The sequence below is a fragment of the Mirounga leonina genome, unplaced genomic scaffold (genome assembly GCF_011800145.1).
Source record: "Mirounga leonina isolate KUSES-001 unplaced genomic scaffold, KU_Mleo_1.0 Mir_173, whole genome shotgun sequence".
Classification (NCBI taxonomy): Eukaryota; Metazoa; Chordata; class Mammalia; order Carnivora; family Phocidae; genus Mirounga; species Mirounga leonina.
In genome coordinates this window covers 67,471,722-67,543,810 of record NW_023270447.1, presented here as the reverse complement: position 1 = coordinate 67,543,810, position 72,089 = coordinate 67,471,722, and the positions used below count along the sequence as shown (strand labels likewise).

At 41.2% G+C, this 72,089-nt stretch overlaps 1 protein-coding gene across 3 annotated transcripts; it reads right to left on the bottom strand.

The window, feature by feature from the left end:
* Positions 1–12,229: 12,229 nt before the first annotated feature.
* On the bottom strand, positions 12,230–29,306 carry SFPQ (splicing factor proline and glutamine rich). Of its 3 annotated transcripts, XM_035019138.1 has the most exons (13): positions 28,358–29,306; positions 27,258–27,446; positions 26,612–26,913; positions 26,417–26,512; positions 25,101–25,297; positions 24,917–25,001; positions 24,456–24,573; positions 24,057–24,105; positions 23,855–23,976; positions 18,233–21,421; positions 15,023–15,065; positions 13,858–13,945; positions 12,230–12,916 (listed from the first exon to the last, which is right to left on the bottom strand). In XM_035019138.1, exons 1-10 carry the CDS (start codon positions 29,165–29,167, stop codon positions 21,284–21,286), a joined length of 2,106 nt encoding a protein of 701 aa, XP_034875029.1. In that variant the 5' UTR covers positions 29,168–29,306; the 3' UTR covers positions 12,230–12,916; positions 13,858–13,945; positions 15,023–15,065; positions 18,233–21,283. The 3 variants fall into 3 exon arrangements, with proteins under 3 accessions (XP_034875029.1, XP_034875030.1, XP_034875028.1); XM_035019139.1 differs by lacking the exon at positions 18,233–21,421; XM_035019137.1 differs by having other exon boundaries at positions 12,823–12,916; positions 15,023–21,421.
* Between the last annotated feature and the right edge of the window lie 42,783 nt (positions 29,307–72,089).

The following is a 72,089-nucleotide window of genomic DNA, read 5'->3' as shown; positions in this document are numbered from 1 at the left end:
CAAGACCTTCCTGAGTATTCTCCCAGTGAGAATTATGAGATTTTCTAGTCTGGCTGGGGGGACCAGGCACTATTTTCAGCCGTATATGAGTGCCAGGCCCTTTTCTCTAATCCATTCTAAAGGTTGTTTCTTGACCTCAGGAAGACTGTTCACACGCATGAGCGGATTAGTACTCTGCTGAATATTTGAGGGAGACCTCTACAAACATCCAGAGTTTCCAGGCTAACACGCAAAGAGTTTGGAAAGCAACATACCTGTCCCCACAGAAAGAAAAAGGTAAATGTACTGACAATCAACAGCTCTTCTTAGATCCCTCAGAAAGTTGAAGTCAGAGGGCAAACTGCTGCCCCCAAACTGGAGAGACGGACAGGAGACAGACAAAGTCACAGCCGACTGGGAGCAGAAGCTCAGGGGGAGCGGTATGCAGCTGGAGCCAGCAGCATAGAACACTGCAAACTGTGGGCAAGCTTGAGAGCTCAAAACTCCAGGGGCCCAGCCTCCTGCTCTGAGGGGGAGGTTCCACACTTTGGTGAGTTTTACCTCCAGGATCCCAACTGGTTCTCAAAGAGAAGACTAGAGAAAAATCGCCCTTGTGCTTCCAGCAGGAGGAGGGGCAAAGTAACCATTCTGAAATACTTCCAGATCTCTCTGTTCTCACTAACAAGGCCTGCCCTCGAAGGAAACCATTTTGTCAGGTCCTAATTGACTAGGGTTTTACCAAGGCTTAACAGACCTGGGGGAAGGAAAATACACCCAACTCAGGCTTACTGATTGAGACCTAATCACAGGACTACAGAATGCTTCCTCTCTCCCCACACCTTACCACCACCTTAGTAGTGTTCCCGTGTAGTAGCAGAGGATTGCAGCTAAAAGGACTGCAAGCCCCAGACCATACTTAAGGAGTCTCTAGGAATACCCAAGGCAACAAGGGGAAGAAGGACACCAAGGGAATTTTAGCCTCTAACACCACAGCTAACAGTAAACACAGCCTAACTCCTAGTCGGATAGACATAGAACTTCACACTAAAGGACTTTTATCCAATATCTGGGGTTGTCTCTCTGGGTAAGGCTGTCTTTCCTATGAACTCTAGCCACCTGGGATGCTCAGCGGCCTCTCCTTTAACCCACAGTTCACTGACCTCTGCTTGGTTCCTCTTCCTGCACCATGGACTGGAAACTCTTCCAAGGCAGTGTGCTGGGACAATTAGGAGCTTCTCCTCATTTGTTGCCCATTTCTCAGCCATCATTGTCCTTCATTGCCTGATGTCCAGTGCTTTGAAAACCATTACTTCTGATATGTTGCCTGGGTTTTTGGTTATTTTTGTTTGTTTTAGGCAGCTGGGTAAATCTGGTTCCTGTTGCTCCATCTTGGGCATAAGGGGATCTATTATCTGGAATGAGTTTTTTAAAAGTGTGCTAGGGGCACCGGGTGGCTTAGTCGGTTAAGTGTCTGACTCTTGGTTTTGGCTCAAGTCATGATTTCATGGGTCCTGGGATCAAGCCCTGCGTCAGGCTCCACACTTGGGGGCGGGGGGGGGGTCTGCTTGAAGATTCTCTCCCCCTGCCCTTCCCCCCACCTCTCTCTCTAAAATAAAAGTTTAAAAAAAGATGAAAGAACCCAGCAATGAAATAAAAAAAAATCAGATCAAATATATAAGATTAAGACAGTGTTACATTTATATAAAACTGTGCTATAAATAGATTTTTAGGCCTGCAAGTTCATGGAATAGGAAGATGTGTTGCAAAAAGATGAATAAATTGGATGGGAAGGAAGACAATTTAAAAGTTTTGGGAACTTCTGGGCGCCTGGGTGGCTCAGTTGGTTAAAAGTTTTGGGAACTGGGGCGCCTGGGTGGCTCAGTTGGTTAAGCAACTGCCTTCGGCTCAGGTCATGATCCTGGAGTCCCGGGATCGAGTCCCACATGGGGCTCCCTGCTCAGCGGGGAGTCTGCTTCTCCCTCTGACCCTCCTTTCTCTCATGCTCTCTGTCTCTCATTCTCTCTCTCAAATAAATAAAATCTTAAAAAAAAAAGTTTTGGGAACTTCTTCTATTTTGTTTTGGTTTTTTGTTATTGTTTTTAAGTAGGTTCCACACCCAGCATGGAGCCCAACATGGGGGCGGGCCTGAACTCATGACCCCAAGATCAAGACCTGAGCTGAGATCAAGAGTTAGACACTCACCTGACTGAGCCACCAGGCGCCTCTGGCAAAGATTTCTTAAATAAGACATGAAAAGCACAAACTATAAAAAAAAAAACAATAAATTACATGTAATCAAAGTTAAAAACTTTTGCTTTTCAAAAGACTATTATCAAAATGAAAAACTAAGCCACACATTGGAGGATATTTGCCAAACATATCCAACAAAAAACTTTTATCTACAACATATAAAGAATTCTTATAATTTATTTTATTTCTTTAAAGATTTTATTTACATATTTATTTGTCAGAGAGAGAGAGAGCACAAACATGGGGAGTGGCAGGCTCCCCGCTGAGCAAGGAGCCCAACACAGGACTCAATCCCAGGACCCCGGGATCATGACCAGAGCCAAAGGCAGATGCCCAACCAACTGAGCCACCCAGGTGTCCCAGAATTCTTACTTTTTTTTTTTTAAAGATTTTATTTATTTATTTGACACAGAGAGAAAGAGAACACAAGCAGAGCGAGCAGCAGAGGGAGAGGGAGAAGTAGGCTTCCCGCTGAGCAGGAATCTCAACGCGGGGCTCGATCCCAGGACCCAGGGATCATGACCTGAGCCAAAGGCAGACACTTAACCAACTGAGCCACCCAGGCGCCCTGAATTCTTACACTTTAATAAGAAGAAGACAACCTTGGGGTGCCTGGGTGGCTCAGTTGGTTAAGCGACTGCCTTCGGCTCAGGTCATGATCCTGGAGTCCCTGGATCGAGTCCCGCATCGGGCTCCCTGCTCGGCAGGGAGTCTGCTTCTCCCTCTGACCCTCGCCCCTCTCATGTGCTCTCTCTCTCTCAAATAAATAAAATCTTTAAAAAAAAAAAAAAGAAGAAGAAGACAACCTAATTTTTTTTTTTACTTTGCAAAAGATATAGATACTTCCCCAAAGAAGAGATATGGATGTCAAATAAGAACATGAAAAGATACTCAACATTATTAGTTATTAGGAAAATGCAAATTAAAACCTCAAAGTTTCCTGCTATACAACCCCCTAGACCAGGTAACATTAAAAAGACTAGCAAAATTTAAGTGTCAGCAAGGATGTGGAGCAACTAGACTTCTCATATACTGCTGGTTAGAATGTAGGATGGTATGAGCACTTTGGAAAACAGTTTGACAGTTTCTTTAAAATTTCACATCTATCTACCATATGACCTAGCTATTCTGCTCCTAGGCTATTACCTAAAGGAAATGAAAGCCTCTGACCACACAAAAACTTGTACACAAATATTCATAGCAGCTTTATTATAATAGTCCCAAACTGGGAACAATCCAAATACCCACTGAATTAGTCACAGTTCTCCAGAGAAATATAACCAATAGGAGACACAGACATAATTTATTATTAATATTTGATTTATTAATAATTTATTAATTTAATAGTATTTATATTAATATACATAAGATTTAGGGGCACCTGGGTGGCTCAGTCATTAGGCATTTGCCTTTGGCTCAGGTCATGATTCTGGGGTCCTGGGATCGAGCCCTACATCGGGCTCCCTGCTCGGTGGGGAGCCTGCTTCTCTCTCTCCCACTCCCCCTGCTTGTGTTCCCTCTCTCGCTGTCTCTCTCTCTCTGTCAAATAAATAAAATCCTTAAAAATATATATACATGAGATTTATCATAGGAATTGACTCTCATAATTATGGCAGCTGAGAAGTCCTACCATCTGCCATCTGCCAACTGGGGAATCAGGAAACCCAGTGATCTGATTCAGTCCATGTCCAAAAGGCCTGAAACCTAGGGGAGCTGATGATGAATGTCCCAATCTGAGTTTGAAGAACCAGGAGGAACTTCAAGGGCAAAAGTGTGTGTCTACTCAAGCAGAGAGCAAATTCACCCTTCCTCTGCCTTCTCTGAATAGAGGGTTCTGTTCATGCCCTCAACAGAGTGGATGATCCCCAACTGCATTGATGAGGGTGATCTTTTTACTCAGTCTACCATCTCAAATGCTAATCTATTCTGGAAACATCTTCACAGACACACCAAAAAGTAATGTTTTACCAGGTCTCAAGGCATCTCTTAGCCCAAACTGACAAATAAAATTAACTATCACACCCATCAACAGGTAAATAAATAAACAAATTATGTTATATCCAAACAATGGAATTTCACTCAACAATAAAAAGGAACCAACTATTGATACTCACAACTACATGGATGAATCTCAAAATAATAATTTTGTTAAATGAAAGAAGCTGGGCCAAAAAAAAGTAAATTCTGTATTATTTCATTTATATAAAATTCTAGAAAACACAAACTAATATAGAGTGACAGAAAGCATCTCAGTGGTTTCCGGAGTGAGGAGAAAAGGCTGGGTTACAAAACCAGTAGGAACTTTTGGAGATAATATATATGTTTATTATCTTGATGCAGCTATAGTTTCATGAATGATCACATATTACCAAAAAAAACCCACCGAATTATACACTTTATATATGTACATTTTATTGTGCCTTAATTATATTTCAATCAAGCTGTTTTATGTTGGCTGAATTAGTGAGTCTCATGTACTAGGAACTCTATAGACATTCAGGTATATTGACAAGTAATATAAGAACATCTGTTATAGGGGCGCCTGGGTGGCTCAGTCAGTTAAGTGTCTGCCTTCAGCTCAGGTCATGATCCCAGAGTCCTGGGATCGAGTCCCGTGTTGGGCTCCCTGCTAGGCGGGGAGCCTGCTTCTCCCTCTGCCTCTGCCTCTCTCTCTCTCTCTGACTCTCATGAATAAATAAATAAAACATTAAAAAAAAAAAAAAGAACATGTTACATATCCAAATCACATTTCTTAGAGACAGAATTGGTGAGTTTATTAGTTTTTTGTTTTGTTTTATTTTGTTTCCATAGAAGCAGAGCCTGAGACAAGGGCTTGGATGTATGTAGTTCATTTGGGAGGACCTCCCGGGAAGAAGTAAAGGAGTGGGGAAAGTGAACTAAGGAGAAAAGCAGACCAGGGGTTGCCTGCAGAGCTATAGAGGAAAGGGCAGTAGTCAGATGACTAAGGGCTCAGGGAAGATTTTGGGGGAGATGGACATCTTCATTACCTTGATTGTGGTGATGATTTCATGTTGTATACATATGTCAAATCTTATCAAATTTATACTTTAAATATGTGAGCTTACTGTATATCACTTATACTATAACAAAGCTGGTTTTTTTTTAAATATTCATCATGTTTTCCAGCGTAAAATAGACTTGTGTGAATATTTATAACTGTCCAATTTGTTCTGTCCTCTGGTAAAACAAATCTTTTGGATTCAGCTTCCAGCTCAGAGGACTAGTACCCGATTTGTCCTTCTGCTGTGAACAACCAAAGAACTATGCAAAGTGTATTAAACAACTATTGGTTGTACATTATGCATTAGTTTGCTAGGGCCGCCTTAACAAAATGCCACAGACTGGATAGCTAAAACAACATAAATTAATTTTCTCATAATTTTGGAGGCGAGTTGTTCAAGATCAAGGTGTCAGGAGGTTTGATTTCTTCTGAGGCCCCCCTTTTTGGCTTGCCAATGGCATTGTTTTACTGTGTTCTCACATGGCCTTTACATATGACCTTTGTATCTCTTCCCCTTCTTATAAGGACACCAGTCTTACCGGTTTAGAGCCCAAACTTATGACCTAATTACCTGTTTAAAGGCCCTGTCTCCAAATATAGTCACATTCTGACATGTACAGGAAGACTTCAATATATGAATTTGGGAGGGATACAAGTCAGTGCATGACAAACCGGAAAATAGGCTCTGCAGTACTGTGATCCCCCAAAAAAAAGTAATAAATGAGGTGAGTGCTTGTCATAGTGAATCTGCCTGGAGGCATTATCCAATTCACTGCACAGGAAGGAGGCTCCAGGCAGAGTGTGATAGTCTTGCTGCATTTAGAAGAGATGGGTGTTCAATGAGGCTGAAGCAGCTGCAATTTGTGGAACAGCTACTAGAATGGAGGGAGCTATGCAGAGAAAGAAATCTGTATAAAGCTTCTTTTAAAAAAAAAAGATTTTATTTATTTATTTGACAGAGAGAGAGAGAGCACAAGCAGGGGAAGGAGCAGAGGGAGAAGCAGACTCCCCACTGAGCAGGGAACCAGACACGGGACTGGATCCCAGGACCCTGGGACCACAATCCAAGCCGAAGGCAGACGCCCAACTGACTGAGCCACCCAGGCGCCCCTGTATAAAGCTTCTTTCGAATCCTTGGCAGAACACAAAGCTGTGCACATATAGAATGAGACTCCACAATGTCAGACAAAGAACAATTATTTAAAACTGAACAACCAGGGAGTTATTGAGATGAACCTAGAGCTTACACAGACCTGGAAAACATTAATGTTCTATCTATCCAAAATAGAAGAACCTTGTTAAACACTTGGGGCATCCAGCAGAGACACTTGAATTAGCTCTCGGGAAAAGGCCATATATACATATATATGTCATTTTCCCTAGTCTTCAAATTTGTTTAAAATATATCTCAGTGTTTAGGCAAAAATAATGTATTTCTAAGGGTCATAACACAAGTAGAAATAAAGTATGACCATAACACAAAGGATGGGGGAAAAGATGTCTTAAGGTTCTTACTTCTTTGTGAAGTGGTATATACTTGATGGTAGAGAGTGATGTTAAAGGTGCATACTGAAGCTCTAAGAGCAACCACTAAGACAAATTGAGAGGTATAACGAATAATAGAAAGAATGATTTATCCAAAGGATAGCAGGAAAAGAGGGAAAAGGAAACAACAAAACAAATAGAAAACACATAAGAGACTTAAGTCTAACCACATTGGTAATTACATTAAATATATGGTCTAAAGTGAAAAATAAAGATTGTTGAATTGGCTGAAAAAGCAAGATTCCATATGCTATCTATAAGAAATGAACTTTAGGGGCGCCTGGGTGACTCAGTCAGTTAAGTGTCTGCCTTCAGCTCAGGTCATGATCCCAGGGTCCTGGGATCGAGTCCCGTGTTGGGCTCCCTGCTCAGTGGGGAGTCGGCTTCTCCCTCTACCTTTCCCCCTTGCTCCTGATATCTCACACTCTCTCTCAAATAAAGTATTTTTAAAAATGAACTTTATTTTTTTTTTTAAGATTTTATTTATTTATTTGACAGAGAGAGAGACAGCAAGAGAGGGAACACAAGCAGGGGGAGTGGGAGAGGGAGAAGCAGGCTTCCCGCCGAGCAGGGAGCCCGATGCGGGGCTCAATCCCAGGACTCTGGGATCATGACCTGAGCCAAAGGCAGACGCTTAACGACTGAGCCACCCAGGCGTCCCAAAAATGAACTTTAAATATGATCAAAAGAGAACTCAAGGGGCGCCTGGGTGGCTCAGATGGTTGGGCATCTACCTTCAGCTCAGGTCATGATCCCAGGGTCCTGGGATCGAGCCCCGCATCAGGCTCCCTGCTCCATGGGGAAGCCTGCTTCTCCCTCTCCCTCTGTTGCCCCCTCCCCCTGCTTGTGCTCTCTCACTCTGTCAAGTGAATAAATAAAATCTTTAAAAAAAAAGAGAGAACTCAAATCTTATAGAGGATGGCAAGGAGTAACAAGACTCCAAGGAAGATGACCAAGCAAGAAAGCTCATGAGCTTGCCAAAATTCCGTATGTGCTAAAAATGAAATTCAATGGATCTGAATTAGACAAGTTCTTTAAAAAAAAATTTTTTTTTAAGTAAGCTCTATGCCCAACATGGGGCTTGAGCTCACAACCCCAAGATCAAGAGTTGCATGCTCCACCAACTGAGCCAGCCAGACACACCCCAAGACAGGTTCTTTTTACTCACAGCACAGCAAACAGCAGGGTAACACCAGATGCCCTACTCCTCCCTCTGGTTTCAGAGGAACAGAAAATCCTTCTACCAAGGGTGATCCATCTCCTTGCACTCTAGACACTAATACTTTCCTCTGCCTCCAAACCTTTGTTTTATATTATAAGAGTATCTTCTTTCCTGTCCTTAGTCTCTTTATGAACTCTTACACTCACCCCTGAATCCTAGTGTTCTCAGAGGTGCATCCTCAGATTCCTCATTTTTTTTTTTTTTAAAGATTTTATTTATTTATTTGAGAGACAGAGAATGAGAGAGAGGGGGGAGGGTCAGAAGGAGAAACAGACTCCCTGCCCAGCAGGGAGCCTGATGCGGGACTCGATCCCGGGACTCCAGGATCATGACCTGAGCCGAAGGCAGTTGCTTAACCAACTGAGCCACCCAGGCGCCCCCTCAGATTCCTCATCTTATATATGCTCCCTGGACAATCTTATTTATGCCCATGACTTTAACTGTTACCTATATGCTAATGATTCCCAAATATATATTGCAAGCCCAGTAATCTTCCCTGAGCTTCATGTGAACATACAGGTTTTGGACTCTGTGGCATGCCACCAGATACCCCTTTCAGAATGGAGGCCCTTGCTCCCCCAACTTCCCTACAGGTTCGTAACTGTATCCCTGTCTGGGAATTGTCCTCATTTGGAGATGCCTCATCCGGGTTTATGCCCACCCTTCCCCCCACTCCACTAGAGACAGCCAATATCCAGTGGGACAAAAAGGCCCTTAAATCAATTTGGGACAACTCTGAAGGGCCATTTCATGGATTGACTGAGACCTCTGTTGTAACATCCCGTGTCAACTTCCCCGTCTAATCCTGCTTCCTTTTTATCCCTTTCATGTATTACTGTTGAGTGCACTACTTGTCAAATCTCCACACAAATCTCCATCTAAAACATCCAGGGGTCTCTGGCTGGCTGTCAGTGGAGCATGCGACTCTTAATCTTAGGGTCATGAGTTCAAGCCCCATGTTGGGCATAGAGCCTACTCAAAAATAAGTAAAATATCCAACTGCCTACTACTATATAGATCATTCTTTTTTTTTTTTTTTTTTTTAAGATTTTATTTATTTGCGAGAGAGAGAGAATGAGAGACAGAGAGCATGAGAGGGAAGAGGGTCAGAGGGAGAAGCAGACTCCCTGCTGAGCGGGGAGCCTGATGTGGGACTCAATTCCGGGACTCCAGGATCATGACCTGAGCCGAAGGCAGTCGCCTAACCAACTGAGCCACCCAGGCGCCCTATAGATCATTCTTTTTATTTCCATGCTTCAGCACATGTCTAGGATTAGTGAATGGTTATGAGAATAAATTAAACCTATGTGACATATATCAAGTGTCTGACATGTAAGTGGAACATATAAAAATGTTAAGTTTCTCCCCCTTTACACCTATGTAGACCTCCCCACCGGAGAGCATCTTGAGGACAGGACATCTTTTCATCTGTTACCTCCACTTATTTAAATACATATCTGGCACAAAAGAGACAAAATCTCTTGCAGATAAGTGATCATTTCTTCACCTTTTGGCTAAAACTTTTGGCTAAATCAAGTGTATTGGTAAGTGAAAAAATGAACAAATAACTAATTAGCCTATGAATTTCAAGACTGTCAACAGCTCTTGGCCGACAACCAGCTTCTGCCACTTCTGTCAATAAGCATCTTAAATGTGAAGCCCAGTGAATTTTCAGAGGACTGCAGCCCACCGACTGCATTTTCATGAGACCCCAACCAAAAATGGCCAAGTCAAGCCGTTTCTAAATTCCTGACCCACAAGACTGATCAAAGTACCAAATTACTTTGGGTAATTTATTATGCAACATTAGTAATCAGAGCAATTCCTGAGTTAAAGAGTAGTTTGCTATAATTTTTGCATATAGCATGAGGTAAGGTTCCGTATGAATCTCAGAATCAGCTTATCAATTTCAAAAAGTCAGCTGGGGGGCGCCTGGGTGGCTCAGTCGTTAAGCGTCTGCCTTCGGCTCAGGTCCTGATGTCAGGGTCCTGGGATCGAGCCCGGCATCGGGCTACCTGCTCAGCGGGAAGCCTGCTTCTCCCTCTCCCACTCCCCGTTTGTGTTCCCTCTCTTGCTGTATCTCTGTCAAATAAAATCTAAAAAAAAAAAAAAGTCAGCTGGAACCATGCTGAATCTATACATCAGTTTGGGGAATATTGCCAGGTGAAGTTATTTGAGAGGGCGAGAGCACAAGAGTAAGGACGAGTGGGGGGCAGAGTCAGAGGGGGAAGCCAACTCCCTGCTGAGCAGGGGGCCTGATTCGGAACTCGATCTCAGGACCCCAAGATCATGACCTGAGCCAAAGACAGACACTTAACCGTCACTCAGGAGCTCCAACTAAGTCTTTAAATCCATGAACATGGGATGTTTTTCCATTTGAACCTTTAATTTCTTCCCAGTCTTTTTCATGCTCAATCTCTTGGTAGTTAGTTCGTAAATGCTATGCTCCCTCTTGCCTCAGGAACCTTTGGAATTCATTTCAGATGCAGAACATTACAGCCCCATATATCATTTGTTAAAATCATGCGGACTTCGTCACGTTTTGAGCTCTGAGCTTTCTTAGGCTTCCTTCCTCCTACCTTGTCTCCATAACATCTGTCCAGCATCGTGCCAAGTCCTAAAAATGCCAATTTACCAACATACAACTGATAGGATTAAGAATCTTTTTTTTTTTTTTTTTTGGAGACTTTGAGACAGCGAGAGAGGGAACACAAACAGGGGGAGTGGGAGAGGGAGAAGCAGGCTTCCCGCAGAGCAGGGAGCCCAATGGCGGGGCTTGATCCCAGGACCCTGAGACCATGACCTAAGCTGAAGGCAGACACTTTTCAACTGAGCCACCCAGGCGCCCTGAGAATCCCTACCTACTTAATACAAGGTTAAGTAACTTGTCAAAATTAAATGGTCTTTCCCAGGGGCACTTTCCCAGACCTCCCAATCCCTTCAATACAAAGGACCTATTACTAATCTTCCACCATGGACTCCATGGTCTAAAAGCTTACCAAAATGAACATATTCCTCTATTTTTGCTATCCAGTATAGAACTATCCCACACCTTATTACACTGTATAGAGGGAAAGAATCCTTAACTTTCTGCCTGTGAACCCTGGTGACTAATGAACAGAATTTTTTTTTAAGATTTTATTTGACAGAGAAAGATACAGCAAAAGAGGAAACACAAGCAGGGGGAGTGGGAGAGGGAGAAGCAGGCTCCCCGCAGAGTGGGGAGCCCGATGCAGGGCTCGATCCCAGGACCCTGGGATCATGACCTGAGCCGAAGGCAGATGCTTTAACGACTGAGCCACCCAGGCACCCCTAGTAAAATACCATGTGCTCCTTTCATGCCAGTGACTATGCTGAACACCAGGTACATTACTTTCTACCATACAAAGTAGTGTGTCTGTTTTATCGATAAGCAAACAACTTCGGTGACTTGGCAGATAATGCAGCTAGACAAATAGTTCAACACCTGGAACTCCAGTAGTGAAGACTCCATTATGCCCCTAACTCCAGTGTACTGCAAATGATTTTTGCCTTGAGATCCATTAAGTTCCTAAGGTAGCAATCAGAAGTTAACAAAATTGAACCCCCCCCCCCCCCCAAAAAGACTGAGGGACACCTGGGTGGCTCAGTCATTAAGCATCTGCCTTCGGCTCAGGTCATGATCCCGGGGTCCTGGGATCAAGCCCCGTTATCAGGCTTTCTCCCTCTGCCTGCTGTTCCCCCTGCTTGTGCTCGCTTTGTCTCTGACGTAGTAAAATTTAAAAAAAAACTGAGAAGATTCTGGATTTGGGATAGCTGGCCTCTTACTTGAAGAAATGCCAACCACAGTTAGCAGGGCTGGGAGCATGAAATAAACAGGAGGGTCTTGATCTCATCCCTGCCTGGTACACAGTTTTCAAGGCAATCCCATGGGAGCAGTGACTGCTTTGGCTTTCAACTCTTCCTTTGTGCTTTTTCAAGTAACACTGAGCAAGATGTTCTAAATTCTGAGCTTCCTCTACTTTATTATGGCAAGCTAACAACTTAGTGCTTTCTGAAATTCTGCACTATTAGTAATGTGGCCCCCAGAGACATAGCAACAGAATTACCTTTTAAACATAAATGCCTCATACCTTTTCCTGAACAAAGCTGGCAAAGCTGGTGCCAAAGAGCCCTTCGACTAACCTCTTGTCAAGTTTCGAGAATGACTAGAGTGAAGGGAGAAAAGCAGATTTTACTTCCAAATTTCTTTATTAAGCAGATTTTACAGTCAATTAGAACAATCTTTTCCCTACACTTATATTCAAAGAATCTATCCATATTTTACTATATACGAAATTCCACTTTATTTTAACTTCAAGAAATTGCTACTCAGGGTAACCCAAACATGTTCTTTGGCAAGATGTAATTCTGTCTTTGCTTCTTTGTGAAGTAATGTGAGTACCCTTTAACCATCATCTGACAACTGTTTTGGGAAATACAAAAGTGGGATACAAAATGGTATTATGTCTGAAACCCAATCAAGGAGGGGCATGTAGTTAATTGCTGTTATTTGTCACATACTGATTTTAGGAATAAAACCTATAAAGAATAAAGGCAATTTAAAAATACTGACGGCTTTATCAGTTTAGTTAGAACAAGGGCCTAGGAAGGGCCGTCAGGTTGATCAGTTAATTAATGTTCAAGCAGCTCTGCCAAAAAGCCCCAAGAGTCCTGAATTATCATGTTCTATGCCCATGTCACCTAAAAACAACGTGATGACACATAAGGAAAATTTTAGAAAACAAAAAGTCCTACTTAAAAACAAAAACAAATAAAAGCACAATCTGATTTAAAAATGTCTTTATTAACAACAATTAGGCTGCTCATTCCTCTTTGCCCTCTTCCTCATTCGTTTTCTGGACACAGTTCACCTCATCCTGCCAATTAAAAGAAACAATTACTCCAAAAGATGTTAAGAATCAGAGTTGTCAAACACTTATCATTTAGCACCAACCAAGTAAACGTTCTGACACCAAAGTAATACTAATCAAGGAATGAGGTATTAACAGTATTTACGATCTATATAGTTAAGGATTAAGATGCAGATTTTACCACTAGACTTTGTCACCAGCTAGTTGATTCAAGTTTACTTCTTCCATTTACTAGAACTTTAGTAGCAACCACTCTGAGAAGGGAGATCTCTTAAGACACTCCATTAACTGGCACCTTCCCTAGGTTTAAAATCTAGTCAATTACTTATCACTATTTCTACTTTTTCCACCTTACTCTTGTTTAAATGATTACGACAGCCCTTTAACTGATATATCCATTTGTATTAGATGGCGGGGGTGGGACGGACAGGAAGCTACTGTCCACCTACTACCTTTTTGTAACAAAAACTACTGGCACACAGCCCTGTCCATCTGTTTACATACTGTCTACGACTGCTTTCCCGGCTTCAACAACAGAGTTGAGGTGCGCTTTAAGATTGCCAAACCTTCTAGGACATCATTAACTCTAGGACATCATTAACCCATCATATAACTATTTGGCTAAAAAAACAGGCAACTTTCAATTTTCCAAACCCTCTTTCGCACAATTCTATGGACAGAGGTTAACAGACGTACAAACTCCTACAGAAAACTTAAGTCCCTGTTTTTCTGAGGCTTGAGTCAAACCAACAAAACAAGGTCTACAACCTCAAGAGGGCTGTTAAAAAAAGGATATATTCAAGTATTATAAAAACATCGTATTTCCTACATAGGAAGTTTTAACATAGAATAAGTTAAAATGAAATATTTACACACAAGTAGTTATGCTTGTAACACCCAAGAGTTCTTCTGAAGGCAGTTTACAGAGTAAGAAACATTCAACTTACTTAAGATACTTCCTCAGTCTAACAAGTTGTGGCTTTCCTTCTTGGCTCACGTTGTATGATGTCATCTCGAGACTAAGAGCTTATCCACCTATCATTAAAAATATAATCTTATTACAGTAACATGTATAGCGTATTACATTTTTATTAACTTTTAGTGTGTACATCTTATTCTCACAACAACAAGAGGCACATTGTGGGGCCCAGGTCTGGGTTCCAATCAGTATTTTTCTTTTGTTTTGCTCTGTTTATTGCTTAGAAAAAACCTGGTAAATACACCATGGTTACATTCTTCTAAATTTTCCTCACACACACTTTTGGGATTTTTCCTCCTACCCATGACTGGACTGTTCTCTACTATTTGCTGGATAAGTAAAAGAATCTTAAGGGAGATTCTGAATGGGTCAGAAGTAGAATTTAGAGTTCTGAAAATGTGGCATTTCTCCACTAATTCAAGCCTTCTTTGATGTTTTTCTTTACATAATCCTGTATCTTTTCTTTTTTTTATTCTTATGTTAATCCCCATACATTACATCATTAGTTTTAGATGTAGTGTTCCATGATTCATTGTTTGTGCATAACACCCAGTGCTCCATGCAGAATGTGCCCTCCTCAATACCCACCACCAGGCTAACCCATCCTCCCACCCCCCTCCTGTATCTTTTCTTAAAATTGAAACATAACATACAATATTCTATTAGTTTCAGGTGTACAACATAGTTTCAACCATGTACCTTTTGTCGATTCTTCCATTGTCTGACACTTTTATAAATAAACAAATAGTCCCCACTTCCCAACTCACATCCACGTTTTTTGGTTTCTTAGATTTTATTTACTTGAGAGAAAGAGAGAGAGCGTGCGAGAGAACACAAGTGGGTAAGGGGCAGAGGGAGAGGGAGAAGCAGACAGCCCAATGCGGGGCTTCATCCCAGGACCCCCAGGGGATCATGACCTGAGCCGTAGGCAGATGCTTAACTGACTGAGCCACCCAGGTGCCCCCACATGTTGTTTTCAAAAACACATGGATATTATGATATTACCTTAGGAGAAGTAAACATCTTAAAAATCAAACACGTTTCACCCCACAAAGCTAACTCACATTCCTTAACCGTTACAACAAATCACACTCGAAACTTTTCTACAGGTTAGGACTTCTAAGGAAACTTACTTGAGTGTGTACTCCAGTATCAGCCAACATCAATCATTCTTACCTAAAGAATAATAAGAGAAAGTTAATATAAAAGACAAGGGTATAAAGGTTTGAAAATGCTAGTTAACTTCAAAATTTAAAGAGTAAAATTCCAGAGACAAAGATTAGGGGCAAGTTACAGCATTAAAAAAAAACAAAACAGGAAGAAACTTGATGGGGGGGGGGAAATCTAAAATTATTCTTATGTAAAGTAATAAAGTAGACAGCTCAATTCAAATAAAAACTGTATCTTATTTAAAATACAAAAGCCTATCTATTTTCACCAGTCTGAGCACAATCAAGTTTGACTGCAACCCAAAATATACTATCCCTTATGTGAAGGTATGTGACAACGTTTACCTTACCAAATGAGTTTTAACATCAGCTCTCTTTTCATATAAAAGCACATACCCTGCTCCCCATTCAAGTATGTCTTCCATTCTCAGGTGGACTGACCACCTGCAGCAGGAGTCCTCCAGGAGTGCCCTCCCCATTCCACAGTACACAACAATGCAGTTGTTATCCTGCAATCCTCTGCATTTGCCTCGTTCTTTCCCTCCCAAGTCCTCACTGAGTTTTCAGTTAGGGCAGGGAAGCTAGGCCTTATTCGGGACAGCAAGGAACCTGAGTTTTTCTGAGGGAGAAGACATTCACCTTCACCATATATGCCTGGCAGGGCCACAGTGCACAAAAACCAGAAAGATCAGCCTTAATTCAAGTTCCAGGTTTTTCTTCCTCCCTGATCATCAGTTACTGCGCCAAGGGGATAAAAAAAAGAGCTCCCTGTTGCACATGTACCATCCATAAGGGATACTATATCGTTTTGCATTCTCCCCCATTCTCCAGATTATCCTATCCTGCATCCACCAGCCCCCTCTTCACCCTCCAAATAAAATCTTTTCAGCACTGGTGTTCAAAAGCAACATTTTTATGGTTGATGGTTTACCAACTGTGAGATTTCCACAGTTGAGTCTTAAAAATTGCCAATCATTATCTAGCAGCAATGACAGATGATTAGGAGCAGTCAAATCCTCAGAATTCTTTCCCTAATAGGCAGCCATTTGAGAACTGCACTAGCTGACAGAGAACACTGAAACATTATCAGCAAAAGCCAAAACCAAATAAAGGCCCAGAACAAACATCCTGGCTCTCTCAAACCTGTCCAAAATCATTAAGGGAAAGGCAGTAAATGCAGGACTGTGGATCATGTCACTGCAGCTGACAATGATTAACAATAGGAGACATGCAACCCCCATTAAGGTTAAAAGTCCAAAACTAGTCACACGCATCTCTTTTCTTGGGGAAAAATGAGACTATTATGCATTCTTTGTAGGTTTTGCAACCTTGTGTGAAGAGCACCCATTCCATTTCTTTCATCTTTCAGAAAGCACCGGTATCTGTTCCAAGGGCCTAACAGTACGAAAACGCATTCTGGCATCACACCTCTGAACCTTAGACCATTCTCATTAAAAAGAATAATTTTGGTTTGTAACAAGAAAAGACTATGAAATACAATGCAAGCACCTCGGTATAGTGTTGTTACTGCAACCCATTTATTCCCAGCTTTTTGAGTGAGTGATTTTAAGATCCTCTACACTAAGATTCACAAATTATAGCTACATACAAATCGAAACTAGTAAGAATCGACTTAAGTCACAGGTTTCTCATTTGAAAGTGCAAAAACCTATTCATCTTGAAATAAGCAGAAATGAAGCAAAATTAACCCCCCTCCCCAGTGATGTTCCTCAAGTCCACAGATTATATAACAAGTACATTCTCTCAAAATTGTTATTGGCTGTTAAGAAATAAAACTGAGCTTTTATTTCTAAGCACTCGAATCACTAAATCACGGTAGCAAGCATTGGCCACCGATTTAATGAATTATGCCACAGGAAAACCCCATCAGGGTTGTATGTCAATTTAGCGACATTCTCTTGTCACTAATACTGAGCATTATGTTTGCACTGCATTGTATTATTAATATAGAGCTGAACTAGTCACCATTTGCTTTTTTACCTAACAGGAGAGTCAAGGTATTTGCTTGAACAGACTACATTATTAAAGTACCAATTTGTCCCCACCTTGTGAATTGCTTGCCAAAGAGCAAGCCATTTTTCTTGATACAATGGAAGAAAATTCTCATAGTCATGAAGAGTTTTCACCGGCATTTATGCAAAGTAAACCGAACTTTCCAGTTACAGAGCAGAAAGCATTATACATGAAAGCTGTTTCTCATGCATACTAGCTAAAAACCAGCTCGGGAGACCAAAGTTAAGTTGAATTGAGGTCTGGAACAACAGTCGATGCAAAGCTTACAAAGCTTAAGTCCTAAGTAACAAAAGAAGGTGATTCTGAAGTTGTTTTTTTTTTTTTTTTGGTGAACATTTTGGATTATATAACATCACATCCCTAAAGCTAATAAGGGAACCAAATTCGAAAAGCTACTCTGAACATTTGCAGTTATCCTACAGAATACGACGAAGTCTTAGGATTGGGAAACAATTCCCAACATGTCTGCAACTGCAGGCAAGTCAACATGCCACACCACTTTCCCCCAGGTTTAGAGCATAGACATATTTAGACAAGTCACGTAACTTGTACTATACACATTAGATTCCCGCCTAAGCCCACGTTAGTAACAAAGGTATTCCCATGAAGCCCATTTAAAAAAAAAAATTTAAATCACATTACCAAAAAAACTGTACTTTTAGTCTTAATTCACTCAACTTGCAGAATAATTACCAAGATTGCATTCTGAATTCGATATTCCTGACCTATGAGGTCAGTTTGCTCCAACAGAGACTCAGTATCGCAGGCTATACAGTCCGTGTGAAGATGCTAAAAGCGCTCTACCTCCCAAGTATGGTTTGACTCCCTCTCCCCCACACCACTGACGTGCTCCAGGTTCTCTTCAGTTACAATGCAACTAAAGGAAACCACGCAACTGAATCAGACATACCAAAGAATCAAGTTTGCACTTTTTATCTGAGAACTGCAACAGCACTGAATTCTGCCTGACAAATTACAGCTCTAAACCCAAACCCACGCACTTTTGATAGAAACTAGCTTTACCATACAAGTGTTAGGTGCTGCACTGTAATTTCATTGTCAGAAGTGTGATGTCAGAATGCCCACGGAATAAAAGTACATAGCAAGTCACCAAGTTAGATTATATTGCTTGTTACCTACCTGTATGCAGTCGGCAATGAGAATCTTGGAGCAAGCAGGAATACTACATCCGGGTCCTAATGTCCATTGCCATTTGCGGTACTACGTTCCTCACAGTTACGCACTGCAGAAATGCTGGCTAAATGCAGTTATGTAGCAGGCCACTACTTTAATAGTGCACAATTGCAGTCCAAGAACACCAGAAAACATTCCGCCACAACATAGTGGCTTGCCCAAGAAAAGCCAAGAATCTAAATTTTTGTCTGCCATAATATGCCACTCATAAAAAATTGCACAGGCGTAACGTTACAATTTCCCAAATTATTATGTTTATATTAGTGATATAATACATCTATACATAAAAGAGTGGTGGGGTTTATAGTACTTCTTTAGGAGTTTAATTAGTGTTCTAAGCCAAGAGGATTATGGTTTCACTGAATGTGAGCCATTGGGTTAATCTTATAAAGTTCCTAATTAAATACACTAGGGTCTCTTAGAGAACGCAGTTTTTAAAGATTAGGAGTAATAAGCTTAAAACGGATCAGTGTTCCTCTTAAAATTATGAGAGAAAGTGGAGAAGAGGAAATGGGGGCAGGTGGTTTCTTTAAGTGAGAAAAATGGCTAAAATACTTCAAAAGTACTACATTCCCTTTCCCACCCCACATTTCATTATCAGCTTTTAGGAAATTCCTTTTTAAGATGATTTAAATTCACATTAGTCTAAAGACTATCATATGCATTGCAAGACTTATTGAAAGTCTATTTGAGTATCTTACAACCCTTGGTACACTGCTGTTTCAGTGATGAAAGGCAAAACTTAGTTGAAACTAAGCAACATTATCTGCTCAACAACGTTTAGCACTTCTACAGCCCACAGTAAGGCTATCAAAGCCACAACTTTCAGGAGATTATCCATTAGCATCCTTCACCACTCTTCAAAGGTACAGTACTAACAAAAGCTTATTTTAGGGGTCTGTGCCAGCATCCCTTATAAAGAAAGGCATGTAATCTGAAAAATAAACTGAAACATTAATTTTATAGGCAGATTTTCCCACTTCCCCACCAGCCCCCGCCCACACACATTCAAGTTCACCCTCTGTGGGTGTCCCATGAACACCCCTTATTTTATGATTAGTGGAGTCCCTACCATACAATTCAATCAACTTGTAATGGATTCCTTTCAAATCCAGACCCTTGTTTCCATACAGAAAACCTCATACATATCACCAGTTGATGACTTAGGACAAAACTTCCTCATTGATAGAATTATGGTAGAACTACTACCGATTTCAAAGTGTCTTGGTGAAGAAATAATGAGCATTTTCTAAGGAGATTCTCTTCCTTAATTAGCACACCATGTACCTGTCAGTCACACCACCATAACTGGGTGACATGCCTTTATACTCCACTAGTGTTTTACTTTTAGTATTATCCAGTTTCCTATGCAGAAAGTGCTCAATTGTTTCAACAATAGGTTTCCCTTTGTACTCAGGCACAATACTAAACCAGCATTTTAACCAAGATTTGATTTAGAATTTTACTTTTGCCAATTAGCACCAAGAACAGAGGTGAAAAGGAGGAAGACACATTCCATAGTAAGAGTTCTGTAATGTACAAATTTGAATGGAAACATAACTAAGAACAAAGCCAAACCATTCAATTACTTTACCTAATTTTAGGAAGTTGTTCCTCTGCTAACAGATATGCACTGGGAAAACAGGTTCCCGTTGTACTAGGAGACAACAGTAACTAAATCTACTTGAATATTAAGTCAAAATGTCTTATCCTAATGGAAGGAGATTCAATGAAGTTGACAATCAACTGACAACACCATCGAAACACTCCAACACTTTATGATGGGAGGAAGGGCTATTTGTACTGTGTAGCATAAGCAACTCTCTCCAGATTTAGTGCTACATCGAAAGTAAACTATGGAAACACAAGTTAACAAATATTTTACAGTAAGAATCGTTATCTGCAACCCTATTTGTCATTAACAGTCACCACTAGTTTACTTAGACAAGAGAACAAGTAGATTTTTATAGTCCTACAGATTTTGCCCACCAGCAGTAGCACAAGGAGATATAAAAGTTACAGAGTACAAATGCATACATAGCTAAACCTACTTTATGGTTACTACGCTTCTTACTTTCGAGTTGCATTTTTCAAACTAAACCCCATCTTCATAAATCGCTTGAAGTAATACATGAAAAGGCTTCATGTTTAACAATCTTTAATTCAAACGTGAAAGTTCAATACAAGCCATTTGTAGGGCTTGGGACTTGTTCTTTTAAAAACAAGAATGGAGGAATGCAACAGAATGAGCTTTCCACTTTTTCTTCAGAAACTTTCAAGGAAAGGATAGATCATAGGGCCATAAAGAGCCATTTAGTCATACCCACTTTCTCCCCCTACCAATAGTCTTTCACCCATTCCATAATCTTAATACACATTCCTGAAGGAAGATTTACAGTTCAGCTTGCTTACATAACCATTTAAAAACACTTAGCACCAGCTTGCTTCCTCTAATGCCAAACAAATCAAATCATGAAACTACTTCAATATGCATTTCTTCTTTTTAAAACAAGGGGTACTTATTTGTAGAAAGCAATACTTAGCCTACAGATCCGTTTCCCAGAGATGGCATGTGCCACTCGAAGGCCTAGACACGCTCATGCTTTCAAAGTGGAATTCCTAGCCTAATGTGCATAGAAGCATGAATGGCGAAGTTGAAGATCAATATTGTGACTATTTTTTCTATTTATTTGAAGCACAGTAAAAAAAAAATGGGTACACTTTGGAAATTCAGTGGCACAAGGTACACTGCCATAACTTGAGGGACATTATACAGTTAAAAAAAAAAAAGGAAAAAAAAGGAAAAAAATTCCCCTGTTTGAAACACTGCATTACATAATTTTACCTGCCCAAACAGACCATTTACAAATATTAGGTCAATAAACTGCTAACATCCATAAAAAGGTAGCTTTCTTACTAAAATGCAAGAATTTAAAAGATTGGTATCTAAACAAGAAAAGACAAAAACAAACTGGAATGAAAACCTAGATATCACATCTAAAATCGGGGCTTTTTGTTTGGGCCTTCATACTCTTCTCTCCCTCTACCATATCCTGCTGGAGTTCCAGGCCCCATTCCTCTAGGACCCTGTCCACCCACAGGTCCCGCACCTCCCTGCCCAAAGCGCTCAGTACGCTATTGGAACAGTAATTAACAGTTCATTATATGTAGTTGATGTCCATGTGTGTTAAGTAATTATTTTAGAAGGTTCCGTAGTCAACGTTCGTCGATACAATCACCAATGAGTCGATCCACAGGTACCGGGAACATAGAAAGGAAAAAAGGGTAATTTGAAAATTAGTTTACGATAATACATGCCTTGTGGTATGTTCCCACTTGAGCCATTCTCATACACCTGTTTCAAAGAATAGGTCTTCCCTGTAGTGCTAAAAAATTTAAGAATTAGTGCAGATGTGAAAACCCATTCCAAAATGAGTTTTAAGAAATTTCACATCAGATTAACCCACTGGAAAAGCTTGCAAACTTCTCACTTTCAAAGTCTGAACAGGAAATTTAATTTCCAAGTAAGCCTAACAAGCCCAACCAGACAGATTCAATGCACTCAATGAAGTGACAAAGACCTACTCACCAGTTAGTGGCATGAGCTGCATAAGAAACCTTGTGCTTTTCAAGATCTTAAGACACATCTGCTAAGTTGCAGAAACCTTAAAAGGTTCAAAGTTTTAATAAAATGCTACCAGACTACAAAAAGAAAAAGCATAAAAGACTAGCAGATTTAGTCACTTAACCGGCACAGTTACTTCATTAAAAAAGTGTTGCCATATTCTCACAGGTATACGACCTTCAGAACCATCACTATATAACCAGAGACAATTATGTTCACAGTAATAGCCAATACTGTTGCAAATTGACTGAATATACAGCCCACCCCCACACCGGCCCAGCTTTTCCTTCCGGTCTTTGAAAGTCCACTGGTTAGCTATGATTCCATGTTTTGGCTATCTCCCAAACAGCCTAAACACCAAGCTTCGGTAACTGCAATAAAGCAGGATTTCACTATTCCACCTAGTTTTAAGTACTTCTAATCTGAGAAACCTATATTCCCCCAACAGAAAAACCCTATAGATTTGCAAAGCACAGAAGCCTCAATTATCTTTCAAATTCCACTCAAAGTAAGTTACTGAGAGCATCACTCCAAAAATGGGGGGGGGGGGGAATGCATCAGGGTTTAACTGTTCCTATACATAGTTCCAACATGTTTCCTATTAAATAGTACAGGGCTACTTAAAAAACTAAATCTCAATCCTTTAAACTATTTCTCAAAATCCTAAAAATCTCAGGGTTTTAGCGCATTATGCTATATATCGCAAAAGCTCTAAGAAAATTTTGGGGTTTCACGATTATGTTATTACAACATCTTAGAACCCTACCTGTTACATGGGACATACAAAGAACCTTAATTGTGGGAACATCACGTCAAATTAGATTTTATAAATTTGATACAAACCTACAATCTACCTTTTAGAAAGCATATAAACCAAAATGTTACCCACAGTATTTTTAAAATTTAATTTAAAGAAAGCTAGTAACACTATGTTTTAACCCAACCAGCTATTTATGATCCTAATTCTCAAAAAGCCTTAAGTAGATTTTAAATAGATGAGGCCCCATACTAAATCCTTATACTCCTATATGTAAAATGAATCTAACGGGCTACGTGCTGCAGCTTCCCTCCTTTGCCAAAAGCCTGCAGGTGAACCAATTCAGATTTAGTTCAGTTGTGAAAATGCACTCTTCTCTAAACCCACCTCTTAATCCAATATTCAATTTTCCTACGGATTTGTAAAGCCCTAACACAGCCACTTAGACCAATCCACTTGGTGGTTTTAAAGCATCCTGATAGGCTATCTGTACAGTTAAAATATGAAAGCATCAAGAAGGTTCAGATCAAATGCACACAACTAGTATGCTTAAAATTGTCACTCATTTTTGCTATCCTGTAGCAAAATAGAGATGTCAGTTTATTTTAGAAGGTGCACCTATTGACAGGCCCAACAAGTGGGAAACGACGAGTCAAAACAGTAAACAACTCCCTTTTCATGGGTAGAAACCACACCAAATATAGGTCAAAGTCCTACACATCACTAAAACATGCCTAAAACTATAAACTACAAGTCTGATTCATACTTATGGCAAATATCAGCTTAATGAATGACAGTTTGCCATTTGATTACTCTTACTTGTATGTAGAATAATCAGATACATCATCTAACATTTAGAATTTGGATTTGCCATGTGCTAGAGTGCAAAAGTACACAAGCAATATAATGGAAAGCACCTATGTCTACTTATTGCCAAAGAGAACTCCAACATACTACTGACAGCATTGACTTCTTGTTGGCAACCGTTTGTTTAGGTTACCGCACACTGAGTTCTTCTATGTTGCCAAAGTATTCCTCAATATTATGATTTACATGATAAGGGAACTAAAAAGAGGTCCAGTTACCTACTTAAAAAAACAAAAACAAAAACAAAAAACAAAACACACACACGTAAGTTGTGAAAAATGAGAATTTCCTTTGTACTACGTCATACAGGATACATTACCATGTCGCTTCCCATCATGGAACCACTCATGGTTGCTGGTGGGACTCCAGGATTAGCTTCATAACCTATGCCACCACCACCACCTAGAGGTGGAAATTTCTGGCCTCCTGAACCATAGGGATCTAGGAAACAAAAATGCTGGTTACAACTCAACCAAAACATTGCTCTCTAATGGTATTGCTAATTTGATCTTCAGGCTTACCTCCCATGTTCATTGCTCCTCCACCACCCATTCTCATGTCTCTTTCTCTCTGCAAGAAAAAAAACCCCTTTCATACACCTGTACTATACCTCTACTAAGAATTCTTGAGAAGACAGAAATTTCCAAAACTTAAAAAAAGGTTAAGACTACATTCAGAACCAATATTCTAAAAACAGTTGGTGAGACTCAGTTATCAGAAAACCCGTAAAGCTTCTTCCCAACTAATGAAATCTTTAGGCCCCGCCAAGAAAATAAAACAAAGCGAATTAATCATGATAATGACACACTTGTAAAAAGAACAGCAGTGAAGTGAAAGGTCATTATTTGAGTAAAATTTCATTTTAGTACCTACAAATTTTGTAGACAACTCCAATTACATTTCAAAAGAATTTTACTTACTGGATCCATGTAGCCCATCCGGCTATAACTTTCCTCTCTTTGGCGTCTCATTTGCTCTTCCATTTCACGCTGACGAATCATCATCTCTTCTTCCCTTCTACGTCGTTCTTCTTCTTGCCTAGAAATATTCATCAAGCATATAAACTAAAGTGCCATCCATATCTTTTAAAAGCCAATTTGAAGAAAGCTAGTAGTTTGCCTCATAACTTTACAAGTCTAGGTTACAGCAAACACACATGAAGGTCTGGAGAGAGCGCAGATTAGACTTAGAAGCATTCTGGCAACAAAAACAGGCGTCATTAATCAAAACCTTACACTCCAACTTTGTGTTAAACCAACACTGTCACAGTAGTATTTAACCTCTCTGCACTCCATCACACTCACCTGCCAAATTTAGGTCTATCTTTTCCTCTAAATGTTAACCCAGAAGCAAAGGCTAATTAGCTTAACAAAAATTTTACCTTAGTTGCATCTCTTTACGTTTCTGCATTTCTTGATTGTGAAGTTCTTCCATGCGTCTTAATTCTTCCTGGCGTCTCATCAGATCTGAACATTAGAAAATTGTTTTGAATTCACATTAATGGGGTTCTAAAAAATTCAAAAAGCAACTGATCCTATCGGGGAAATTTACAGAGGGTCTTTTACCTTGACGCAAAAGATTTGCCTGATGCTCATGATAGGCATCTTCCATTTCACTTTCCAATTTGTCTTTTGCATCTTTCATGTTTTTTTCAACTTGTTCCCTTTGCTGTTTTTCCATTTCATCCAGGGATTTCCATCGCTGAGAATATTCATACTCAAATGTGCCATGCTGGGCAAAACGAGGAGGCGTTTCTCTCTCCCTGACAATATTTAAACATGAACCAATTTGGGGACACACACAACAAATACTACCTGGTTGCCCTAAAAACACAGATGTCCCACCTGGCCTATCACATGTAAGAAATGCCAAAAGGTATAGGCCCCCTTGGTTCAGGTAAAATAGCCCTACATCAAAAATGACATGTTCCGGGGCGCCTGGGTGGTTCAGCCGGTTAAGCAGCTGCCTTCGGCTCAGGTCATGATCCCAGGGTCCTGGGATCGAGCCCCACATCGGGCTCCCTGCTCAGCTGGGAGCCTGCTTCTCCCTCTCCCTCTGCCTGTCTCTCTGCCTACTTGTTCTGTCAGATAAATAAAATCTTAAAAAAAAAAAAAAATGACATGTTCCAGGTGTGCCTGGGTGGCTCAGTCAGTCTGACTTGATTTTGGCTCAGGTCATGATTGAGCCCTGCCTTGGCAGGGAGTCTACTTGAGATTCTCTCCCTCCACACCCCACGCGCACTCGCCTCTAACAAATAAATCTTTACAAAATAATAAAAAATATAAAAATAATAGGTCCCAGAATGATGCAGTAATAGAGAATATAGGACACTGGAGATAAATCCTACCGTCCCCATTTCCTAATTTTATTTCCTCTAACCGAATTCCTATTCGAGTATTTTTTTTCAATCCTTAAAAAGATACCTATTCATCACACCATTGTTTTTAAGGACAAAACTACATATAAAATGTACCTATCTCAGCAACAAACATTAAGCATTTGAGTATCTCTACTTCAAAACCTCTATAAACTTCCTGAGCCTTAGATTTCTCTCAAGCACATGCATTTCAAAGATTTTTGTATTCTCTAAGCAAAATTGAAAAATTATTACAAGTTCTCATTTACAATTAAAAAATGCTTATTTAGATTAGGGGGGCCTGGGTGGCTCAGTGGGTTAAACGTCTGCCTTCGGCTCAGGTCATGATCCCAGTGTCCTAGGATCGAGCCCTGCCATCAGGCTCCCTGCTCCGCGGGGAGCCTGCTCCTGCTTCTCCCTCTCCCTCTCCCACTCCCTCTGCTTGTGTTCCCTCTCTCGCTGTGTCTGTCAAATAAATAAAATCTTTGAAAAAAAAAAAAAATGCTTAGATTAAATCAATCTTACTTTTGATACATTGGATTCTTCTGTGCAAGTTTTTCAGGAAGGCCATCTTCATCATCTAATTGTTCAAGTGGTTCCACAATGACTGGACGAGGAGTTCTAATAACAAAAATGGTTCCATCTTAACTGGTTTCGGTTTTATCCCAACTTCTTCATCCAAGTTAATAAATTAAAAGTAGGATAAGCATATGAACTTACGTTGTCAGTAAGAAAACACCTTCGCTGCATCTTTCAAAGGCTTTTCTTGCTGCTGGTTTAGAAGCAAATTCCACAATGCCTTTCCCTGTAGATCTTCCACGATCATCCACAATTACAACAGCCCTTTCAATAGGACCAAATTGGCTAAAGGCTTCTTCCAACAGTTCATTGGAAACATAAGGTGAAAGATTTCGAACGGAGAGGGCAGCAGCATGTGTGGCAAAGCGAACCCGAAGCTGTCTACCTCTCATGGGTGTATCATCAAGTTCAGCTTTGGCAATTTCAGCCAATGCCCTAGATTCCTGAAAGTATCAGACACACTCATGTTAATATAAGCTCAACGCTGGTTAGTGCCCACTCTAAAACTGTCAAAAGCCTAACTCCCACTCCCTTTCTTCCTCCAGCTCAGTTCAAGTATCTTCAGGCAGCCCTCCCTGACACCACCCAGGGTAGGTAAAGGTCTTACCCACCCACTCCTCTCTTTTCTTAGTATCAATTATTCACAACATGGCATCTTTTTTGTAAAAATGGTGAAAATTATTTAAAGACCAACTTATTGCTGTTGGTTTGAACACCAGAGTTTGTAATAGTGAAAAACAAGAAAAAAAACCCTCTAAATCCACATTAAAAAAAAAAAAAAACTCACAAGTTTAATAAACCCAAATCCTTTGCCTTTGTTGATAAAAACTTCTCCTGGTTCTCCATATTTAGCAAATAGTCTTTTGAATTCATCCTCTGTGATATCAGCAGGTAGATTCCCAACAAACAACCGACAACGCTGAGTGTAAGTTTTCTCTCCAGGCCTCCTCAAGAGAGACAAGTTGGCTTTAAACCCCTAATGAAAAAGGAAGGAAATTTTCAGAAACCAGTGACCTTAGCAAGTAGAAAAATCCAGTTTAACAGTGTTCGCTGTTCCCAGACTGGGTTAATACCACCAATCGGGTTGCTCTTCTGTTCCATTTAAAGTCAAGATTCTGTATTTGTCGTATTTCCAACTTAGTAACCATCCAAACATCAAACAGCCCAAACCATCCAGAACACTCGAGAATAGACCTACAGCCCTCTCTAGACTCGACTCAACACAAGCAACCTCATCAGCTGTCTATGTTGAGTGTCCCTGACAAACCTAAATCGTAGCAGACATTAAGTTGAAATGGTGATCAAGTATTAAATGAAAAAAGAGGGGCGCCCGGGTGGCTCAGTCGTTAAGCGTCTGCCTTCGGCTCAGGTCGTGATCCTGGGATCGAGCCCCGCATCGGGTTCCCTGCTCCGCGGGAAGCCTGCTTCTCCCTCCCCCGCTCCCCCTGCTTGTGTTCCCTCTCTCGCTGTGTCTTTCTCTGTCAAATAAGTAAATAAAATCTTTAAAAAAAAAGTGATCAAAAACCTGCTGTCACCCGCACGACCTGTGCCTGCGCTTTAAGGCCGGAACTCCCCCGACCTCCCCAACCCTACAATTCACGCTCTGCTCTCGTTCCCAAGATCCGCTAGCTTTAACAGGGCCCAGCACAGCTTCTCATCGCTGCCTCCTCGGGCCACCCTCCCTCGGTCCTCCGCCAGGCCGGCCTAGCCCGGGGCCAGCGAGCGAACCCACGCCGTCGGCCCCTCGCTCCGGCAGCGGCCCCGCCCTCCACCGCCCGCGCGCACGCGCCTTTTCCGGTCTCCGACAAAATGGAGGCTGGGAAAGGAAGGAGGAGGGGGCCGCCGCCATCTTAGGGAAACCGACGCGTAGCTCCGGGAGACACTCACCTCTGAGTCGGAGATCTTCTCCTCGCTGCGGCCGCCGGGCCCGCCGGGTGGGGGCCCCTGGTGGTGCTGCTGGTGGTAGGGCGGGTGGTGCTGCCGGCCTCCGCGGGGCTCCCCGCCGCCTCGGTGCGGCGGCTTGGGGTGGCCGCCAGGAGTGCTTAGGCCCGGGCCGCCGCCGGGCTTCGGCCCGCCTGGCATTTTGCCGCCTTTCGGGCCTCCGGGTCCTGGGCCCTGCTTAGGCCCGGGGCCCGGGCCCCCTGCGGGGGGAGGTGGCGGGCCCCCGGCCTGAGGCGGGGTGGTGGGGACCCCGCTGCTCGGCGGCGCCGGCGGGGGCGCCCCGGGGGGCGCCGAGGTGACAGCGGGCGGCGGGGTCGGGGTGGGGCCAGGCCCCGTAGGGGCGCCGGAGGTCGGAGGAGTAGCAGGCGGTGCCGAGCCGGAGGCCGGCGGAGCGCTGCCCACTCCGGGAGCCGGGCCGGGTCCCTGAGGAACGACGGGCTTGGACGAGTCCTGTGGCGGCGGAGGCTGCTGATGCGGCGGCTGATGTGGTGGCGGCTGAAGCGGCGGCGGCGGCTGCTGTGGTGGCGGCTGCTGCGGCGGTGGCTGCTGCTGTTGCTGGTGGGGAGGCGGTGGCGGGATCGGGGGCTTGGGGCCACCCTGGCCCGGGCCGGGACCCATGGGTCCGCGGTTCTGATTGAGGCCCATGCCGGGTGGCGGGGAGCGGAAGTCGTGGAGGCCGCCGCGGCCACCGCCTCCTCCGCGCCGGTGGAAGCCGCCACCGCCACCGCCACGGCTCCGGAACCGGTCCCGAGACATGTCTGTGATCAAGGGGCGGTCGAGGCAGAACCGGAGAAGACGCTCAGGGAACGTGGAGGCCACCTTGCTTCACACAAGATGGCGGATGACACAGGCGGCGCGCCGCCTTTGTCCTCCTCTTATATAGGCCAGCTGGCATGGCCCCGCCTACCTCTCGATCGGTAGCTCCAATAGCCAATTGCAAGTACGGTACTTGATGACACTAAGTTACGGAGCGCTAATCTTTCCGATTGGCTTCCGGATGAGAGGAGGGAGGCCTGGGGGGCGCTGAAGTTGCCAGTAGGCCAATGAGCGGAAAAGGAGTTGGCTGTAGGCCACTGTGATTTGCTGTGAGAAATTTGAATGGGTTCGCCAGAGCAATTTTCCCTGATAGCCAAGGCCCTATCAGCTCCTGGGGAGAGATGTTAGAGGACCCTTTTCTTTCTTGATTACCCCCAAGAGCTGCCTGCCGGTATTCTTGCCCGGAAAGAACAGATGTTCTCCGGTTCAAAAGCATAAATTACTTGTACCTACTACCTACTCTACCTTGCGCTGGGCCAATTAAATTAGAGAAATAAAATCTTACCGATTTCACACACACAATCTTACTGATTTCATTTTGGAACCTCGCCGGAGTTACAGGTTTGTTTTAGCAGTATAAACTTCGGAATAGGCTTAGGTTAGTGCACTCTTTGTTCAAAAAGAAAAGAAGTTTGACTGTGTACATGCGTGTGTATAGACTAGTAATTTACAAACATAAATCACGGAAGGAAGATAATATTTTCTTTAATTCCACTGGCAGTGGGGCGTCTGCCTTCGGCTCAGGTCATGATCCCAGGGTGCTGGGATTGAGCCCCGCATTTGGCTCCCTGCTCAGCGGGGAGTCCGCTTCTCCCTCTCTCTCTGCCCCATCCCCCTGCTTGTGCTCTCTCTCCCTCTCGCTCCCAAATAAATAAATAAATAAATAAATAAATAAATAAATAAATAAAATTCAAAAAAAAAAAATTCCACTAGCACTCAACACTTCCTGAACAGATTAAGATACTTTAAAACTACAATGTTAAAATATCTATATGGAATCAAACAATGGGCAGTATCCTTACTTCAAACTCTCTAACTTTTAAGTACCCTAGCCATGTCCCCTAATACCCCTCCAAGTTACTGTCATCTATGGACCTTTTGATGGATCACTCCTTCCTCAGTTAATACTAGCTCATGGCTCATTGTCTTCCTTTCCATCTCTACTTCTGCTCATCATTCAACATCTATTTGGATGACTATCCAATACTACTCTGTCAAATTCTTTACCTCCAACAATCTCCCCTTCCATCCTATAATACCCACCCAACCCTCATCATAGTCACCCTGTGTTTTTTATTGCCAGTAACTACACCATCTCTAAAATCTCCTTTCAAGCATCTCAACTGTCTGATCAATAGTAACTCTGATTCTTTGACTTCCTCAAAACCTTCAAATCATTAAATGTATTACTTTTTCACTTTCACATTCCTATATTCATAACTTCTGTCACCAGGCTTAGATGTTATGATTGCTTACAAATACAATTCTTGTTTTTCTCTTTCTCCATTATACTCACCTGGTAAAACCCCAATTCTAGTTGGACCTAACAATTCATTTTCTTAACAAGAGCTGAGGCTTTCACTTTAAATTCTTGACCACAAGTCTCAAAAGGGCATTAGACTTTTTCCTGGCAATCTTACTGAGTCTCACTAGTAAATTCACTTTCCCACTTCCCCACTTCCGGAGATAGTGTATTTCATGCTTTCTCTCTTCAAACTTTTACACCTTCTTCTCTCACTTCACCATAACTAATTCTCCTATTTCTTTGAGAAAATAAAAATCATCAGAGAGGAACATTCTCATTAGATGGCAAGCCTCAAACCTACTTGTATTTGTACCCATCCTCTCTGTCTTCCTTCCTGATACCATGAAAGATGTGTTTTTGCCCCTATCAAAGGGCAGACCCCTCCTCCAGTGCTGTGGATTACCCCGCCACTCCCCGCATGCCTTCTCAAGGATTTTTCCTTGCTGTCATCAATTACTTCTACTGGAACATTACCATCTTAAAAAAAAAAAATAAACAAAACCTTCCCTTCATCCTTTCATCTCATTTCTTCATCCTTTTTTACAAGAAAACTAAAACAAGTTGTCTACACTAGAGGTCTCCATTTCCTCACCTCTATTTCCTCTTAAATCCACCCCAATCTATTGTCCACCCTTCTCCTCTGAAAGGATGCCTTGCCAGGGATGCCAGTGATCCACATGTTGCAAAATCCAATAAACACTTCTCTATAATCATCTCTTTTTACCTGTTAGTGACCTTCCACATAGATGGCCCTCTGTCTTTCATGAAACACTTTTCTCACTGGCTTCTGTGACACCACACTGATGATTTTTCTCCTGTTTCAGGGATCCTTCTCCATTGCTGACTCCTCCCTCGTAGGACTTCTAAATGCTGAGATATTTCAGAGCTCATTTCTAGACACTCTTTAACAACTGTTCTCTCCTTATATAGATAATCTCTTCAAGACCAAATACCATCTAAATGTTAATAATCTTTAAATTTATATTTCCATGGTAGGGTAGGTCTGTCCTCTGAGTTCCCATGTCATATATTCAACTACTTATTAGACCTCTCCCACTTGGAGGTCTCCCTGGCATATCAGATATAGTATATCTAAACTGGAGCTCTTGATTTTATCAGACTAACTTGTTCTTCCCCACAGTCTTCCCCAGCATACTAAATAGCATCACCTAGTTGTTAAAAAACAACAAGGATTCATCCTCATCATAAAATCCAAAACTCGGTTCTAACCTACAAAGTGTATCATGAATCCATTTACCTCTCTCCATCCCTACCACTATAACCTAATCTTTTTCACCTCCATCTCTCAGTTAAATTACTGCAACCACATTTTAATTTGTCATTTTTCTCTCTTTCTGGGTGCTCTCTAATCCATTTTCCATATGGCAGCTAGGGTGACCTTTTAAGAAATATAATTCAGGGGCGCCTGGGTGGCTCAGTCGGCTGAGTTTCCCACTCTTGATTTCTGCTCTGGTCGTGATCTCAGGGTCACAGGATCAGCCCCTCACGGGCTCCCTGCTTAGTGGGGAGTCTGCTCAAGATTTTCTCTTTCCCTCTTTCTGCCCCTCCCCCCGAATAAATAAATAAATATTTTTAAAAATATTTATTTATTTGAGAGAGAGAGAGAGAGAAAGCGCCCTCGTAAGAAAGGGGGGAGGGGCTGAGGGAGAGGGATAAGCAGACTCTCCACTGAGCAGGGAGCCACCCAGGCACCCTGAATATAAATAAATCTTTTAAAATCCATAATTCAGATGTCATTTTCCTCCTTTATTTAAAGGCCCTACAGTGGCTTCCCATTGCTCCTAGAATAAAATTCAAACACCTTACCAAGTTCTACAAAGCCTGACCTGATCTGACCCGGGTCTGCTTTCCCAGTCTTTTTTTTTTTTTTTTTTTTTAATTTTGTTTTCATTAAGTAAACTCTACCTCCAACATGGCGCTTGAACTCACAACCCGGAGATCAAGAGTTGCATGCCCTACTGAATGAGCCAGCCAGGCGCCCTAACCGTTTTATCTGTCTAGTTCCCTGACAACATCCACTTGTTCTTAGGATTTATCAAGTTACTTTGTCTGGACGCTTTTTGCTTCAGGGTACTTGGACTTGCTGTTTACTCAGTCTTGAAGTGCTTCCCCCCACCCCACCCCCACAACTTTCTGCAGTTATGGCTTCTTCATTGTTCTGTCTCAGCTTGAATGTCGCCTCAAAAAAGCCTTCCCTGCCAACCACCACATCTAAAATAAGCCTCCGTTACACCATCCTATACATGGTGTCCTGTATAGAATAGCTCTCTTCACACATTGTATTTATCTTGTGTGTTTCTTCACGTGTTTATTGTTGATCTCTGTTAGGCTGGAATTCTGAGCCTGAGGTGTTTTTTGTTTGTTTGTTTGTTTGCTTGCTTTTCTGGGAGAGAAAGAGTGAGCAAGAGAGAGCACAAGTAGGGGGAGGGGCAGAGGGAGAGAGAGAAGCAGACTCCTCACTGAGCACGAAGCCCGATGGGACTCGATCGGGGCTCAACCCCGGGGATCCTGAGATCATGAACCTGAGCCGCCCAGGCGCCCCAGTTAGACTGGGATTCTGAGTCTGAGTTCTTTAAGGCTGTACCGCGGTAGCTAACACAGACACTAGCACAGAGATGCTTCATAAATATGTGTTGAATGAATGAATGAAAGCATACCACTTAAAAACTGGCTCTGGTTCCATCTCCAGGGCCTTGTACGAAGATCCTTCATTCTTCTAACACACTTCCTAGGTGGTACGTACTCCTTAGGGAACTTACGTGCTGAGCGGTTTCTCAGTGCTCAGTAAATACTAGCTATTGTTAGGAAAAAATCAAAGACCTCTAAATGCATTGACTATTGAAGACAAAGGGAGTTCAGTAAAAAAGTCTTGTTAGTGTATTCTTGAAAAGGCAAAGAAATTTGTAACACTTTTTTTTTTTTTTAGAATCTGAACTTTATTTATTTGGGGGCTCCTGGGTCACTGACTCTGTTAAGCATCTGACTTTTTTTTTTTAGCATCCAACTTTTGATTTAGGCTCAGGTCATGATCTCAGGGTTGTGAGATTGAGCCCCGAGTCGGGCTCTGTGCTGGGCGTGGAGTCTGCTTAAGATTCTCTCTCTCTCCTTCTCTCTCTGCCCCTCCCCACCCTTTAAAAATAAATAAATAAAATAAAAATGAGTTTTATTTATTTTATTTATTTTTATTTTTTCTTAAGTAGGCTCCATCCCCAGTGTGGAGCCCAACGCAAGACAAACTCACAACCCTGAGATAAAGACCTGAGCTGAGATCAAGGGTCAGATGCACCAACTGAACCACCCAGGCACCCCTATTTTATTTATTTATTTATTTATCTATTTATTTAAGATTTTATTTATTTATCTGAGAGAGAGAGGAAGAGAGAGCATGAGCGGGGGGGAGGGGCAGAGGGTCAGGGAGAAGCAGGCTCCCTGCTGAGCAGGGAACCCAAGGCGGACTTGATCCCAGGACTGCAGGATCATGGCCCCTGAGTCGAAGGCAGACGCTTAACCAGCTCAACCACCCAGGCCCCCCCCTATTTTATTTATTTTAAAGCAAGCTCTATGCCCAATGTGGGGCTTGAGCTCATGACCCCAAGAGCTGCATGCTCTACCAACTGAGCTAGCCAGGCACCCCTGTAATACATTTTTTAAGCAAGTCTATTCTTGAATTTAACAGTAGATTAAAAGAATGATCCACCACAACGAAGTAAGGTTTTCTTAGGAATAGTGGAATGTCAGGGCGCCTGGGTGGCTCAGTTGGTTAAGTGTCTGCCTTCGGCTCAGGTCATGATCCCAGAGTCCCTGCTCAGTGGGAGCCTGCTTCTCCCTCTCCGGCTCCCCCTGCTTGTGCTCTCTCTCTGTCAAATAAATAAATAAAATCTTACAAAAAAAAAAAAAAGCAAATCTGATGCTTCTTACTCTTTTCTTTAAAATTCCTTATTGGGGCACCTTGGTGGCTCAGTCAGTTAAGCATCCAACTCTTGATTTCAGCTCAGGTCATGATCTCAGGGTTGTGGAATCAAGCCCCGAGTCAGGCTCCCGGCTCAGCAGGGAGTCTGCTTGAGATTCTCTCTCCTTCTCCCTCTGCCTGCCCCCTCCAAAATAAATAAATAAATCTTTAAACAAAACAGAACAAAACACTCCTTATTGTCTTTGCGTTGCCCTTAGGAGAAGCACACAAAACTCCAAAGTCCTGAGGCGGCCCTTCATTCCTCTGGGCATCACATTCTTCTTCCCTTATCTCTCCCTCTTACATCCTTTGCTCGAGTCATACCGACTGATTCTGTTATTTTAATTTATCATGCTCTCAACTGAAATAGTCTCCCCCTGGCCACTCTCTTCCCACATTTTATTAGCTCCTATCTGTCTTTCAGGACTTAACCAGGCTTTCTGTGACCCCAGAGACCCAGTTGCCTCACTTGATTGTCACCCTGTACTTTACTCTCCTAACATCATCTCACCGATCGTGGAGACTTTCTGAATCATACCCTCTAGGTTGTGAGATCATGATGGAGCAATGACTGAGAGTCTCTATTCACGGCCACAGCCCCAGAGGGCGGTGCCAGGACACTCAATATAGATTTGGATGAACGAAGAGATGAGTGAATGAAGGACTGCATTAATCTTTCCTTTTCTGAGCCATTGAAGAATGCCCCCGGTCATCGATGACCAATTTCAGATACTAAGCACAACCCTGTAGTTCAGATGTGTGGCAAAATATCCCAGAGGGCCCGTGGAACAGTCTTCACCTTGTAATACTCTGAATGTAGGTGAGCCTACAATTCAAAGCTATAATTACAATAAATAAAAAGCATAAGTATCCTCTGGTTCAACTTTTTGCAAGCCTAGAAGGGGAGGGGAGGGAGCTAACATGCTTGCTGCAACGCATTGCTGCTCCCTAATGAATATTAATGGCACTGACTAAATTTGCATCTTAAACTGCATCCCAGGGCCTGAGAAACCATGTTAGTCAGCTTAATTTGTCTTCATTTAGCTTCATGGCTCCAACTTAGCAGAGGCTCTTCAGTTTCCAAATCTTTTGGCCCTTGTTTCTGGAGCCTCGTGCACGCAGCAGAGCCTTCAAATTACATTGTTGGGGAGGAGAAAAGAGGGCACTTAAACTCCCCCAACTGCACACTCCCCTGGAAAAAGTGGCTCCTAGACAGGCCCAACTGCCGAACTCTAAGGGCGCAGTAAAGATCCTCACCACTAGGTGTCTCAGTGGCCGAGTCACGTCCTCCATCTCCTTGGAAAGCTGCTAGCGGTACACCCTCCGTGACTCTATTGTTACTGAGCCTCCAAGCAAAGAACATTTCCAAACGATTGATTTCAATACTGGGTAAATTTTCCAACAGACCTCATGAGTAGCTAGATCGCCTCTCTCGATAATAGGAACACTGGATTAATCACAGCATCTCACTCTTCTTGCTTTTCCTTTGTTTAGGGATGACATGCTGTGTTGGCTGTACATGTATTTATTTGATTATTTTTCTATCTATGTATTTATTTATGCGGGAAGGAGTCTTAGCCTGAAGTAATGTTGATGTTCTACCTGATCTTGATCACCTCTCACCCCCCACATGAACTAAATGTCCTTCCAGGCATCCTTCACACAGGTACTATATAGCCTTGAAGATGTTCATCACTCTTTGAGGTGAAAAAATAATTTAAAGAATCACCAAATGGGGGCGCCTGGGTGGCTCAGTTGGTTAAGCGACTGCCTTCAGCTCAGGTCATGATCCCAGGGTCCTGGGATCGAGTCCCGCATTGGGCTTCCTGCTCCACGGGGAGCCTGCTTCTCCCTCTCCCACTCCCCCTGCTTGTGTTCCCTCTCTCGCTGTGTCTCTCTCTATCAAATAAATAAATAAAATCTTAAAAAAAAAAAAAGAATCACCAAATGGAGGAAGATAGCACAGAGAAAGATCCCATATATATGAATTTTTACCCTAAGGTGACATCCAAAATGGATGAGAAACGAAAGAAATATTCAACAAATGATATTGGAATAACTTGTGCGCACACACACACACACACACACACGTGAATTACCAAACTAATTCCAGATGGGTTAAAGAGATTAATATAGGGGCGCCTGGGTGGCTCAGTTGGTTAAGCGACTGCCTTCGGCTCAGGTCATGATCCTGGAGTCCCGGGATCGAGTCCCGCATCGGGCTCCCTGCTCAGCGAGGAGCCTGCTTCTCCCTCTAACCCTCCCCCCGTCATGTACTCTCTCTCTCTCTCAAATAAATAAATAAATCTTAAAAAAAAAAAGAGATAAATATATTATTAAATCAGATCATGAAAGAATGAGAAAAAAATACAAGTGGATATTAGATCTTTGCCAGGAAGAGAATTTTCTAAGATTTAATGTGATAAAATAAATTACAAAACAAAACATCAGTAAATTTCCCTGCATGAAGATTGGAAATCACCATGTGAAAAAAAAAAAAAAAGAAAATAACAACAGTTAAAAGTTAAACTGAAAAAAATAGTTGCAAAGAAAAATTATAAGTGGTTAATACCTCCAATATATAAAGAATTACTTATACAATTTTATAAGCCAAGATCCCCATAAGCAGCCAAAATAAATGAAAGACCCTATGGAAAATATTTGATTTCACTGATAATTATAGAAATGCAAATTAAGTTGAGATACCACTCTTCATCTAGGTTAACACAAATTGAACAGCCATTACTGATACAGCACTTCCGGAAAATAATTTAGCATATCCTCTAGCAAATTCATTCTCTCTCTCTCCTCCCTCCCCCTCAGGCTCTCTCTCCCTCCAGCTGCCTCCCTCCCACCCCTTTCATTCATTCATTTTTATTCAACAAATACCCTCTGTGTGCCTGCTAGGTGCTGGAATCTAGCCTAAATTCTAAATACAGGAAAAACTTTATATACAAATGTGCTCATCTTAACATGATTAGTAATAGTCTCAAATTGAAAACATCCTACATTGTCATCCACAGACAAGGTGACAAAACGTCCTGTTTTGCTTGGGACAGTCTTGGTTCATGCCTGATATTCCCGCATAATTAATAAATGGTGCCCCCTATTAAGAAAACTTTCTGGCTTATTGGCAGTCAAGTATCTTGAGGCAGGGCCAACTTTTCTAATTTGTACAAAAGCACCACTGAGATTAGCGGCTGTCCGTTGAGTTACTGAGGTTGGGCGATTTCTGGTTTTGTCTCTATTTTCCTGTAATTTCCAGACTTTCTAAAATGGACTTTCTAAAATGGACTTTATATGCATATGGGCTTTACATGCATTAACTCATTTAATTTTCACAACCCTATAATTATTCTTTTTTTCTTATTTCACTGCTTTTTTTTTTTTTAAGATAAGGAAATTGGAGTACCGAGAGATTAAGTTCCTTACCCAGAGTCACACAGTTATTAAGTGGTGGAACCGAGAATTATATACAGGCAGTCTATCTCCATACCTTTTTTTTTAAAGATTTTATTTATTTATTTATTTATTTATTTATTTATTTATTTGAGAGAGCAAGAATGAGAGAGAGAGAGCACATGAGAGGGGGGAGGGTCAGAGGGAGAAGTAGACTCCCCGCTGAGCAGGGAGCCTGATGCGGGACTCAATGCCGGGACTCCAGGATCATGACCTGAGCAGAAGGTAGTTGTTTAATCAACTGAGCCACCCAGGTGCCCTATCTCCATACTTTTAAACACTAAGGTATCCTGCCCATAGTGATAACTATATCCAAATGGGGAATAAAGACTACCTATGCTTATAAATGTTATTTGAAAAGTACCAAAAAGGTCTCTCTTTTTTTTTAATGGAAACAAAATATTTTCTGTTAAATCCACCAATTAGAAGCATACTAAAATAATTGATTTTTAAGAAACTCTATAAGAAGCAAAAGTTCATAAAGAAATAAGTAAACTGTAGGAATCCCAAACACCATGTTATGAATGTCTCTTTTCCATAGATGTTTATATTTCTGTTTAAGTTTCAGCATACATTAAATACACACAATAAAAATATCTGTTGTAGGGTTGCCTGGCTGGCTCAGTCAGAAGAGCATGCAACTCTTGATCTTAGGGTTGTGAGTTTGAGCCCTACTTTGTGTGTAGAGCTTACTTTAAAAATATATTTAAAATACCTGTTCTAGGGGCACCTGGGTGGCTCAGTGGTTAAGCGTCTGCCTTCGGCTCAGGTCATGATCCCAGGGTCCTGGGATCGAGCCCCGCATCAGGCTCTCTGCTCAGCGGGAAGCCCGCTTCTCCCTCTCCCTGCCATTCCCCATGCTTGTGCTCCCTCCCTCTCTCTCTCTCTCTCTCAAATAAATAAATAAAATCCTAAAAAAAAAAAAAAAAAGAAAGCAACATGCCTTAAAAAATAAATTAAAAAAAAACAAAGTGAATTAAACAATATGCATTACTATTTAAGTGAGGAAATGTAAAAATTATGTATACTTTATGAGTGTTATTAAAGATATATAAGAATAACTGTATAATTCTACCTTTAATTATATGTTAATCTAAAATAAATTATTTAACTTAAAAAACACTTTCAGGGTGCCTGGGTGGCTCAGTTGGTTAGGCATCTGCCCTTGGCTCAGGTCATAATCCCAGGGTCCTGGGATCGAGTCCCACATCGGGCTCCCGGCTCAGTGGGGAGTCTGCTTCTCCCTCTCCTGCCTCTCCCCCAGCTTGTGCTCTCTGTCTCTCTCTCTCTTTCTCTTGCTCACTCTCTCTCTCAAATAAATAAATAAAATCTTTAAAAAAAGATAAAAACTTGGGGCACCTGGGTGGCTCAGTTGGTTAAGACTCTGCCTTTGGCTTGGGTCATGATCTCGGAGTCCTGGGAATCGAGCCCCAATTCGGGCTCTCTGCTTTGCAGGGAGTCTGCTTCTCTCCCTCCCTCTCTCTCTCTCTGTCTCTCTCAAATAAATAAATAAATAAATCTTTAAATAAATAAATAAATAAATAAAAACTTAAAAATCACCTTTTTTTTAAAAATTTTACATTACAGAAGGGCAAAATTTAAATTATTTCCCTCAAAGGGATCCTGGTGTATTTAGGCATCACCTCACCCATCTGAATCATACTCTGCTGGTACCAATCAATTAAATTCCCTTTAATGGGCTTGCACTGGCTAAAGATTCACAGATCATGTTGAAGTTTGGCTGTAGATGTCGCATCCATTATGCATTGACATCTCCAAGTTTCATTCTCAGACATTGGAAGCAGCATGTGTTGGCTATGGAATGAAACAGATTCAGGTTCCCATCCCAGCTCCATCTCAGGTTGTTTGTCCCTGGGCAAGTTTCTGAACCTCTCTGAGCTTCAGCTTCTTCATTCGTAAAATGGTAAGCTAATAATACCTCCTGGTGTTGCCTGGAGGATTAAATGAAATGGGTCAAACTAAGCACCTAACACAGGGTCTGGCTTCTAGTAAGTTCTCAGTTAAAGTTAGTTATTATTATCATTATGACGTCCAAGTTGTGGGAATCCAACTGGGGCTCTTATGCGGTGACTCTGGTTGGATGGGGTCAGGTTTGAAAATAACTTCACTGACTTGAGCAAAGAAAGACACGTAGAAGCACAGCTTGAGTGACATCTCCCAAGAGAACCTAAGGGAACATTCTAGAAGGACAGGGCAAAGCTGGCAAGATCATCAAGACTGGTTTTTGGCAAGCATGCTAGGCACTGCAGCGGGGGTACCTGGGGGAAGCCGGATTGAATTTTAATATCCTTCAGACCGCAAAGGGGATAGCCTTCCTGTCCTCCTTACATTGCTGTACAAGCCAGTTGGGGCACTAGTCCCTCCCTCCTAGTCAGTGGGACTGCAGCAAGAGCAGCTAACAGCCTTTGTTGGCTCTGCCTCTCCTCACACATGCCCAGAATGGAGCCTTAGCTCCAGGTTAAGTGCTACCACTGAAGTCTCCCATGATCATCGCATAACATGCCTAGAGACTCTATGAACACAGTACCACACTGCGGTTGGTGGGGGAGCGGCATGCCTTGAAATCTCTTTGCCATCTTTCAAAGTCCAACTCAGGATCGAGGTTATAAGGATTAAATGAGATCATGCATATTTAGTACAGGGCCCCCCACAAAACGTTGGCTATTAATCGTCTGTGCCTTCATGCTCCACATGACCTGGAATGCGGTGGGCATTGGTTGATGAAAGGTCATCTTCCTGGACTTCCTTAGGCAGGGCCTGCCACTTCCTCCTCTGGGCTCCTAAACCCCCTGTTATTGGTCTGTCATTGTACTTATCACCATACATTTCATTTCTATTATCTGGGGACTTGCATGTTTCCTCCACGAGGCTGGGAGTTCTTCGAAGGCAGATACCGCAGCCTTGTCTGTGAATTCATATCTTAGTTGCTTAGTAAATGTTTAATGACTGTTCACTAAAGCAATATATATATATACACACATATATATATTTAAAGATTTTACTTATTTATTTGAGAGAGAGAGATCACGAGCCAGGGGGAGGAGCAGAGGGAGAAGCAGACTCCCCGCTGAGCAAGGAGCCCAATGTGGGGCTGGATCCCAGGACCCTGGGATCATGACCTGAACGGAAGGCAGCCGCTCAACCGACTGAGCCCCCCAGGCACCCTAAAGAAAAATACGTTGAAAGAAATATGCATTTTGGAATTTTTATAGACCCAACTTGAGTCCCAACCTCGTCATTAAAGCTGTGTGTCCCTAGTAGGTTACTTCACTCAGAGTCTGTTTCCTCCCTGGAAAACAGGGATGATAAGAACTCTCCCCCCCAACACCTGCTGTGAGGATTAAATAGGATAGTGCAGGAAAGCCTGAACCACCCCCCAACCTGGTCAGTTTTAGGTGCTCAGTAAATGAGTTCCCTTCCCCCTCTGGGAAGTTACACTAAAAAAAAAATAATAATAAAATAAATACCAATCTCCTGGACTGTGAGTTTCCTTCATTTATGAAATTCTCATGGAGTAAGAATACACGAGATGAATGAAAAGTACTCTGATGTCTTTGGCTAAGCCATGGGTGTCTCAGCTAAAGGAAAAGTCTACTGTGTTACTACTGGGTTAATTAAGTCTTCTTTGACATTCTTCCATAGTGGAAGAAAACACTTTCTTCTTGGGGTTAATTCAAGGAACACTACTCACAGGAGGGAAAGTCTGGGGCGGGAGTCATGGGTTGGGGGCAGCTCCACACCCCCACCTCAGGCAGCAGCATTTCTTCCCAAGCCTCTTCACAGACACTAATGACGTTCCCAGGCCCTGCTAAGTGCGTCCCCATCCTCCTCCTCCCGCGCTGCTCTGGGAGCCTCCCCAACCAGACCAGAGCTGGAAATAGGACTCACGATTCGTTAGATCTGGTGGATGGCTGACAGCAGGGGCTGAGTCGGCCAGAGGGGGTTGGATTTTAAAGAAACACAAATCTGATTGGGCAGAGGTAAGAAATGATGAGAGGGGGAGGCAAAGCAAAGGGGTAAATGGAGAGATTTTCTACGAATGCCCACTTAAACCAGATTCTGAGGTTGTGCAGTAGCCCCTCTTCCAGGTCCTGTGTTACCCACCTTCCATCCCTCCTCCGCTGCCTTTTTGCCGCCTGCTGAATTTAGACCACAAACCCCGTGCCTGCTGCCTCTTTGGAGGCTTCCTGGGAGTGAGAATCTGATGCTTCTGAGGCAGGCCAGTGACCCTCCGCACAAAGTCAAACAGCCTGCTCCTTCTGTTTGCCACAGTGGGCCCCAGTCATTTGGGAGGAAAAGACAGAGCCACACAATAGATGACTCTAGGAGCCAGTGGCCTAAAATTCTGAACCGCATAGTCACAAAACTGAGTGAAACCCATCACCGGCCCACAACCCCTTTGAGTTACCATTTCACCAGCCCTCCGCCATCGCTCGCTGCCTTTCTCTTTCACACTGGCTTCCCACTGGGGCCTACTTGGTGCAGCATGGCCTCTTCTGCCCCACTTCTTCCCTGAGTTAAAAAAAAAACAAAACTTTTTTTGCAGAAAATTACCTCAATCTCGCAAGCCTGAACCCGTGATTTTGAAAAAACTCAAGACCCGTACTTCTAAAACATCAACACCCCCAACCTCTTTTTTTGAGATGTTTTATCCAACTCTGTTAGAAAATTGCCCTATTCTATGTTCCTCGTGCTCTCAAAATTCTCAAGGAATTGTCTACCCCTAGATGTCTTAAATTAATTTCTGTTTTATAAAAGAACAACAGGATGCCTGGGTAGCTCAGTCGGTTAAGGGTCTGCTTTCTGCTCAGGTCATGATGCCAGAGTCCTGGGATCGAGTCCCACACCGGGTTCCCTGCTCAGTGGGGAGTCTGCTTCTCTCTCTGCCCCTCCCCTGGCTCGTGCTCTCTCTCTCTCAAATAAATTAAATTTTAAAAATATGTAAAAGAAAACAACAAAACCAAAAGTGTTTCAGTTTTGTTTTAGAAACAAAACTCATTCCTGAGAAACAGTAAGTGTGGCTTTTAAAAAACACATAGACGGTACAACCTGATTGTCTGGGTTTGAATCCTGGGCCTGGCCACTTACTAGTTACATGGCTTTGTCAAGTCTGGGAACCTCTCTGGGCCTCCCTGGAATATGGGGATGTTAATAATAGTACTTACCTGTAGCATTAGGAGGATTAAATGACTATTTAAAGCACATAAAACAGGGCACCTGGGTGGCTCAGTCGGTTAAGCGACTGCCTTCGGCTCAGGTCATGATCCTGGAGTCCCAGGATCGAGTCCCGCATCGGGCTCCCTGCTCAGCAGGGAGTCTGCTTCTCCCTCTGACCCTCCCCCTTCTCATATGCTCTCTCTCTCTCTCATTCTCTCTCTCATAAATAAATAAAATCTTTAAAAAAAAAAAATAAAGCACAGGGCGCCTGGGTGGCTCAGTTGGTTAAGCGACTGCCTTCAGCTCAGGTCATGATCCTGGAGTCCCGGGATCAAGTCCCGCTTCGGGCTCCCTGCTCAGCGGGGAGTCTGCTTCTCCCTCTGACCCTCCCCCCTCTCATGCTCTCTCTATCTCATTGTCTCTCTCGAATAAATAAATAAAATCTTAAAAAAAAAAATAAAGCACATAGAACAGCATTTAGCACATGAGACATGCTATAGAAATATATACTACTGAGGTGCCTGGCTGGCTCGGTTGGTGGAACATGTGACTCTTGATCTTGGGGTCATGGGTTTGAGCCCCAAGTTGGGTGTAGAGATTATGAAAAATAAACTTAAAAAAAGAAACTATTTAAAATATATATTTACCATTATCTTACTAGAATGTAGATTTGAACTCCTCTATGTAGATAGCAACTGAAATTTATATCCTAGGTTTTTAATAGCTTAGCTCCTCTGGTACATGACAAACCACCATTCCTAGCCATTCCCATTTAAACACTGCTCCAACCTCTTGCTGTTCTCCTACTTGGCCACCTGAATGCTCATTCTTACAAGAATAAAATAACTCCCATCCTCAAAAGAAGAAAATGAACCCACCTGGTCAGAACTTCTGCTTTGGTAAATCTGTAGTGGCTCAATTTCTAAGTTTGAAGAGATTTCAACTCATGGCAATGAGATTGCAGAGTTGAATGGAAGAAGAGCAGCCCCCCAAAAGGAGACCCAGGACTGAATGAGTTAAAAGGGTCAACAGAGTCCATAATCCTAGACAACAAAAGATGAGCTTCAATTCCTGAAATTCAGCTCCTGTCACAACCACAAGACTGCAGTTGTGCTTTGAAAGGTCACCAATGTCCCTTTTGAGCCAGTCCAGGCCTTTCTTAGGTTCTCATCCTTCTTGAGTCTGTAATTCCTTCTTGGCTCTGCTCCAAAGTCTGCAAGCTCCTCAGAGGAATGTTTAGGGGAACGGTGGCAAGGACCCTGTCAAAAGATTACAAATTCCCATTGTAAGTAAAAAGAATGATAACTGTGTGGTGATGGATATTAACTAGACTTACTGTGAGTGATCATTTCACAATGTATACAAAAATCAAATCATTATGTTGTACACCTGAAACTTAATATAATATAATCGATGAAAATTAAAAAAAAAAAGGTTACAAAGAACCTCCACTAAAACAGAACAGCAGAGATAATACTTAAGCCAGAAAAGATGGAAGCTAGGGATGCAGTTGCACCAAAAGCCACCGGGACAGACTTACTGTCTTCTCCCTTCTTTCTCTTCCATTTGCTTTCCTAATGCTAAGTATAAACATTACAACGAGAAGAGGAGAGACCTTTCCTGGGAGGAGATAACAGGATATAAATATGTAGACAAGTTAATAATGTCTTTCTTTCATAGCACTTACCTAATTTATCTTATTAATTGGTTTCTTGTCTTTTTCTTTTCTTTTCTTTAAAGATTTTATTTATTTGAGAGGAGAGAGAACATGAGCAGGGGGAGGGGCAGAGGGAGAAGCAAGATCCCCACTGAGCAGGGAGCCCCACACAGGGCTCATGATCTGAGCCGAAAGCAGACACTTAACCAACTGAGCCACCCAGGTGCCCCTTTCTTCTTTCTCTTGTCTTCGCTTCGCTTGCCTTCCCTTCTCTTCTCTTCTTTTCTCCTTTCTTCTCTTTAGAGAGGGAGAGAGAGAAAGGCTGGGGAGGGGCAGAAGGAGAGAGAGAATCTCAAGCAGACTCTGTGCTGAGCACAGAGCCCAACACAGGGCTCAATCTCACAACCCTGAGATCATGACCTGAGATGAAATCAATAGTCAGATGCTTAACCGAGTGAGCTACCCAGGAGCCCTAGTTTCTTGGCCTTTTCTGTTACCCCACCACAGTGTAAGCTCCAGGAGGGCAAGGAACAGGCCCACAGTCTTCCTTATCCTTATATTCCCAGCAACCAACACAACGCCTGGCATATTGTTACAGATTTTAAGATGGCAAACAAGCTATAAAAAATACTAGAAAGAGATATTGGAAAACACTTACTTTTATGTTCTTGGGGTACATAAAACCTTCCTAAACCAGAGAGAAAATCAAGAAGCCATGAAGAAAAAGATAAATAGATCTAAATACATTAAAAAAAAATTCTGGGGCACCAGGGTGGCTCAGTCATTAAGCGTCTGCCTTCAGCTCAGGTCATGATCCCGGAGTCCTGGGATCGGCCCCGCATTGGGCTCCCTGCTCAGCCAGGAGCCTACTTTTCCCTCTCCCACTCCCCCTGCTTGTGTTCCCTCTCTCGCTGTGTCTCTCTCTGTCAAATAAATAAACAAATAATCTTAAAAAAAAATTCTGCCTGAAGAATAATAATAACTAGCAATTATTTGTCTCTTTATATGTGCCAGTTTCTCACTTAAGCATTTTACACGTCTTAACTCATTTAAGCATCCTAATAAGCTTATTATCATCTCCCTTTTACAGATAAGGTAACTGAGGCACAACAGGACTAAATATTTTGCTTAAGATCAGCTACTAAAAAGTGGTGGAATCAGGGCACCTGGGTGGCTCAGTTGGTTAAGCCACTGCCTTTGGCTCAGGTCATGATCCCAGAGTCCCTGGATCGAGTCCCGCATTGGGCTCCCTGCTCAGCGGGGAGCCTGCTTCTCCCTCTGACCCTCCCCCCCTCATGCTCTCTCTCGCTATCTCATTCTCTCTCTCAAATAAATAAATAAAATCTTGGGCGCCTGGGTGGCTCAGTTGGTTAAGCGACTGCCTTTGACTCAGGTCATGGTCCTGGAGTCCCGGGATCGAGTCCCGCATCTGGCTCCCTGCTCGGCGGGGAGCCTGCTTCTCCCTCTGACCCTCCCCCCTCTCATGTACTCTCTCTCATTCTCGCTCTCTCAAATAAATAAATAAATCTTTAAATAAATAAATCTTTAAATAAATAAATAAATAAATAAATAAATAAATAAATAAATAAATAAAATCTTAAAAAAAAAAGTGGTGGAATCCAGATTTGAACTCATGCAATCCAGTTCCAGGGTCCATGCTCTGAACCATTACATTGCAGTTTCTCCTGGAAGAAATGATAACAAAATTTTAAAAACAAGCAAAAGACTGGAAGAAAAATTTTGCAACATGTATAGTAGACAAGGGCTTAATAGTCATGATATATGAGTTTTTAAAAATCAATAAGAAAAATACAGCTAATCCAGTTGAAATACTGGCAAAGATTATGAATCAAAAATTCACTGAAGAAATAAACACAAACGGTCAATAAATTCCTCACTAGTAAGTAGTGATTCCTAAAGCTATAACCGTAGTGAGATGAGCAAAACGTTAGTGCAAGTATCCAGGATTGGCAAGGGTGGGGAGAAATAGAAAGAATCAACCAGTAAACTGCTTTCCTCTTTTATTTAATGGGTTATTTTTCATCACTCTCATGGATAATTGACTAATCAATAGTGATTGGCTAATCAATGGGTGTTAATTTTTAAATTGTCCCTGGTTTGACCAGTGGGAGCCCCTTCAAGATACCACATGTGTCCTTTTGACGTGTTCCATTCTTCTTTGAGTGCTACATACTTTCTAGCACAACAAAATATTTGCAAGTTCATTCTACCCCAGCCCTGTAATCAGTATTTCTCTAGGGGGTCCTGGTTCCTTGTAGAAACCGAGTGTATTCAGTGTTATTATGTTATTGTATATGTATATAATTTATTATTAATTATATTATTTATCATATTATTAATGTTATTAATTATTAACAATATCAATGTAATTGGCCTTTAATATAATATATATTATATTAAGTGTCATTGCTTTTAGGTCCTCTTGAAGGGCTAGAAAATGTATGCAAATATGCTTCATGATGAATATTAAGTAAAATAATCAAGACAGAAAATTATAGATACAGTATGGTGGTTTTCATTAAAAACACTGTCTGGGTGGCTCAGTTGGTTAGGTATCTGACTCTTGATCTCAGCTCAGGTCTTGATCTCCAGAGTGGAGCCTACTACTTAAAAGAAAAAAAAAAAGAAGAAAACACATTGACAGATACAGCAAAAGGCTGAATTATGACATTTGGAGTGATTTTTTAAATTTCAATTTGTATTCCAAATTTTCTGAAATGATTATTTCTTATTACTTTTTTGGTAATCCTTTATTTTAGAGTAGATTTAGATTATAGAAAAGTTGGAAACATAAAACAGAGTTTCCTTATTCCCCACATTCGGTTTCCTCTATTATTAACATCTTTTGTCACAATTAATGAATCAATATCAATCACTATTATGAATGAAAATCTGTACTTTATTCAGATTTCCTTAGTTTTTGGCTAATGTCCTTTTTATGTTCCAAGATCCCATTGAAAAATACCACATACATTTAGTCGTTATATCTCTATAGGCTCCTCTTGGTTGTGAAAGTTTCTCAGACTTTCCTTGTTTTTGATGACTTTGTAGTTTTGGGGAGCACTGGACAAGTATATTGTAGGATGCCCTCAAGTAATTTGTCTGATGTCTTTCTCATGATTGGACTGGCGTTACAGGGTTTTGGGAGGAAGACCACAAAAGTAGAGTACCATTCTCATCACATCACATCAAAGGTACTTACATTACTTGTTGGTGTGTTACTTTTAAAATGAAAAAATAAATGTGCTTTTTAAAGTTCTAAGAACAACAAAAAAATAAAGTTCTGACTATGAGCAAGTGTAATGCATTTTCTTACATATTACTTTAGGATGCAAATTTGGCTGCTATAACAAAAAGAAACAAAAATATTAAAACATGGGATGCCTGGGTGGCTCAGCCATTAAGCGTCTGCCTTCGGCTCAGATCATGATCCCAGGGTCCTGGGATTGAGCCCCGCATCGGGCTCCCTGCTCGGCGGGGAGCCTGCTTCTCCCTCCCCCACTCCCCCTGCTTGTGTTCCCTCTCTCGCTGTGCCTCCCTCTGTCGCATAAATAAATAAAATATTTTTAAAAAAATAAAAAATATTAAAACATGATAGAAGTTAATTTCTTTCTTTCAAAAAGATCTAGCAGTCTAGAGCTACTGCAGCAATATGTTTAACAAAGTTAATAAAAGACCCAGTTTCTTTCTATCTCATGGTTCTGTCTTCCTTAACAAGTAGCTTCCAGGGCTACAGTGGAAGCATCCATGGTTGCATGGCTAAGGTGGGTGCTCTAGAGCCTGCCATCATATCCACTTCCAGCGGGAAGTGGCCAATATGCTCGTTCTTTTAAAGACACACCTGGAAGATGAACATTTCATTAGTTTTGCTCTATTCCATTGGCCAGAACATAGTCACATAGCCAAACCTAGCTGCGGGGGGGGGGGGGGGGGGGGGGGGCTGGGAAATACAGTATTTTAGTAGACAGCTCTGTGCTCTGCTAATACCTCTATGATGATTAAAGAAAGGGAGGCTGGATTTGGGGGAGGTAATCAGCAGTCTGTCAAAACTGGAATGCAAGCATATTAAGGGTAAAAGATGGTTATGGAAAATCTAACACTTTAGTGGCTATTAATCACTACTACCAAAAATGTCAATGTGAACACAAGACATTTTTTTCTAATGTCATTTAGCTACTTTCACTCCACATAGTCCCCAACCTCATGCTACTGCCACACTTCTCTGCCCCATCCCATTCTCCTTTCCTCTCCCTCTCAGAAGGCAAAACCAAACTCCTCCATTCACTTGAAGTGGTTACCCAGCCACAGTCATGACCATTGGGCTTCTCCTTCTACTTCAAGAGGATTATCAAGATATTTTCACAAGATCTACTCTTAGAAAAACTTAAAATTTCAGCACCTTTATGCTAAGATCTTTCCCACCAACAGGTGAGGTAAAATTCCCTTGTGTCTGGTACTACCTGAACATGTCTTCATATGGCAACCAGGACTATAAGCTGAAAAACACTGTTTGCAGCATACTCCCTGGCCCCATGTAGGACTATAATGTTGAAAAAGTTTGTTCTCAGGTGACTTCAGTTTTTCCCTACACTTCCCTTTTCTTTAGCTTTCTTCTTCTTCCTTTCCCTTCATGGCATTCCCAAGCCTTCCTCCTGCTTTTGATTTTTCAAAATAATTCCTGAACTACCTTTGACTAAGGTATAAATAACAGTAAAGCCTCTAGTTACTAACTATTTCAGGGCCACTTACATTTTATCAGGGACTAAAGGCTTCTAAAGAATAGAATTTCAAGTATCTCAGAGTTCTTGGAGGAAACTCTTTATTCTTAATATCATTCAGGCAAAGGATGAGATAAAAACAAACTTTTACTTAACAGCTAGTATAGACTAGGCCTTGTGTACAACACTTTCACATAAATCAGTGTATTTAATCCACACATTAAGCATGAATGGCATTATTATCCCTATTTCACAGAGAAATTGAGGTTCAGAGAGATGTAATCATTTGAACCCAAATCTGCATTGTTTCCATTATAGCAGTTGTGACTATTTGCCTGAAGAAGAGAACTGCAGGATTCCTCAGTCTCACTGGGACCAAATCTTCTCTGGAATTAGCCCCAGACAGATCTTGGACCAGAATTAGCAACATAGGGAGTGGTTGCAGGAGAAGAGTAAATTCTACACCCAGCCCAGACCCAGTCCCTTTTGTGGTGTCTCTGAAGAAATGGCCTACAGTAGAATCACCGGAGAACCTTTATCAAAATGTGGTCTCCTGAATCCCTTCCCAAACTACTGGGACACAGCTCTGGGATCTGCATTTTAAATAAGATTCCCTAAAGTGCACTAAGTTTGCAAATCACTGGTTTAGTGACTAAACAGAAAAGAAGAGCTGTCATCCTCCTTTCAAGACTGCCCATATTGTTGTAATTTTAGTGCTTGTTAGCACTCTTGTGAGACTGGGAACCAGAAAGGCTAAGATTCATTCTTCTGAATTATTCATTTAGCAATTATTTATTGCATGCCTTCAAATATGCCAGGCATAGGAAAGCAAACACATTGCTTTTGAAATGTATTAGAAGGGAGGACAAAAACTGGGGTGCGGGTGGAGGTGGGGGAGGGGACTTAAGAGCGATGGTCAAGAAGAAATTGAGAAATTATTTGACTGGTTGATCACCTGAGCAGACTTTCAGGGTCTCCAAAGAGGTGGTTGCAACAATCTGGGACAACACAGGAGTTGCCGGCTACGTGTGCTCTCATGTTACAGGAATGGAGCATGCCTGTCCGGATCTGCTGGTCGAAAAAGAGAACCATTTCTCCTCTGTGTCTAGTGAAAAAGCCAGATTGTTCGCTTTCATCTAGCTGGGGAGGAATTCATTTCCATATAAGCAGCAGATCCAGATTTTGTAGGACCCCAGCTTTGGCCATTCTGGAGGCCCTCTCCAACAAAAAGAATACAAAATTATGAGTGCAATATTAAGTATGAATGTAAATCTTTGTTTAGAATGAGAAAAGAAATCAAGACAAATTACTGAAGACTCAGATTCCCATCCCTCTTTTCTGAGATCTTTAAGCAGTTTTCCAGAAATGTTTCTTTCTTTCTTTTTTTTTTTTTTTTAAGATTTTATTTATTTATTTAAGACAGAGAATGAGAGAGAGCACATGAGAGGGGCTAGGGTCAGAGGGAGAAGCAGACTCCCTGCCGAGCAGGGAGCCTGATGTGGGACTTGATCCAGGGACTCCAGGATCACAACCTGAGCCAAAGGCAGTCGCCCAACCAACTGAGCCACCCAGGCGCCCCTCCAGAAATGTTTCTTGATTGCAACCTGCTTCCTCTCTTCAACTCCCAGACCACAACTCCCAGCAAACCCCGCTCTCCCAAGGGCCCGTGCAAGTGAGGGGCCCTGAAATTTAAGCTTCACCACCTTCAAAATAAATCCTTCTTCCTTCCTTCTTCCTTATAAGGCAAAGTGTTAATCTGCTCCAGTGGCCTTTGCTGTAGGCTAACTCCAGCAAATATGCACAGGGCCAATTAACCTGATTTAGCTGGGGAGTAATCCTGACAATAAATTCTGTTGATGGTGGGGGTACAGGTAGAGAAAATGGATTATTGAATCTGAGAGAGTTACCCCACTTCATTCTTCCTAGGGAATCGGAAAACAGCAAAGGGAATCTGTGAACATTCCAACATAGTTTAGGCATTTGCTTCAGCCAGGCTGTGCAAGCAGGATAATAAAATTGATTAGACTTGAATTTATTAATTCACTTAGGTTGCAAGAAGTATCTCTCCCCTGCTATTCAGAAATCCTCACTGACTCTCACCTGGTATGAGTAATACACACCAGAAAAGAGAATCAATACCTTCTTAGCAAATGCAATTTGTTTGGTGGATAAAAACATGGTGTTCAAGGGAAGCGCTTTCATAGTAGAAATGTTGAGGAGTACTGTTCTGGTCCAAGCTTCTCCCTTTACAGATGCTAAAACCAAGTTGATAGAGGAAGAGATGTATTGAAAACCAGAGTCAAGACAGTAGCAGAGCCGGAATAGAATTTCCAGTCCTGATTTCCCTTTGACTAAACAACCTTCCCAGTTCAAAATCTTAGTTTCTAACGGGGGGCAAAGGAATAACGCAGGAGGCAAATAAAAAGAACCTGTTAAATTGGGTTCCGAGCTGCTGACAACCTGGTGAGGAGATGGTGGGCCAAGCTAGTGCTCTGATGAGTACAAAGCAGCCAGGGACGGCTGCATTATTTGGCAGCCATATCAAAAACCTTGAGCATGTGCTTGCCTTATCCCTTGATCCTGGAATTCTAGCTCTCAGAATTAATTTGGCATAATCAGAGGTGAGTGCAAAGGCACATATATGTTTACTACAGTAGCATTTAGAACTTAAAAAAATTGATCTAAAATATTATACATACACAAAATTAAAATTTCATTAAGAACAGTCTTATGATGAAATTTTCCTATCAGTCCCCACCCACTAACTAGTTCCACTGGTCAGACTGTGGACTGAGTTGCCTGTTATTTTTTTCTGGTATCTTCCTTCATGTCTCAACCATATACGCTCATACTGCTATTTCTCAGTTTTTCAATTCGGACATTATTCATTGATTCCTTGTTATGGTTAAGTGAAGATTTAGCTCTTCTCACTCACCTCTCCCACCTCCTCTCTTCATTCTCCCAGTATCACAATTGTTTGTCCCATCATAGTCAATATTTGCATAATTACGATTTCACAAGTGTTAACTCATTTCTGTGCCACGTAGAACACTCTGATTGTAATTTAGTTTCTGTCCTTCCTACAGCTAATCCCTCACTTTTATATTTGCTTAGGTTTTTTTTTTTTTAAAGATTTTATTTATTTATTTGACAGAGAGAGAGATAACGAGAGCAGGAACACAAGCAGGGGGAGTGGGAGAGGGAGAAGCAGGCTTCCCACGGAGCAGGGAGCCCGATGCGGGGCTCGATCCCAGGACCCTGGGATCATGACCTGAGCCGAAGGCAGACGCTTAACCACCGAGCCACCTAGGCGCTCTGCTTAGTTTTTGATATTCGTAAAACTAGCTGTCCTTGTGTGTTCTGTGGGGTCTGCTATATGCCTGTCAATATTATTTTTCTTTCTTTTTTTTAAGATTTTACTTATTTATTTGAGAGAGAGAGAGCACGAGTGCACGCGCACGAGCAAGGAGAGGGGCAGAGGGAGAGGGAGAAGCAGGCTTCTGCAGGGGCTCCATCCCAGGACCCTGACCTGAGCCGAAGTCAGACGTTTAACCAACTGAGCCACCCAGGCACTCCTATGCCTATCAATATTATTTTCCTACTGGTCAAACATATCAGATATTCTATCAATTTCATTTTTTCCCCCTAGACATCTCTGTTCCAGAGCCTTCTGTTCCATTCTGGAGTAAGAGCTAGATTTCTAGATCTGCCACAAATTACTACCATTGGAGTTCTTTTGGGACATTTTCCTGTCTTCTGTCTTCTTCATCTTATTTCTTTCTCTTTCTAGGTTTATTCCCTTGTTTTACTGGAGAACATCCTCCAGGAATTTCTTTAGTAAGGGGCATGTAAGGTAAATCTATGGAATCCTTGTAGACTGGAAAAATCTTAATTGAATGCTTACACTTAATAGTGTGGTGAAGTGAAGAAAACTAGATATTCCCCTCAGGATTTAGAAAGTTCTTGCTCCATTATATTCTAGTTTCTAGTGTTAGATTCTGACTTCAGAATGTCATTTGTTTTTCCCCTCTCTAGAAACGTCCAAGAATTTCTTTTCTTTCTTTTTTTTTTTTTAAGATTTTATTTATTTGACAGAGAGAGACCCAGCGAGAGAGGGAACACAAGCAGGGGGAGTGGGAGAGGGAGAAGCAGGCTTCCCGCAGAGCAGGGAGCCCGATGTGGGACTCGATCCCAGGACCCCGGGATCATGACCCGAGCCGAAGGCAGTCGCTTAACCAACTGAGCCACCCAGGCGCCCTCCCAGAATTTCTTTTTATAGCTTGTAATCTGAAGTTTTAGGATAATTTTATTCTTTTTTTTTTTTAGATTTTATTTATTTATTTGACAGAGAGAGAGAGATAGCAAGAGCAGGAACACAAGCAGGGGGAGTGGGAGAGGGAGAAGCAGGCTTCCCACGGAGCAAGGAGCCCGATGTGGGGCTCGATCCCAGAACCCTGGGATCATGACCTGAGCCGAAGGCAGACGCTTAACGGCTGAGCCACCCAGGCACCCCAGGATAATTTTATTCTTCATGTGCTGGGCACTTTGGTAGGCTTTTTGAATCTGGAGACAATTTCTCTTAATATAAAAATATATAAAATATCAATTGTGCATTCCTTCTTAATGCACAAATAGTAAAATATAGTTTCATTCTCTTCAACTTCTTTATATTAAATTCTCAAACTCCCCAGAGTTACGAGATGCAGACCAGAAAGGGAGATATTTACTGAGATTATGAATGGCCACAGACATACTGAACCTTCTTTAAAATTATTGTATAAATGACTTATTAACTTCAAGTGGAGAATGAAAATACAGCCCATGTTAAATATACACATTTCCTCTTTTTTAAGATTTTTAATTTTTCTTAAGATTTTATTTATTTATTTGACAGGGAGAGACACAGGGAGAGAGGGAACACAAGCAGGGGGAGTGGGAGAGGGAGAAGCAGGCTTCCCGTGGAGCAGGGAGCCCGATATAGGGCTCTATCCCAGGACCCTGGGACCATGACCTGAGCCAAAGGCAGACGCTTAAAGACTGAGCCACCAAGGCGCCCCAAGATTTTTAATTTTTTTGAAAAAGATTTTATTTATTTGAGAGAAAGAGAGAGAGGGTGCACGCACAGTGTGCACGAGCAGGGGTGAGGGGGAGGGGTAGAGGGAGAAGCAGATTCCCCACTGACAAGGAGCCCAACTTTGGGCTCGATCCCAGGACCTTGGGATCAGGATCTGAGCCAAAGGCAGACGCTTAAACAACTGAGCCACCCAGATGCCCCTGCTTTTGTTTTTTTAAGATTTTATTTTATTTTTTTTAAAGATTTTTTTTATTTATTTATTTGAGAGAGAGAGAATGAGAGAGAGCACATGAGAGGGGGGAGGGTCAGAGGGAGAAGCAGACTCCTTGCTGAGCAGGGAGCCCGATGTGGGACTCGATCCCAGGACTCCAGGATCATGACCTGAGCTGAAGGCAGTCGCTTAACCAACTGAGCCACCCAGGCGCCCTAAGATTTTATTTTTAAGCAATCTCTATACCCACCATGGGGCTTGAATTCAGAACCCCGAGATCAAGAGTCGCACACTCTTCCAACCAAGCCAGCCAGGTTCCCCTATATACACATTTCCTAACTTTCCCTTTCCCATTCTACTCGTACTGGTTGATTGAATTTTGCATTTCTTTGATTCTTGAGATATGTATATGTCATTTATTCCTCATTATTATTATTTTTTTAAAGATTTTATTTATTTATTTGAGACAGAGAGAATGAGAGACAGAGAGCATGAGAGGGAAGAGGGCAGAGGGAGAAGCAGACTCCCCGCTGAGCAGGGAGCCCGATGCAGGACTCGATCCCGGGACTCCAGGATCATGACCTGAGCCGAAGGCAGTCACTTAACCAGCTGAGCCACCCAGGCGCCCCCCTTATTATATATTTTTAAAGATTTTATTTATTTGACAGAGAGAGACAAATAAAGATTTTTTGATGGAAGAGAGGGAACACAAGCAGGGGGAGCGGCAGGCAGAGGGAGAAGCAGGCTTCCCGCTGAGCAAGGAGCCCGACATGGGACTCAATCCCAGGACCCCAGAATCATGACCTGAGCCGAAGGCAGATGCTTAACGACTGAGCCACCCAGGCGCCCCAGTAAAACAAATGTTCTTGATGAAATAGTAAAAATTATTTAATTTTAATTTTCCTAAATCTCAGCTCTTGAGTATGTATCTTTTTAATATTCTGTGTGACAAAATATGATAAAAGCATAAAGCCTTCAAACTGTATATCATAGTATGAGGTTGATTCCAAGGGAAAGCACCTGAGGGGTCATTTAAGTTTGGAGCAGATCTAGCTGCTTTTTTCAGGGAACGTCACTTGTACTTGAAAGAATGATTGACAAACAGTGATTATATACACTTGGGTATTTGGCAGACATTTTCTCAAAAACGAGTGAATGAGGCTATTACTTCAAGGAAAACAACTGACAGTATTTGTTGACAATAATAAAATTCAAGCTTTCATGTGAAGTTAGAATTTTGGAAAACTCGTATCTATCATCAGGACCTCAATGGTTTTGCAATACTTGAAGGCTTTTATGGTAAAATTGATGGTGACATTAATGAATGAGATTTTTGACACTTTATAATGAAATGTGTAAGCATTTGGAAGACCAGCATAATGCAGTGAACCAGTATTTTCCAAAGGACCAAAGCATGGTGTTCTAAAATTATTCATGGGTAGAGGTGCTTGGCTAGCTCAGTCACTGGAGTGTGACTCTTGATTTTGGATTTGTGAGTTTTAGCCCCATGCTGGGTATAGAGATTACTGAAAAATAAAAAAATATATATTTAAAATTATTCATGAGTGGGGCACCTGGCTGGCACAGTTGGTTAAGTGTCTGACTCTTGGTTTCAGCTCAGGTCATGATCTCAGGGTCATGAGATCAAGTCCCCTGTCAGGCTCCACTCTCAGCACAGAGTCTGCTTAAGATTCTCTCTCCCTTCACCCTCTGCCCTTCCCCCCTTTAAATAAATAAATAAATCTTTTAAAAAAGTAAATAAAATTATTCATGAGTAGAACATCCATTCAAGGTACAAGATAGACCAATGGATTTTAATGTAACAGAATACAGAATTCATTGATATGGTTTCAGATTCCGCAGTGAAACTAACATTTAATAAACTCCTATATGTTGATTATTGATATAATACCAAGGAAGAATATCCACATCCAGAAAGGCTTTTAAAATACGTTTCCCTTTTCCAATATAACTGTGTGAAGCCAGACTTTCTTAATAGACTTCAACCAAAATTGCATATCAGAGTAGATTGAATGCAGAAAATATTAGAATCCAGCTGTTTTCTATTAAGCCAGAAAGAGGTTGGCAAAATGTAAAACACTCCACTTTTCTCATTAACTTTTGTTTTGGAAAATATAGTTATTTGTCATAAAACATGTTATTTATATTAACACAATGCATTTATTGCTATAATTTTAAGTAAACGAATAAATACTTTAAAACTTTCTCAGTTTTCCTTTCAAATATGGTAAATATGCCTGGACAAAAGCTGATTGATTTATTAATTATCACTTATTACTTTTTAATTTTAGTGTAGTTGACCAAAAAAAAAAAAAAAAGCTCAATAGCTTTTAAGAGCGTAAAGTGGTCCTGGGTGCCTGGGTGGCTCAGTCAGTTAAGCATCTGCCTTCAGCTCGGTTCATGATCTCCAGTCCTGGGATCCGGTCTGAGTCCGGGCTTCTTGCTCAGGGGGGAGCCTGCCTTTCCCTCTCCATCTGCCCCTCCCCCTGCTTGTGCTCTCTCTCTCTGTCAAATAAAAAAAAGAGTGTAAAGTGGCCCTGATAGGAAGAGCTTGAGAACTAGTGATTTAGAAGCTGAATGCAACATGAGATCTATTTTTTTTTTTGAGAAAGAGAGAGAGTGCTTCTGTGAGTGTGGGGCGGGGGAGGGGGAAAGGGAAGGGCAGAGAGTGAAGGAGAGAGAATTTTTTTTTTTTTTAAAGATTTTATTTACGGGGTGCCTGGGTGGCTCAGTCGGTTAAGTGTCTGCCTTCGGCTCAGGTCATGATCCCAGGGTTCTGGGATCGAGTCCCACATTGGGCTCCCTGCTCAGCGGGAGCCTGCTTCTCTCTCTCCTCCCTGCTCATGCTCTCTTCTCATTATCTCTGTCTGTCTCTCTCTCAAATAAATAAATAAAATCTTTTAAAAAAAATATTTTATTTATTAGGGCAACTGGGTGGCTCAGTCGGTTAAGTGTCTGCCTTCAGCTCAGGTCATGATCCTGGGGACCTGGGATCAAGCCTCTCACATCAAGCTCCCTACTCAGTGGGAATCTGCTTCTCCCTCTCACTTCGTGCACACACTTGCTCTATCTCTCTCTTTTAATAAATAAATACAATCTTGAAAAAAAATTTTATTTATTTATTTGACAGAGATAGTGGGAGAGAGAGAGCACAAACACGGGGAGCGGCAGGCAGAGGGAGAAGCAGACTTCCCCCTGAGCAAGGAGCTGGAGCGGGGCTGAGCCACCCCGACACCCCATGGAGAGAGAATCTTAAGCAGGCTCAATGCCCAGTGTGGAGCCAGATGCAGGGCTTGATCTCACAACCTTGAGATCATGACCTGAGCCAAAACAAGAGTCAGAGGCTTAATGGACTGAGCCACCAGGCGCCCTCCCTAGAGCTATTTTTAAGGATGTAATTTTGAACATGGTATATGGAAAGTCTGAAAAAGTGAAAAATCAGAGGCAGGGTAACCAGTGAGAAAGCTATTAAAATAGTTGTAGTGTATATATTAACTATACTGGTATTTAAAATAAAATAAATTAATTAGAAAAATAATTGTAATGAACATTCTATAATCTCAATGCAAAGAAGTAACAAAAATAAAGACAAAAGGTTTCAACACAGTAGAAACTTTAAGAATACTTAAAACTATAAGCTACCATTTTTCATCTAATTGATCAGCAATGCTCAAGAAGTCTGGTAAGAGGCTTAGTTGGTGAAGGCACAGAGAAACAGTCACTTTCATACATAGCTGGTGGATGAACAGACTATTACAAAACATTAATATCTATCAATATTTAAAATATATGTATATGGGGTGCCTGGTTGGTAGAGCGTGCAACTCTTAATCTTGGGGTTGTGAGTTTAAGCCCCATGTTGGGTATAGAGATTACTTTAAAAAAAGATAAAAGAAAGAAAGAGGGGCCCCTGGGTGGCTCAGTGGTTAAGCATCTGCCTTCGGCTCAGGTCATGATCCCAGGGTCCTGGGATTGAGCCCCGCATAGGGCTCCCTGCTCGGCGGGAAGCCTGCTTCTCCCTCTCCCACTCCCCCTGCTTGTGTTCCTGCTCTCGCTGTCTCTCTCTCTCTGTCAAATAAATAAATAAAATCTTTAAAAAAAAAAAGAAAGAAAGAAAGTTGGTTTAAAAAATATAAATGTGTATGTTGCCCCAGATATCCCACTTTTAGGGATTTATACTCCAAATATATGCACATTTGTTTAAAATTACATGTATAGGGAATGGAAAGACTCTACATGGTTAAATAAATTAAGCTATCCATATAATGGCATAGTATGAAGTCATTGAAAAGAATGAATCAGTTTTATGGGTATTAGTACAAAATTATCTCCAAAATATATTGTTAATGAAAAACAAGGTTGAGACCAATGTACATAGTATGCCGTCATCTATGTGTGTGTATGTGTGTGTTGTGGATGTGTAGCCTCTGAAAAGATATACAAGAAACTTGTATAAACTTTTTTTTTTTAAGATTTTTATTTATTTATTTGAGACAGAGAGAATGAGAGACAGAGAGCATGAGAGGGAGGAGGGTCAGAGGGAGAAGCAGACTCCCTGCCGAGCAGGGAGCCCGATGCGGGACTCAATCCCGGGACTCCAGGATCATGACCTGAGCTGAAGGCAGTCGCTTAACCAACTGAGCCACCCAGGTGCCCCGAAACTTGTATAAACTTTTGGGATCACTATGTTGTACACCTGAAACTAACGTAGCACTGTGACACTGTGTGTCAACTATACTCAATTAAAAAATATGATAAAGGAGCATGAGTGAAGTTTGAACAACAACAAAAAAGAAACAAAAATTTAAAAATAAAGGAAAAAAAAAGAAACTTGTATCAGTGGCTATCTCTGAGGTGGAGAATTAGGTGGCCAGAAGACAATCATGGACGGGAGATTTACTTTTCACTGTGTGAGCTTTTATGTCTTTTTTTTTTTCTTTTTTTTTATGTCTTTGAAAAAATTCACATCAGAAGTGTGTTTTATTACTCAATTTTTTTTTAAGACTTTATTTATTTATTTGTCAGAGAGAGTGCACAAGCGGGTGGGGGGAGTGGTAGTCAGAGGGAGAAGCAGGCTCCCTACTGAGCAAGGAGCCCAATACAGAAGTCAATCCCAGGGCCCTGGGATCATGACCTGAGCCAAAAGCAGATGCTTAACCGACTGAGCCACCCAGGCACCCCTCAAATTTTTTACATAAGTAATTAAGAAAAATAAAATAGTTCCAGCCACAGTTGGTGAGGGTTTTATCTATGGCTGATGCAGTGAAATGGATTGATGAATATTGCCAAAGTGGAATTGATTGGTCTTATAACTGATTTGATTTTGAAGGGGTGGGTGGTGATGGAGCTAAAAGGAAAGACAAGAAGAATTAAAGATTATTTATTTATTTGAGAGAGAAAGAATGAGAGACAGAGAGCATGAGAGGGAAGAGGATCAGAGGGAGAAGCAGACCCCCAGCTGAGAAGGGAGCCTGATGTGGGACTCGATCCCAGGACTCCAGGATCATGACCTGAGCTGAAGGCAGTCGCTTAACCAACTGAGCCACCCAGGCGCCTGAAAAAGAAGAATTAAAGATGATTTAGTTTACTGGACAGAGTGACCGATGGTGCCATAACTCTGAAAGAAAACCCAAATGAGGAGAGGTTTATGGGTGGTAGTGGGGAAAGGGGTAAAGAGACAGTGAGTGTCAGGTCTAGATGCTGCTATCACTTATGGGAGATGCACCTATAATTTACTAAATGATGCTAAATTTATTTTCACAAACATAGTCTCTTGAATTCAAACAAAAACAAAGCCTAAGAGGTAGGAATTATTATCCCTATTTTATAGTAACAAAATAGCCTCATTGTTGTTAAGAATCTTGCATAAGCCTGAACAGCTATTAAGTGACAGAAGCTGGACTTGAATGAAAGCTGGTGTTGTACTCCAAGAACGCCCCCCCCCCCCCCCATATACCAAATACCAGGCTTTGACTGGCAGAAGAAGCAGCTAAGAGAACAGGCCTTTGGACTTAAACTTGGACTCAAACACCAACTCTGCTAATTCTTAGCTGTATGACCTTGAGCAAGTTACTTCACCTTTCAAAGGTCACTTTCTCCCTCAGTAATGAGATACATACTTACTTACTTACTTATTTATTTATTTATTAAAGATTTTATTTATTTATTTGACAGAGAGAGACACAGCGAGAGAGGGAACACAAGCAGGGGGAGTGGGAGAGGGAGAAGCAGGCTTCCCGTGGAGCAGGGAGCCCGATGTGGGGCTCGATCCCAGCACCCTGGGATCATGACCTGAGCTGAAGGCAGTCGCTTAACCAACTGAGCCACCCAGGCGCCCTATTTATTTATTTATTTATTAGAGACAGAGAAAGAGTGTGTGAGAGAGAGAAAGAGCACACATGAGCACGGGTGGGGGCGGCGGGAGAGGGAGCAGAGAGAATCCCAAGCAGACTCCATGCCCAGCGCAGAGCCTGCCCCATCCCAAGACCCCAAGATCACCCCTAGATCAACACTCAAGCGAGGGGCGCCTGGGTGGCTCAGTCGGTTAAGCGGCTGCCCTCAGCTCAGGTCATGATCCCAGTGTCCTGGGATCGAGCCCTGCGTCGGCCTCCCTGCTCAGTGGAGAGTCTGCTTCTCCCTCTCCCTCTGCCTGCCTCTCTGCGTACTTGTGCTCTCTGTTGAATAAATAAATAAAATCTTTTTTTTTAATTTAATTTATTTTTTTGACAGAGAGAGACATAGCGAGAGCAGGAACACAAGCAGGGGGAGTGGGAGAGGGAGAAGCAGGCTTCCCGCGGAGCAGGGAGCACGATGCGGGGCTCGATCCCAGGACCCTGGGGTCATGATCTGAGCCAAAGGCAGACGCTTAACCACTGAGCCACCCAGGCGCCCCGAATAAATAAATAAAATCTTAAAAAAAAAAAAAAAGACTGAAGCGAAATCAAGAGATGCTTAACCGACTGAGTCACCCAGGTGCTCCTAGTAATAAGATTTAAATTAGATGATACATTTACAGCCCTCGGCAGACGCACGGTTGTTTACTATACAGCAGCTCAACTGCCGTATTGGTTGAACGTGAGACATACCAGTCAGCAAACTGACAGTAAGTACTTCAGATCTGGACTTAAGGAAGGAGTATGGATTTACCTCATATAATGATGGTTCAGTTAACGAGCTTTTGCCATAAAAATTGTTCCACTTTTTCTCCAGTATGACAGACTTTTCACTTAAAAAAATACTAAAAATATGCTCTATTTTTATACTATAATTTTCAGTGCTATGGTTTCAGGCAAAGACACCACTTTACTTGGCACGACAGATTTAGTCAGAGAATATTCCATGAAAAAATTTGAATTGTGCTCCAGATTTAGATGAACACAAATGTTTTGTTTTGTTTTGCATATGTATACCAAGTGAGAAAAACGAAGTATCTTCTACAATCCTTCAGTCGGTTGTGTGTATATGTCATTTACATTTTCCTTTTTTTTTTCAAGTTTTTATTTAAATTCCAGTTAATTGGGGCGCCTGCGTGGCTCAGTTGTTAAGCGTCTGCCTTTGGAACAGGTCATGGTCCCAGGGTCCTGGGATCGAGCCCCACATCGAGCTCCCTGCTCGGCGGGAAGCCTGCTTCTCCCTCTCCCACTCCCCCTGCTCGTGTTCCTGCTCTCGCTGTGTCTCTCTCTGCCAAATAAATAAATAAAATCTTAAAAAAAAATTCCAGTTAATTAACATATAGTATAATATTAGTTTCAGGAGTAGAATTTAGTACTTTAACACCTACTTACAACACCCAGTGCTCATCACAAGTGCCCTCCTAAATCCCCATCTCCAGTTATCCCATCCTCCCTGCCCACCTCCCCTCCAGCACCTCTCAGTATGTTCTGTACAGTTAAGTCATTTACAATTTTCAAAGCACTTTTGTAGGTAGCCTTTATTTTACTCTAGGGGTATTTTTCTATGTAATAAATTTACTTTCAAGTGCAATTCAAGTGAAAGATAACCATGAGTCTGAAAAGGTTGAAAAATTGGTGAAAATGGCCAACAAAAGAATATACCTCCTAAAGAATAACTTCCTTGCAGCCCTCCTCACTAACCACATATCACAATCAAGTCTTCTCTTCTTCCTTGATGAATTTAATAAGACTAATTGAATTACATTTTATGGACAAAAGATATTAACCTTCAAAGAGCTGTTTATTTGAAGGTTAATATGGTATATTACATGGTATACATTAAATATACAATACATTATATATAATGGTATATATTATAACATGTAAGATATTTAATGTAATATACCATATAATGGTATATATTTATAATTGTATTATGGTATGTAAGTATATTATATGTAATTATAATACATAATTATACTATATTACATATATACTAAACATATAATCATAAATATATATACATAATATACATATATAAATATATGCATAATATAAGTATATACTACATAAACACTATATAATTAATTAACATAATATATTTATATATAAGGTAACATTAATATATTGAATATATTATAAATTATAAACATTATTTATAAACATATAATACATAATTATATAGCTTAATGATATGTATATATGTACAATTATGTATTATATGTTTATAATTATGTTTACATTTTATAATATATTTAATATATCAATGTTATCTTATATATTAATATATTGTATTAGTAACAAATCATACGTTATATAATATATATAATAACAGATATATATAATATATAGTAACAAGGCAGATATATATAAAATTAAATATAAAATATTTTTTTTTTTTTTTATTTTTTTTTCTTTTTTTTTTTTAAAGATTTTATTTATTTATTCATGAGAGACACAGAGAGAGAGGCAGAGGGAGAAGCAGGCTCCCAAGGAGCAGAGAGCCCGATGTGGGACTCGATCCCAGGACTCTGGGATCATGACCTGAGCCGAAGGCAGACGCTTAAACATCTGAGCCACCCAGGCGCCCTAATATATTATTTTAATAGTATATATAATAGGGCGCCTGGGTGGCTCAGTCGTTAAGCGTCTGCCTTCGGCTCAGGTCATGATCCCGGAGTCCCGGGATCGAGTCCCACATCGGGCTCCCTGCTCGGCAGGAAGCCTGCTTCTCCCTTTCCCACTCCCCCTGCTTGTGTTCCTGCTGTCACTATCTCTCTCTGTCAAAAAAAAAAAAAGTATATATAATAATATATAATTATATACAATTATAATACATAATTGTACTATGTTATTATTATATAATCTATAATTGTTATTTATACATTATGATACACTCCATTATGATTATAATATATACCATATTATATTATATATTATATCTATACAATATACCTTTATATAATAGTGTATATGTTATAATATCTTATTATACATTATAAATAATCTGTAATAAATTATAAATTTTGGGGCACCTGGCTGGCTCAGTTGGAAGTGTGTGAGACACTTGATCTTGGGGCCATGAGTTTGAGCCCCACTTGGGTGTAGAGACTTCTTAAATTAATAAATAAACTTTTTAAAAATAATAAATGATAAATTATTTAAGTTATACCATTACATAACATATGAATCTATTTCACTGCTTAATATTTATTTTCATTGCTTAATAAATAGATTTCCTTACTTTTTAAAAATTATTTGTATTATCTTGGGTTTTTGTGGTTTTTTTAAGATTTTATTTATTTGACACAGAGAGCACAAGCAGGAGGAGCTGCAGGCAGAGGGAGATGGAGAAGCAGACTCCCTGCTGAGCAGAGAGCCTGACATGGGGCTTGATCCCAGCACCCTGAGATCATAACCTGAGCTGAAGGCAGACACTTAACTGACTGAGCCACCCAGGCATCCCAGGAGTTGACTTTAAGGTATTCAAAAGGGAGATAACCCTGGGTGGGCCTGACCTAATAACTGGGTTTTTTATGAAGGGACCTAGATGTCAGAGATGGAAGAAGTCACAGAGATTTGAAACATCTGAGGCTCACCTGTTGGCCATGAAGAAGTAAACTGTCATTTCTAAGAGAGAGCCAGGTGGCAGGAAATAGTGGGTGGCTCCTAGGAATTGAAGGCCTCAGTCCTATGACTGAAAGGAATTGAATTCAGCCATTAACCAATGAGCTTGGAAGAGGACTCCAAGCCTCAGATAAGATGGAAGTCCTGGCTGGCATCTTGATTTCAGCTTGATAAGAACAGAGCAGAGGACCCAGGTAATCCATGCCCAGATTTCTGACCCACAGAAACTATGAGATAATAAATTTGTGTTATTTTAATCCACTAGGGTTCTGGTAATTTGTTATGCAGCAGTAGAAAACTGGTACAGAAGTGCATAAATTAGCTATTGTCACAATAATCCTACATAACAAATCATTCCAAAACTCAGTGGCTTAAAGGAAGCACCATTTATTTCTCATGAGTCTGTGGGTCACCTGGGCAGTTCTTTTGACTGGGACTGGGTTAGGCTAATCTCACTTGAACTTGTTCATGAATCTATAAACACCTGTTGGGTTTGCTGGGGGTTAGCTAGTCTAGAATGACCTTGGATGAGATGACTTGGCTCCAATCCACATGGTCTCTTATCTTCCAACAGGCTAGCTGTGTTTGTTTTCATTGTAGTGGCAAGGTTAAAGAGAGGAAGAGAAAACATACAGGCAACTTTCAATTGCTTGCATCAAATTTGTTACTGTTCCATTGACAGAAGCAAGTCATATGAGATGAGAAATGAAAATATGTCCACACAAAGACTTGTAAAAAGTCCTTATAGTAGCTTTATTCATAAGAGTCAACAACTAGAAGCAACTGAAATGTCTATCAATAATAGAATAAACAAATTGTGGCACACTCACAAAATGGAATATTACTCAGCAATAAAAGAATGAATTACTGGTATAAGTAACAATGTAGATGAACATCAAAACCATTATGATGAGCCAAAAATGTGAGGCACAAAAGAGTACATATGAATAATTCCATTTATATGAAGTTGGAAAACAGGTAAAGCTAATCCATGGTGATAGAAATCAAGCTAACAGTTGTCTAAAGGGGATAGGGATTGAGTGGAAGGGGGCAAGGGGGCACTCTCTAGTGGAAAGGTGCTTTATCTTGATCATGGTAGTGTGTATTAATATACACAGGTATATGAATTTATCAAATTCATTAAATTGTACATTTTAGATCTATGCATTCACTATAGCTAAACTTTACCTTAAAAAATAAATAAGCAGGGGCGCCTGGGTGGCTCAGTCATTAAGCGTCTGCCTTTGGCTCAGGTCATGATCCCGGGTCCTGGGATTGAGCCGCGCATCGGGCTCCCTGCTCTGTGGGAAGCCTGCTTCTCCCTCTCCCACTCCCCCTGCTTGTGTTCCCTCTCTCGCTGTCTCTCTCTTTGTCAAATGAATAAATAAAATCTTAAAATAAACAAACAAACAAACAAACAAACAAACAATGATTTAGTGGAAAGAACATAAGTTTTGGTGTTAAAAAGCTTTTAATTTTTGGGCGCCTGGGTGGCTCAGTTGGTTAAACGACTGCCTTCGGCTCAGGTCATGATCCTGGAGTCCCAGGATCGAGTCCCATATTGGGCTCCTTGCTCAGCAGGGGGTATGCTTCTCCCTCTAACCCTCCCCCCTCTCATGTGCTCTCTGTCTCTCTCATTCTCTCTGTCTCAAATAAATAAATAAAATCTTAAAAAAAAAAAATCTTTTAATTTTTGAAATTTAATTTAATTTAAATTAAATTAATTAACCTATAGTGTATTATTAGTTTCAGAGGTAAAAAGCCTTGAATTTTTACTTCCTACCTGCATTTTTACTTCCTACCTGTGCAAAGTCACTTAATCTTCATATGTCTTAGTTTTTTTTTCATCTATAAAATGAGAAAGTTGCATACCTCAGTGGTTTTTTTATTGTGGTAAAATATGCATAACATAAATGTATCATTTTAATGATTTTTTTAAAGATTTTATTTTTAAGTAATCTCTACACCCAACATGGGGCTTGAACTCACAATCCCAAGATCAAAAGTCACATGCTCCACCAACTGAGCCAGTCAGGTGGCCCTCATTATAATGATTTTAAAGTGTACAGCTCCATAGTAATAAATACATTCATATTGTTCTGCAACCATCAACATCATCCAGCCTCATAACTTTTTTATCTTTCCCAACCAAACCATTGTACCCATTAAACACTAAATATCCATTACCCTCTCCTCCCAGGCCCTGGGATTTATACTTCTATTTCCTGTATGTATGAATTGGACTATTTTAGATACCTCATATAAGTGAAATCATACAATATTTGTCCTTTTGTGATTGGCTTTTTTCACATAGTATAGTTCTTCAAGTTTCATCCATGTTGTGAAGTGTGTCAAAATTTCCTTCCTTTTATTTATTTTTTTTAAAGATTTTATTTATCTATTTGAAACAGAGAGAATGAGAGACAGAGAGAATAAGAGGGAGGAGGGTCAGAGGGAGAAGCAGGCTCCCTGCCGAGCAGGGAGCCCGATGCAGGACTCAATCCCGGGACTCCAGGATCATGACCTGAGCCGAAGGCAGTCGCTTAACCAACTGAGCCACCCAGGCGCCCAATTTCCTTCCTTTTAAAGGCTGAATAATAGGGGAGCCTGGGTGGCTCAGTCGTTAAGCGTCTGCCTTCAGCTCAGGTCATGATCTCAGAGTCAGGGGATGGAGTCCCGCATCGGCCTCCCTGTTCAGCTGGGAGCCTGCTTCTCCTTCTCCCACTCCCCATGCTTGTGTTCCCTCTCTTGCTGTGTCTCTCTCTGTCAAGTAAATAAATACAATCTTAAAAAAAAAAAAAAGTCTGCTTTCAGCTCAGGTCATGATCCCAGGGTCCTGGAATTGATCCCTGCATTGGGCTCCCTGCTCAGTGGGAAGCCTGCTTCTCCCTCTCCCACTCCCCCTGCTTGTGTTCCTTCTCTCGCTGTGTCTCTCTCTGTCAAATAAATAAATAAAATCTTTAAAAATAAATAAATAAATAAAGGCTGAATAATTTTTAATTATATTGATGTACTACATTTTTTAAAATACATTCATCCGTTGATGGGCACTTGGGTTGCTTCTACTTTTTGGCTATTATGAATACTGTTTCTATGAACATAGGTATACAAATATCTGTTTAAGCCCCTGCTTTCACTTCTTTTGGGCATATATCCAGAAGTAGGTATGCTGGGTCATATAGTAATTCTATGTTTAATTTTTTGAGTAATTGCTATACCCTTTTCCACAGTGGCTGCATCATTTACATTCTCACCAGCAATGTACACAGGTTCCAGTTTCTCTACATCTTCACTAACATTCATTTTCTGTTTGTTTGTTTTTTTACAATAGCCGCTTTCATGTATGTAAAGTGATATCTTACTGTGGGTTTTTTTGTTTTTTTGTTTTTTAAGATTCTATTTATTTGACAGAGAGACACAGAAAGAGAGGGAACACAAGCAGGGGGAGTGGGTGAGGGAGAAGCGGCTTCCCGCTGAGCAGGGAGCCTGATGTGGGGTTCGATCCCAGGACCCTGGGATCATGACCTGAGCCAAAGGCAGACGCTTAATGACTGAGCCACCCAGGTGCCCCTTACTGTGTTTTGATTTACCTATTCCAATGACGAGTGATGCTGAGCATCTGTTCTTAAGCTTATTGGCTATTTGTATATCTTCTTTGGACAACTGTTCAAGTCCTTTGCTCATGTTTTAATTGGGTGTTTGTTGTTGTTGAGTTGTAAAAGTTCTTTATATATTCTGGATATCCATCACTTACCAGGTATATGATTTGCAAATATTTTATCCTATTCTGTGGGTTGTCTTTTCACTCTGTTGATAGTATTCTTTGATAAACAAGTTTTAATTTTGATGAACTCCAACTTATCTATTTTTTCTTTTGTTAGTTATCCTTTTGGTGTCATATCTAAAAAATGGTTCCATATCTATTGTCATGAAGTTTTTCCCTTATGTTTTGTTCTAGAAGTTTTATAGTTTTAGCTCTTATGTTTAGGTCTTTGATCCATTTTGAGTTAACTTTTGTGTATGGTTATAAGATAAGGGTCCAATTTCATTCCTTTGCATGTGGATATCCAGTTTTTTCAACACCATTTGTTGGAAAGACTATCTTTTTCCCATTGAATGAGAAATGGCACACCCTTGACCCATATATGCAAGGTTTTCTTTCTGAGCTTTCCAATCGATTCCATTGTTCTGTATATCTGATTTATGCCAGTACCACATTATTCTAATTATTGTAGCTTTGTAATAAGTTTTAAAATCAGAGATTTTGAGGGGCGCCTGGGTGGCTCAGTTGTTGAGCATCTGCCTTCGGCTCAGGTCATGTTCCCAGGGTCCTGGGATCGAGCCCCGCATCGGGCTCCTTGCTCTGTGGGGAGCCTGCTTCTCCCTCTTCCACTTCCCCTGCTTGTGTTCCCTCTCTTGCTGTGTCTCTCGCTGTCAAATAAATAAATAAAATCTTAAAAAAAAAAAAAATCAGAGATTTTGAGTACTCCAGGTTTATTTTTCTTTTTCAAGACTATTTTGGGTATTTGGGGGTCCCCTGAGATTCTACACGAAATTTTAGGCTGAGTTATTCTAGTTCTGCATAAAAAGTCATTGGGATTTTGATAGGGATTGCACTGAATCTGTAGATCACTTTGGATAATATTGCCATCTTAACAATATTAAGTCTTTAAATCCATGAATGTGGGATGTTTCCATTTATTTATGTCTTATTTAATTTCTTTCAGAAACGTTTTGTAGTTTTCATTGTACAAGTCTTTAACTTCCTTGGTTAATTTTTTGGTATTGTTTTCTTTTTGATGCTATTGTAAAAGGAATTGTTTCTGTAATTTCCTTTTCAGATTGTTCAATGTTAGTATATAGAATTGCAACTGATTTTTGTATGTTGACTTTGTATCCTGCTACTTTGCTGAATTCCCTTATTCTAACAATTTTTTTGAGGAATCTTTGGGGTTTTCTACAAATAAGATCATATCATCTCTGAACAAGAACTTCATTTCCAATTTGGATGCTTTTGATTTATTTTTCTTGCCTAATTACTCTATCTAGGGTTTCCATTACTACATTGCATTTAGTAGTAGAAGTGGGCATGCTTGCCTGGTTTCTGATCTTAGAGGAAAAGGTTTTAGTTTTTTACCATTGGATATGATGTTTGTTGTGAGTTTTCATAGGTAGCCTATATTATGTTGAGATAGTGTCCTTCTATTCTTAGTTTGTTGAGTGTTTTTATCATGAAAGGGTATTTTATCTGTCAAATGCTTTTTCTGTATCAATTGAAATGATCATGTGGTTTTTTTCCCTTTCATTCTATTAAAGTGGTATATTACATTGATCAATTTTTTTTTTAAGATTTTATTTATTTGACAGAGAGAGACACAGCAAGAGAGGGAACACAAGCAGGGGGGGTGGGAGAGGGAGAAGCAGGCTTCCCGCGGAGCAGGGAGCCCGATATAGGGCTCTATCCCAGGACCCTGGGATCATTACCTGAGCAGAAGGCAGACGCTTAATGACTGAGCCACCCAAACGTCCCTAAATTGATTGATTTAATATGTTGAACCATCCTTGCATTTCAGGAATAAATCCCACTTGGTCATGTTCATAATCCTTTTAACATGCTGTTGAATTCAGTTTGCTTGTATTTCATTGAGGATTTTTGCTTTGGTGTTCATAAAGGATATTGGTCTATAGTTTTCTTTATCATAGACTCTTTGGTTTAGATATCAGGGTAATGCTGACCTAAAAAATCAGTTAGGAAGTGTTCATTCCTCTTCAGTTTTTTGGAAGAATTTGAGCAGGACTGATGTTAATTCTGTAAATGTAAATGTTTAGCGGAATTCACCAGTGATGACATCTGGTCCTGGGCTTTTCTTTGTCTCTATTTTTGTAATTACTGATTCAAATTTTCCATATTTTCTTATTCTCACTTTTTAAAAAGATTTTTAAGTAATCTCTGCACCCAAAGTGGGGCTTGAACCCAGAAACCCAAGATCAAGAGTCATACATTCCATTGACTGAGCCAGCCAGGTGCCCCATTAGATTTTCTTTTTTCTTTTTTTTTAAGATTTTGTTTATTTTTATTTTTTTATTTTTTTTTTAAGATTTTATTTATTTAGGGCGCCTGGGTGGCTCAGGTGGTTGGGCGACTGCCTTCGGCTCAGGTCATGATCCTGGAGTCCCGGGATCGAGTCCCACTTCAGGCTCCCTGCTCAGCGGGGAGTCTGCTTCTCCCTCTGACCCTCCTCCCTCTCATGCTCTCTGTCTCTCATTCTCTCTCTTGCAAATGAATAAAATCTTAAAAAAAAAATTAAAAAAAAGATTTTATTTATTTGACTGAGAGAGACACAGCGAGAGAGGGAACACAAGCAGGGGGAGTGGGAGAGGGAGAAGCAGGCTTCCCGCTCTGTGGGGCTCAATCCCAGGACCCTGGGATCATGACCTGAGCCTAAGGCAGACACTTAACGACTGAGCCACCCAGGTGCCCCAAGATTTTGTTTATTTATTTGAGAGAGAGAGAGAGCACAAGAAGGGGGAAGGAACAGAGTCAGAGGGAGAAGCAGATTCGCCGCCAAGCAGGGAGGCCAATGCAGGGTTTGATCCCAGGACTCTGGGATCATGACCTGAGCCGAAGGCAGATGCTTAACTGACTGAGCCACCCAGGCACTCCCCCCATCAGATTTTTTATTCATTATTCAGTGTTGGTAGGTTATGTCTTTAGGAATTTGCCCACTCCTAGGTTATCCAATTTATCAGCAGATGATTGTTCACTTTTATGATCCTTTTTATTCCTGTAGAATTGGTTGTTATGTTCCCATTTTCATTTCAGATTTTAGTTATTTGAGCCTTCTCTCTCTCTCTTTTTTTTTTTTCCTTAGTCAATCTAGCTAAAGGTTTGTCAATTTTGTTTAACTTTTGCAAGAACTAGCTCTTGGTTTTGTTGACTTTCTCTCATGAGGTGTTTGTGGGGATCAAATAAGATGATGTGATATCAATTCTTAAAGAAGAAATACAG

Bases quoted from the DNA above. Each gene is read 5' to 3' on its own strand.
- SFPQ (XM_035019138.1), bottom strand. From the start codon at position 29,167: ATGTCTCGGGACCGGTTCCGGAGCCGTGGCGGTGGCGGTGGCGGCTTC. The intron at 25,298-26,416 runs GTAAGATTGATT...AAATATTGTCAG, and splicing joins AAGAATCCAATGTATCAAAA to GGAGAGAGAAACGCCTCCTC. The intron at 24,106-24,455 runs GTAAGTAAAATT...TTTTTCTTGCAG, and splicing joins GGATGGGCTACATGGATCCA to AGAGAAAGAGACATGAGAAT.